The following is a 72,089-nucleotide window of genomic DNA, read 5'->3' as shown; positions in this document are numbered from 1 at the left end:
CATGCTGTTTGTTAATCTGAATATAAATTTTATTAGTTTGAGTAAGTCCCTGGATCTGGCAGTGACCCAGTCGATTTGGTGGCAGTAGGTGGAGATATAGGTTTGCTTGATTAGGTTTAATTGAGTCCAGGTGCAAAAGGTTATCACATTTTTCAAGGACTGCAATGAAATAGTTAAGAGAGCAGCAAGCAACAGGTCAATATAGTAGTCATATCTACTGAAGAGAAGGGAATTAATGAGTGTTTTAGCTGTGCCAAGTGGGGTTAAAGGGCAAAGTTTCTTAGAAGTTGAAGATGTGCTGAGGTGGCTGTATTGGTAATAAGAACTTCCATCCTCTGTAGGCGTAACCACAGGGAAAGAGAAAATTCTATGTCATTTGAGAAGCGTTGGAATGAGATGCTGAAATTTATGTCACTGAAGGAGGAGCTTGTATAGTGAGAAAGAAGGGGGGCAAGAACTGTTCCTTGTGGTACACCTACTGGGAGTGAAGCAGGTGTGCATGTTTCTGATTTACAGTTGATCGTAAAAAAGTGGGTGGAGTGGTAGGATGTGATCTAGGTGTGAGCCACGGCAATGGTACCTAGTGAGTAAATAAAAGGAGAGTAGGGTAAAATAATCAATGGGGTCAAGGTAACATGTAGGTTTAAGAGTACAAGAACGGAAAAATGACAATTGTGATATGAATTAATGATGCTGTTAAATACATCAGTAAGCGCTCTTCTGTGGAATTGAGAGACTGAATGTCCAAAGCATAAAGGAAAGGATTTCATTTCCTCAGGTAGCTCAGGTAAAACCAGGCAGTTTTAGCCATCAAGTTGACGTGGTCTCGCATATTCAGGTTGGTGTCTAGGATTATTCCAAGAGACTTGGCAGATTCCACTATAGTCGGTGTGCAGTTTATTGCTGGGATCTACTTGGTCCATTTCCAGATGTCAGTGTTACTTTTAGGGGGAAAAGTAGAAGGAACTCTGTTTTTTTGTGCATTTAGTTTGAGATGGTTGCAGGCAAGCCATTGAACAGTCAACTTTAGGGCCTAATTCAAAGAGTAGGGGCCCGATTCACAGAATAAACTTAAGACTCAATCCTAAACTTACTACTGTTTTGGTATTCACAGATTGCACTTACTACTTTTGGTATTCACAGAATGAACGTACTACTTTTGGCATTCACAGAATGCACTTACTACTTTTGGTATTCACAGGATGAACTTACTCATTTCGGTATTCACAGAAGTTAGGACTCCTAACTTTAGGACTCCTAAATGCCTTCTGTGAATACCGAAAGTCTTAAAATTAGGATTTTTCTCAATTTAGTAGTAGTAAAGTTAGGACTCCTAACTTTAGGACTCCTAAATGCCTTCTGTTGGAAGATCTTCCCCTAAACAACTCAATATTTATCTACAATAACCTCCTTATTCAAAGCACGAAGGTCCACACAGAGACGAATCTCATTATTGGGTTTTCTCGCAACGACAATGGGGGCCAACCATTCAGTCGCTTCCACTGCTTCAATCACCCCAGTTTTTAGTAATCTACCAATTTCATCCTTTACAGCTTCTTGCATGCAAATTGGAACACGTCTAACTTTTGCTGCAACAGGGATCGCACCAGTTTTCAACTTGATCTTGTGTTTGTAACCTCTCAAACATCCTAGTTTTTCACTGAACAAATCTTTAAAACATCTCACTATTTCCTCACTGTCATCTTCCACTGTTTGCACTTGAATTGATGGATTTAGGATTGAGCGCCACACCCAAATTTGCTTGATGAGACCAGCTAATTAAGCTATCACCTTTTTCCGCAACATAAATTTTTCCCACAACATTTCTCTCATTGTATTCAATATTCTTTATGAAGTAACCTAACATTTTTATTGGGTCTTTTCCATAAGCTGTTGGTCTCACATCAGATTTCTTCAACACAAATTTTACTTTAAAATATTTCAAAAAGTTTTCTTTAGAAATAAAAGTTAAGTGTGAGCAAGAATCGAACTTCATCATAACCTTAACCCCACCTACAATAACCCAGTCAGATGGATGATCTAAAATGTCATCATTAATTTCAAATGTAACTTCTTTAGTTTCAACTCTGGAGTCTCTTCTAAATCTTAATCGACAATTCTTGCCTAGGTGACCCATCTTCCCACACACATTGCAGACAACTTTCAAAATTGGACAATTTTTATCATTAGCCATAAGTCTCAATTTTCCACATCTGTAGCAATTGACCTGAAAAGTATTCCCACTTTTCTTTTCCAACACATTTTTCCCAGCTTGACTATCACTAACACCAACTTTGGTATCTAACAAGTCTTTCTACTTTTTTTCTTCTAGATTTTTCACTTCTTGAACTTCTTCTATATTTTCATTACCGCTCATATTCTTCCCAGCTTTGCTCAACTCACCCACACACTTAACCATGTGTTCTACCCGCTTAGCAATAATCATCACCTCATCCAAAGGTGGTTCATCTTTCATCCAAAGCTCTTCTCTTATTTTGTCATTGGTACATATCAGCACGAATTGATCTCGAATCCTCTCCTCTGTTAACTCACCAAACTTACAGCTAGATGCTAATTTTCTTAAGACAGTTACAAACTGTTCAACAGTTTCTTCCTTTCCCTGCTCTCTCAGTCCAAAATAATATCTCTCCATTATGGTGCTTACTTTTGGCAGGAAATGTAAGTCTAACTGTTTTATACAAATTTCGTACTCCTTAAGTCCCCTTTGTTCAGCTTGATTCAATGTAGGTAAATTTTCCAGCAATTCCTGCCCTTCCCCTCCTATGCAATGCATTAAGAGAGCATGTTTCCTTTCCGCACTTAGATTCGTGCCACAAACCCTTGCATAATTTTCAAACATTTTTTTCCACTTCTTCCACCTGATCGGTGGATCACCTGGATCAGAAAGAAAGAAGGGTGGTGATGTAACATTCTGCATGTTCAGAGACCCTTTCTACTTATTTTCACTACAGTATAATGTTATAATAGTATTTATCTTATCTCAATTAATATTAACCACAACTTTACACATCACACGGAGTGCTCTCAAAACTAAATCAAATTATGAATAAAAGTGACATCACTGTTCATTTAAGACGTGGTGTTAACCTTATACACACAGAAAAAGTCAACTTTTATGTACTTATCACCCTCAGCACAAATTCTTTTCTGTATCCACAAATTACCACTCTTTTTGTTTTTTTAAAAGAATACTTCCTTAAGGATATCCTCTTCTTTCAACGTCAATGAAGCACAGTATTCCGCCAGTTTTCGTCACACACGCATTTGGTTGCTTTCTTCAGGCAATCGGGCACACTTTCCAGCATAAGGATATTTTCCTGTGGGGATTTCTGCTTGTTTTTCAAAACTCACGACGTCAGTGGAACGCAGACCGTCTTCTATGCGCTCCACCTTGAGACAGCTCCGCCGAACAATCTGCAAAAACGCCGCACCTCCTCGAAGCACTTCTCCTTCAGCGATCCTGCTCACAGACTTCAATCGTAAGTTTATGCTTTCCGCTTTCCGCTTTCCGGCTTGTCAGCTACGCTCCAAGCTGATTTATTCTGCCTTAAACTTCTTAATTCCTTCGTTGTTGAGGTTGTAGACCGTTTCAAACTACTGTTCACCACACCACTTACCGTCGCCAGTGTAATAACGAAAGTACTGGTGATATATGGGTTCAAGTAAGAGGTCTTTATTAAAGAACCTCATCCAGCATAACAGGAATAACTGCCACAACAAGAACCTTCATAAAGTTCCCCTAGGAAAATTCCCCTGACTTGGTTCTATGTCGGAACATTCACCATAGAACCAAGAGACATCATCACATAGTTGGCAATCCTTTCACCAACACCAAAAAGTATGTACTGATTCTGGCAAGCGCCTCAAGGTGATTCTGCTCCAAGTCTACCTAATGAAAGAAAAGTAGCAATTCTTTATCCTGTTAGCAATAACACCATGCTAGCAACAGCGCTGTGCCAAGCGCCTATGGCATTCTGGGAGTTGTAGATAACTGATTGTTCACATATGTAATCCAGTGTAAGTTACGGCAGAAAACCAATCATTTGTTTAATAACAGCACAGCTTTTCGACCGGGGGCATGCAGCGGTGCTGACGTAGTCGTAGAAGACTGGCATCATCTGCAGTAGTGACGTGATGAAGACGCAATCCCATAAAGTGCATTAAGATAAAAATACTCGCACTCGTTGAGAACCAGGTCAGCCGAGCCGTTCAATCGCAAGAGAACCAGGTCAGCAGAGCTGCTGTAGAGCCAGAGAACCAGGTCAGCAGAGCTGCTTTAGGGCCAGAGAACCAGGTCAGCAGAGCTGCTGTAGAGCCAGAGAACCAGGTCAGCCCTGGAGCCAGAGAACCAGGTCAGCAGATCTGCTCTAGAGACAAAGAACAAAGTCAGCAGAGCTGCTTTAGAGCCATAGAACCAGGTCAGCAGAGCTGCTCTACTGCCAGGGAACCAGGTCAGCAGAGCTGCTTTAGAGCCATAGATCCAGGTCATCAGAGCTTCTCTAGAGCCAGAGACCAGGTCAGCAGAGCTGCTTTGGAGGAAGAGAACCAGGTCAGCAGAACTGCTGTAGAACCTAAGAACCAGGTCAGTAGAGCTGCTGTAGAGTTAAGAGAACCAGGTCAGTGGAGCTGCTGCAGAACCAGAGAACCAGGTCAGCAGAGCTTCTGTAGAGTCAAAGAACCAAGGCAGCAAAGCTGCTGTAGAACCAGAGAACCAAGTCAGCAGAGCTGCTTTAGAGCCAGAGAACAAGGTCAGCAGAGCTGCTGTAGAGCCAGAGAACCAGGTCAGCAGAACTGCTCTAGAGCCAGAGAACCAGGTCAGCAGAGATGCTCTAGAGACAAAGAGCGAGGTCAGCAGAGCTGCTTTAGAGTCAGAGAACCAGGTCAGCAGAGCTTTTGTAGAGCCAGAGAACCAGGTCAGCAGAGCTGCTTTAGAGCCATAGACAGAGCTGCTCTAGAACCAGAGAAACCAGATCAGCAACCTGCTGTAGAGCCAGAGAGCAAGGTAAGCAGAGCTGCTTTAGAGCCATAGAACCAGGTCAGCAGAGCTGCTTTAGAGGGAGAGAACCAGGTCAGCAGAGATGCTCTAGAGCCAGAGAACCAAGTCAGTAGAGCTGCTCTAGAGGAGGAGAACCAGGTCAGCAGAGCTGCTTTAGAGGGAGAGAACCGGGTCAGCAGAGCTGCTGTAGAGCCTAAGAACCAGGTCAGCAGATCTGCTGTAGAGCCAGAGAAACAGGTCAGCAGAGCTGCTATAGAGCCAGAGAACCAGGTCAGCAGAGCTGCTGTAGAGCCAGAGAACCTGGTCAGCAGAACTGCTTTAGAGCCAGAGAACCAGGTCAGCAGAGCTGCGCTAGAACCAAAGAACCAGGTCAGCAGAGCGGCTGTAGAGCCAGAGAACCAGGTTAGCAGGGATGCTGTAGAGTCAGAGAACCAGGTCAGCAGAGCTGCTGTAGAGCCAGAGAATCAGGTCAGCAGTGCTGCTGTACAGCCAGAGAACCAGGTAAGCAGAGGCGCTCTAGGCCCAGAGAACCAGGTCAGCAGAGCTGATGTAGAGCTAGAGAACCAGGTAAGCAGACACCAACAGTACCACCACCAGTACAACTACCATCAATACCTCCAACACCAGTACAAACACCACCACTACCACCACCAGTACTATCACCAGTACTACCATCAGTACCACCACCACCAATACCAGTACCACCACCACCAATACCAGTACCACCACGAATACCATCACTACCACCAATACTACCAACACCAGTACTAACATTACCAGAACTACCACCACACCTACCACCACCACCAATACCACCACCATCCACCAATAACAAGGTACCATTACCACAACCAATACCGCCAGTGCCACCACCAATACTGCTAGTACTAGTACCATCAACAATACCACCAGTATCACCACCAATATCACCAATACCACCACCAATAAGACCAGTACAACCACCAATACCAACACTACCACCACCAATACCACCCCACTAATAACACGACCATCAGTACCACTGCCATCAGTGCCAACACCACCATTACCACCAATACCCCCTCCACCACTACCAGTACCACCACCACAAAAAGCACCACCCGATACCACCCCCACCGCCTTTAGTGCCTGTTACCTACTTATAATAACAGAGGCACTATAGAAATCCAGAACTACAACCAAAACAATACATTCCTCCCTCCAACCATACAAAAAACATACCCCACCACAACAAAAAATTAAGACAGGATCCTACTACAGCTTCAACATTTATTAAGCAAATCATATCAATAACATTACATATTTTTTAAAACACATGAATTAAATGCATTATCATTTACAATACCAATAGCTTCAACTCTCGTAAATGCAACATCTATTGCTTTTCACATTTTCAATGCAATAGGTCTCGTATTTGCCACACTTCCAGCTACTGACATTGTAAATAACAAACCTTTTATCTATGTGTTGGTTTTAAAAACAAATACTTAAAAGACATTGCCATTTACAATACCAATAGCTTTAAATTTAGCAAATGCGATTGACCTGTTGCATTGCAAATGCTTGTTATTTTTGCAATTCTTCACTTCATCATATGGTATCCTAGATGTGAGTGTGCCAAAGCCATTGAAGATGGTTACATGATCAGCCAGATAGGCAGGAGGGTTGGTCATGATGGAGCTTCTGTGTGCTGGTGACTTCATTCAAGGTAGAATTAACATGGTTATATTTCTTCTGACCTTTCATGAGGAGTACTGTGGTATGTAAGATGCAAGTAAGGGGGGAGCTTGGTGGAGTATGGGAAGCAATGGAGCAGGGACTTACTGTCAATAATGTTTGAGAGAATGAAGGGTTGAATAGGTGTTCTGAAGTCTCTTTCTTGGAGGTTTCAGTGGACTGGCCTCATAGGTGTAAGGGTTGAAGGTGGCACGGGGTAGTTAGTTGTCAAAAAAGTGTAATTTGGCCATCTAAGACAATGATTAGCTGTATACCCTAACAGGTTGTCAGATAGAAAGATAGGATCATGCTGTTTGTTAATCTGAATATAAATTTTATTAGTTTGAGTAAGTCCCTGGATCTGGCAGTGACCCAGTCGATTTGGTGGCAGTAGGTGGAGATATAGGTTTGCTTGATTAGGTTTAATTGAGTCCAGGTGCAAAAGGTTATCACATTTTTCAAGGACTGCAATGAAATAGTTAAGAGAGCAGCAAGCAACAGGTCAATATAGTAGTCATATCTACTGAAGAGAAGGGAATTAATGAGTGTTTTAGCTGTGCCAAGTGGGGTTAAAGGGCAAAGTTTGTTAGAAGTTGAAGATGTGCTGAGGTGGCTGTATTGGTAATAAGAACTTCCATCCTCTGTAGGCGTAACCACAGGGAAAGAGAAAATTCTATGTCATTTGAGAAGCTATAGTGAGAAAGAAGGGGGGCAAGAACTGTTCCTTGTGGTACACCTACTGGGAGTGAAGCAGGTGTGCATGTTTCTGATTTACAGTTGATCGTAAAAAAGTGGGTGGAGTGGTAGGATGTGATCTAGGTGTGAGCCACGGCAATGGTACCTAGTGAGTAAATAAAAGGAGAGTAGGGTAAAATAATCAATGGGGTCAAGGTAACATGTAGGTTTAAGAGTACAAGAACGGAAAAATGACAATTGTGATATGAATTAATGATGCTGTTAAATACATCAGTAAGCGCTCTTCTGTGGAATTGAGAGACTGAATGTCCAAAGCATAAAGGAAAGGATTTCATTTCCTCAGGTAGCTCAGGTAAAACCAGGCCGTTTTAGCCATCAAGTTGACGTGGTCTCGCATATTCAGGTTGGTGTCTAGGATTATTCCAAGAGACTTGGCAGATTCCACTATAGTCGGTGTGCAGTTTATTGCTGGGATCTACTTGGTCCATTTCCAGATGTCAGTGTTACTTTTAGGGGGAAAAGTAGAAGGAACTCTGTTTTTTTGTGCATTTAGTTTGAGATGGTTGCAGGCAAGCCATTGAACAGTCAACTTTAGGGCCTAATTCAAAGAGTAGGGGCCCGATTCACAGAATAAACTTAAGACTCAATCCTAAACTTACTACTGTTTTGGTATTCACAGATTGCACTTACTACTTTTGGTATTCACAGAATGAACGTACTACTTTTGGCATTCACAGAATGCACTTACTACTTTTGGTATTCACAGGATGAACTTACTCATTTCGGTATTCACAGAAGTTAGGACTCCTAACTTTAGGACTCCTAAATGCCTTCTGTGAATACCGAAAGTCTTAAAATTAGGATTTTTCTCAATTTAGTAGTAGTAAAGTTAGGACTCCTAACTTTAGGACTCCTAAATGCCTTCTGTTGGAAGATCTTCCCCTAAACAACTCAATATTTATCTACAATAACCTCCTTATTCAAAGCACGAAGGTCCACACAGAGACGAATCTCATTATTGGGTTTTCTCGCAACGACAATGGGGGCCAACCATTCAGTCGCTTCCACTGCTTCAATCACCCCAGTTTTTAGTAATCTACCAATTTCATCCTTTACAGCTTCTTGCATGCAAATTGGAACACGTCTAACTTTTGCTGCAACAGGGATCGCACCAGTTTTCAACTTGATCTTGTGTTTGTAACCTCTCAAACATCCTAGTTTTTCACTGAACAAATCTTTAAAACATCTCACTATTTCCTCACTGTCATCTTCCACTGTTTGCACTTGAATTGATGGATGAGCATTAGGATTGAGCGCCACACCCAAATTTGCTTGATGAGACCAGCTAATTAAGCTATCACCTTTTTCCGCAACATAAATTTTTCCCACAACATTTCTCTCATTGTATTCAATATTCTTTATGAAGTAACCTAACATTTTTATTGGGTCTTTTCCATAAGCTGTTGGTCTCACATCAGATTTCTTCAACACAAATTTTACTTTAAAATATTTCAAAAAGTTTTCTTTAGAAATAAAAGTTAAGTGTGAGCAAGAATCGAACTTCATCATAACCTTAACCCCACCTACAATAACCCAGTCAGATGGATGATCTAAAATGTCATCATTAATTTCAAATGTAACTTCTTTAGTTTCAACTCTGGAGTCTCTTCTAAATCTTAATCGACAATTCTTGCCTAGGTGACCCATCTTCCCACACACATTGCAGACAACTTTCAAAATTGGACAATTTTTATCATTAGCCATAAGTCTCAATTTTCCACATCTGTAGCAATTGACCTGAAAAGTATTCCCACTTTTCTTTTCCAACACATTTTTCCCAGCTTGACTATCACTAACACCAACTTTGGTATCTAACAAGTCTTTCTTCTTTTTTTCTTCTAGATTTTTCACTTCTTGAACTTCTTCTATCTTTTCATTACCGCTCATATTCTTCCCAGCTTTGCTCAACTCACCCACACACTTAACCATGTGTTCTACCCGCTTAGCAATAATCATCACCTCATCCAAAGGTGGTTCATCTTTCATCCAAAGCTCTTCTCTTATTTTGTCATTGGTACATATCAGCACGAATTGATCTCGAATCCTCTCCTCTGTTAACTCACCAAACTTACAGCTAGATGCTAATTTTCTTAAGACAGTTACAAACTGTTCAACAGTTTCTTCCTTTCCCTGCTCTCTCAGTCCAAAATAATATCTCTCCATTATGGTGCTTACTTTTGGCAGGAAATGTAAGTCTAACTGTTTTATACAAATTTCGTACTCCTTAAGTCCCCTTTGTTCAGCTTGATTCAATGTAGGTAAATTTTCCAGCAATTCCTGCCCTTCCCCTCCTATGCAATGCATTAAGAGAGCATGTTTCCTTTCCGCACTTAGATTCGTGCCACAAACCCTTGCATAATTTTCAAACATTTTTTTCCACTTCTTCCACCTGATCGGTGGATCACCTGGATCAGAAAGAAAGAAGGGTGGTGATGTAACATTCTGCATATTCAGAGACCCTTTCTACTTATTTTCACTACAGTATAATGTTATAATAGTATTTAACTTATCTCAATTAATATTAACCACAACTTTACCACATCACACGGAGTGCTCTCAAAACTAAATCAAATTATGAATAAAAGTGACATCACTGTTCATTTAAGACGTGGTGTTAACCTTATACACACAGAAAAGTCAACTTTTATGTACTTATCACCCTCAGCACAAATTCTTTTCTGTATCCACAAATTACCACTCTTTTTGTTTTTTTAAAAGAATACTTCCTTAAGGATATCCTCTTCTTTCAACGTCAATGAAGCACAGTATTCCGCCAGTTTTCGTCACACACGCATTTGGTTGCTTTCTTCAGGCAATCGGGCACACTTTCCAGCATAAGGATATTTTCCTGTGGGGATTTCTGCTTGTTTTTCAAAACTCACGACGTCAGTGGAACGCAGACCGTCTTCTATGCGTTCCACCTTGAGACAGCTCCGCCGAACAATCTGCAAAAACGCCGCACCTCCTCGAAGCACTTCTCCTTCAGCGATCCTGCTCACAGACTTCAATCGTAAGTTTATGCTTTCCGCTTTCCGCTTTCCGGCTTGTCAGCTACGCTCCAAGCTGATTTATTCTGCCTTAAACTTCTTAATTCCTTCGTTGTTGAGGTTGTAGACCGTTTCAAACTACTGTTCACCACACCACCTACCGTCGCCAGTGTAATAACGAAAGTACTGGTGATATATGGGTTCAAGTAAGAGGTCTTTATTAAAGAACCTCATCCAGCATAACAGGAATACCTGCCACAACAAGAACCTTCATAAGGTTCCCCTAGGAAAATTCCCCTGACTTGGTTCTATGTCGGAACATTCACCATAGAACCAAGAGACATCATCACATAGTTGGCAATCCTTTCACCAACACCAAAAAGTATGTACTGATTCTGGCAAGCGCCTCAAGGTGATTCTGCTCCAAGTCTACCTAATGAAAGAAAAGTAGCAATTCTTTATCCTGTTAGCAATAACACCATGCTAGCAACAGCGCTGTGCCAAGCGCCTATGGCATTCTGGGAGTTGTAGATAACTGATTGTTCACGTATGTAATCCAGTGTAAGTTACGGCAGAAAACCAATCATTTGTTTAATAACAGCACAGCTTTTCGACCGGGGTCATGCAGCGGTGCTGACGTAGTCGTAGAAGACTGGCATCATCTGCAGTAGTGACGTGATGAAGACGCAATCCCATAAAGTGCATTAAGATAAAAATACTCGCACTCGTTGAGAACCAGGTCAGCCGAGCCGTTCAATCGCAAGAGAACCAGGTCAGCAGAGCTGCTGTAGAGCCAGAGAACCAGGTCAGCAGAGCTGCTTTAGGGCCAGAGAACCAGGTCAGCAGAGCTGCTGTAGAGCCAGAGAACCAGGTCAGCCCTAGAGCCAGAGAACCAGGTCAGCAGATCTGCTCTAGAGACAAAGAACAAAGTCAGCAGAGCTGCTTTAGAGCCATAGAACCAGGTCAGCAGAGCTGCTCTACTGCCAGAGAACCAGGTCAGCAGAGCTGCTTTAGAGCCATAGATCCAGGTCAGCAGAGCTTCTCTAGAGCCAGAGACCAGGTCAGCAGAGCTGCTTTAGAGGAAGAGAACCAGGTCAGCAGAACTGCTGTAGAACCTAAGAACCAGGTCAGTAGAGCTGCTGTAGAGTTAAGAGAACCAGGTCAGTGGAGCTGCTGTAGAACCAGAGAACCAGGTCAGCAGAGCTTCTGTAGAGTCCAAGAACCAAGTCAGCAAAGCTGCTGTAGAACCAGAGAACCAAGTCAGCAGAGCTGCTTTAGAGCCAGAGAACAAGGTCAGCAGAGCTGCTGTAGAGCCAGAGAACCAGGTCAGCAGAACTGCTCTAGAGCCAGAGAACCAGGTCAGCAGAGATGCTCTAGAGACAAAGAGCCAGGTCAGCAGAGCTGCTTTAGAGTCAGAGAACCAGGTCAGCAGAGCTTTTGTAGAGCCAGAGAACCAGGTCAGCAGAGCTGCTTTAGAGCCATAGACAGAGCTGCTCTAGAACCAGAGAAACCAGATCAGCAACCTGCTGTAGAGCCAGAGAGCAAGGTAAGCAGAGCTGCTTTAGAGCCATAGAACCAGGTCAGCAGAGCTGCTTTAGAGGGAGAGAACCAGGTCAGCAGAGATGCTCTAGAGCCAGAGAACCAAGTCAGTAGAGCTGTTCTAGAGGAGGAGAACCAGGTCAGCAGAGCTGCTTTAGAGGGAGAGAACCGGGTCAGCAGAGCTGCTGTAGAGCCTAAGAACCAGGTCAGCAGATCTGCTGTAGAGCCAGAGAAACAGGTCAGCAGAGCTGCTATAGAGCCAGAGAACCAGGTCAGCAGAGCTGCTGTAGAGCCAGAGAACCTGGTCAGCAGAACTGCTTTAGAGCCAGAGAACCAGGTCAGCAGAGCTGCGCTAGAACCAAAGAACCAGGTCAGCAGAGCGGCTGTAGAGCCAGAGAACCAGGTTAGCAGGGATGCTGTAGAGTCAGAGAACCAGGTCAGCAGAGCTGCTGTAGAGCCAGAGAATCAGGTCAGCAGTGCTGCTGTACAGCCAGAGAACCAGGTCAGCAGAGGCGCTCTAGACCCAGAGAACCAGGTCAGCAGAGCTGATGTAGAGCTAGAGAACCAGGTAAGCAGACACCAACAGTACCACCACCAGTACAACAACCATCAATACCTCCAACACCAGTACAAACACCACCACTACCACCACCAGTACTATCACCAGTACTACCATCAGTACCACCACCACCAATACCAGTACCACCACCACCAATACCAGTACCACCACGAATACCATCACTACCACCAATACTACCAACACCAGTACTAACATTACCAGAACTACCACCACACCTACCACCACCACCAATACCACCACCATCCACCAATAACAAGGTACCATTACCACAACCAATACCGCCAGTGCCACCACCAATACTGCTAGTACTAGTACCATCAACAATACCACCAGTATCACCACCAATATCACCAATACCACCACCAATAAGACCAGTACAACCACCAATACCAACACTACCACCACCAATACCACCCCACTAATAACACGACCATCAGTACCACTGCCATCAGTGCCAACACCACCATTACCACCAATACCCCCTCCACCACTACCAGTACCACCACCACAAAAAGCACCACCCAATACCACCCCCACCGCCTTTAGTGCCTGTTACCTACTTATAATAACAGAGGCACTATAGAAATCCAGAACTACAACCAAAACAATACATTCCTCCCTCCAACCATACAAAAAACATACCCCACCGCAACAAAAAATTAAGACAGGACCCTACTACAGCTTCAACATTTATTAAGCAAATCATATCAATAACATTACATATTTTTTAAAACACATGAATTAAATGCATTATCATTTACAATACCAATAGCTTCAACTCTCGTAAACGCAACATCTATTGCTTTTCACATTTTCAATGCAATAGGTCTCGTATTTGCCACACTTCCAGCTACTGACATTGTAAATAACAAACCTTTTATCTATGTGTTGGTTTTAAAAACAAATACTTAAAAGACATTGCCATTTACAATACCAATAGCTTTAAATTTAGCAAATGCGATTGACCTGTTGCATTGCAAATGCTTGTTATTTTTGCAATTCTTCACTTCATCATATGGTATCCTAGATGTGAGTGTGCCGAAGCCATTGAAGATGGTTAGATGATCAGCCAGATAGGCAGGAGGGTTGGTCATGATGGAGCTTCTGTGTGCTGGTGACTTCATTCAAGGTAGAATTAACATGGTTATATTTCTTCTGACCTTTCATGAGGAGTACTGTGGTATGTAAGATGCAATTAAGGGGGGAGCTTGGTGGAGTATGGGAAGCAATGAAGCAGGGACTTACTGTCAATAATGTTTGAGAGAATGAAGGGTTGAATAGGTGTTCTGAAGTCTCTTTCTTGGAGATTTCAGTGGACTGGCCTCATAGGTGTAAGGGTTGAAGGTGGCACAGGGTAGTTAGTTGTCAAAAAAGTGTAATTTGGCCATCTAAGACAATGATTAGCTGTATACCCTAACAGGTTGTCAGATAGAAAGATAGGATCATGCTGTTTGTTAATCTGAATATAAATTTTATTAGTTTGAGTAAGTCCCTGGATCTGGCAGTGACCCAGTCGATTTGGTGGCAGTAGGTGGAGATATAGGTTTGATTGATTAGGTTTAATTGAGTCCAGGTGCAAAAGGTTATCACATTTTTCAAGGACTGCAATGAAATAGTTAAGAGAGCAGCAAGCAACAGGTCAATATAGTAGTCATATCTACTGAAGAGAAGGGAATTAATGAGTGTTTTAGCTGTGCCAAGTGGGGTTAAAGGGCAAAGTTTCTTAGAAGTTGAAGATGTGCTGAGGTGGCTGTATTGGTAATAAGAACTTCCATCCTCTGTAGGCGTAACCACAGGGAAAGAGAAAATTCTATGTCATTTGAGAAGCGTTGGAATGAGATGCTGAAATTTATGTCACTGAAGGAGGAGCTTGTATAGTGAGAAAGAAGGGGGGCAAGAACTGTTCCTTGTGGTACACCTACTGGGAGTGAAGCAGGTGTGCATGTTTCTGATTTACAGTTGATCGTAAAAAAGTGGGTGGAGTGGTAGGATGTGATCTAGGTGTGAGCCACGGCAATGGTACCTAGTGAGTAAATAAAAGGAGAGTAGGGTAAAATAATCAATGGGGTCAAGGTAACATGTAGGTTTAAGAGTACAAGAACGGAAAAATGACAATTGTGATATGAATTAATGATGCTGTTAAATACATCAGTAAGCGCTCTTCTGTGGAATTGAGAGACTGAATGTCCAAAGCATAAAGGAAAGGATTTCATTTCCTCAGGTAGCTCAGGTAAAACCAGGCAGTTTTAGCCATCAAGTTGACGTGGTCTCGCATATTCAGGTTGGTGTCTAGGATTATTCCAAGAGACTTGGCAGATTCCACTATAGTCGGTGTGCAGTTTATTGCTGGGATCTACTTGGTCCATTTCCAGATGTCAGTGTTACTTTTAGGGGGAAAAGTAGAAGGAACTCTGTTTTTTTGTGCATTTAGTTTGAGATGGTTGCAGGCAAGCCATTGAACAGTCAACTTTAGGGCCTAATTCAAAGAGTAGGGGCCCGATTCACAGAATAAACTTAAGACTCAATCCTAAACTTACTACTGTTTTGGTATTCACAGATTGCACTTACTACTTTTGGTATTCACAGAATGAACGTACTACTTTTGGCATTCACAGAATGCACTTACTACTTTTGGTATTCACAGGATGAACTTACTCATTTCGGTATTCACAGAAGTTAGGACTCCTAACTTTAGGACTCCTAAATGCCTTCTGTGAATACCGAAAGTCTTAAAATTAGGATTTTTCTCAATTTAGTAGTAGTAAAGTTAGGACTCCTAACTTTAGGACTCCTAAATGCCTTCTGTTGGAAGATCTTCCCCTAAACAACTCAATATTTATCTACAATAACCTCCTTATTCAAAGCACGAAGGTCCACACAGAGACGAATCTCATTATTGGGTTTTCTCGCAACGACAATGGGGGCCAACCATTCAGTCGCTTCCACTGCTTCAATCACCCCAGTTTTTAGTAATCTACCAATTTCATCCTTTACAGCTTCTTGCATGCAAATTGGAACACGTCTAACTTTTGCTGCAACAGGGATCGCACCAGTTTTCAACTTGATCTTGTGTTTGTAACCTCTCAAACATCCTAGTTTTTCACTGAACAAATCTTTAAAACATCTCACTATTTCCTCACTGTCATCTTCCACTGTTTGCACTTGAATTGATGGATGAGCATTAGGATTGAGCACCACACCCAAATTTGCTTGATGAGACCAGCTAATTAAGCTATCACCTTTTTCCGCAACATAAATTTTTCCCACAACATTTCTCTCATTGTATTCAATATTCTTTATGAAGTAACCTAACATTTTTATTGGGTCTTTTCCATAAGCTGTTGGTCTCACATCAGATTTCTTCAACACAAATTTTACTTTAAAATATTTCAAAAAGTTTTCTTTAGAAATAAAAGTTAAGTGTGAGCAAGAATCGAACTTCATCATAACCTTAACCCCACCTACAATAACCCAGTCAGATGGATGATCTAAAATGTCATCATTAATTTCAAATGTAACTTCTTTAGTTTCAACTCTGGAGTCTCTTCTAAATCTTAATCGACAATTCTTGCCTAGGTGACCCATCTTCCCACACACATTGCAGACAACTTTCAAAATTGGACAATTTTTATCATTAGCCATAAGTCTCAATTTTCCACATCTGTAGCAATTGACCTGAAAAGTATTCCCACTTTTCTTTTCCAACACATTTTTCCCAGCTTGACTATCACTAACACCAACTTTGGTATCTAACAAGTCTTTCTTCTTTTTTTCTTCTAGATTTTTCACTTCTTGAACTTCTTCTATATTTTCATTACCGCTCATATTCTTCCCAGCTTTGCTCAACTCACCCACACACTTAACCATGTGTTCTACCCGCTTAGCAATAATCATCACCTCATCCAAAGGTGGTTCATCTTTCATCCAAAGCTCTTCTCTTATTTTGTCATTGGTACATATCAGCACGAATTGATCTCGAATCCTCTCCTCTGTTAACTCACCAAACTTACAGCTAGATGCTAATTTTCTTAAGACAGTTACAAACTGTTCAACAGTTTCTTCCTTTCCCTGCTCTCTCAGTCCAAAATAATATCTCTCCATTATGGTGCTTACTTTTGGCAGGAAATGTAAGTCTAACTGTTTTATACAAATTTCGTACTCCTTAAGTCCCCTTTGTTCAGCTTGATTCAATGTAGGTACATTTTCCAGCAATTCCTGCCCTTCCCCTCCTATGCAATGCATTAAGAGAGCATGTTTCCTTTCCGCACTTAGATTCATGCCACAAACCCTTGCATAATTTTCAAACATTTTTTTCCACTTCTTCCACCTGATCGGTGGATCACCTGGATCAGAAAGAAAGAAGGGTGGTGATGTAACATTCTGCATGTTCAGAGACCCTTTCTACTTATTTTCACTACAGTATAATGTTATAATAGTATTTATCTTATCTCAATTAATATTAACCACAACTTTACCACATCACACGGAGTGCTCTCAAAACTAAATCAAATTATGAATAAAAGTGACATCACTGTTCATTTAAGACGTGGTGTTAACCTTATACACACAGAAAAGTCAACTTTTATGTACTTATCACCCTCAGCACAAATTCTTTTCTGTATCCACAAATTACCACTCTTTTTGTTTTTTTAAAAGAATACTTCCTTAAGGATATCCTCTTCTTTCAACGTCAATGAAGCACAGTATTCCGCCAGTTTTCGTCACACACGCATTTGGTTGCTTTCTTCAGGCAATCGGGCACACTTTCCAGCATAAGGATATTTTCCTGTGGGGATTTCTGCTTGTTTTTCAAAACTCACGACGTCAGTGGAACGCAGACCATCTTCTATGCGTTCCACCTTGAGACAGCTCCGCCGAACAATCTGCAAAAACGCCGCACCTCCTCGAAGCACTTCTCCTTCAGCGATCCTGCTCACAGACTTCAATCGTAAGTTTATGCTTTCCGCTTTCCGCTTTCCGGCTTGTCAGCTACGCTCCAAGCTGATTTATTCTGCCTTAAACTTCTTAATTCCTTCGTTGTTGAGGTTGTAGACCGTTTCAAACTACTGTTCACCACACCACTTACCGTCGCCAGTGTAATAACGAAAGTACTGGTGATATATGGGTTCAAGTAAGAGGTCTTTATTAAAGAACCTCATCCAGCATAACAGGAATAACTGCCACAACAAGAACCTTCATAAGGTTCCCCTAGGAAAATTCCCCTGACTTGGTTCTATGTCGGAACATTCACCATAGAACCAAGAGACATCATCACATAGTTGGCAATCCTTTCACCAACACCAAAAAGTATGTACTGATTCTGGCAAGCGCCTCAAGGTGATTCTGCTCCAAGTCTACCTAATGAAAGAAAAGTAGCAATTCTTTATCCTGTTAGCAATAACACCATGCTAGCAACAGCGCTGTGCCAAGCGCCTATGGCATTCTGGGAGTTGTAGATAACTGATTGTTCACGTATGTAATCCAGTGTAAGTTACGGCAGAAAACCAATCATTTGTTTAATAACAGCACAGCTTTTCGACCGGGGGCATGCAGCGGTGCTGACGTAGTCGTAGAAGACTGGCATCATCTGCAGTAGTGACGTGATGAAGATGCAATCCCATAAAGTGCATTAAGATAAAAATACTCGCACTCGTTGAGAACCAGGTCAGCCGAGCCGTTCAATCGCAAGAGAACCAGGTCAGCAGAGCTGCTGTAGAGCCAGAGAACCAGGTCAGCAGAGCTGCTTTAGGGCCAGAGAACCAGGTCAGCAGAGCTGCTGTAGAGCCAGAGAACCAGGTCAGCCCTAGAGCCAGAGAACCAGGTCAGCAGATCTGCTCTAGAGACAAAGAACAAAGTCAGCAGAGCTGCTTTAGAGCCATAGAACCAGGTCAGCAGAGCTGCTCTACTGCCAGAGAACCAGGTCAGCAGAGCTGCTTTAGAGCCATAGATCCAGGTCATCAGAGCTTCTCTAGAGCCAGAGACCAGGTCAGCAGAGCTGCTTTAGAGGAAGAGAACCAGGTCAGCAGAACTGCTGTAGAACCTAAGAACCAGGTCAGTAGAGCTGCTGTAGAGTTAAGAGAACCAGGTCAGTGGAGCTGCTGCAGAACCAGAGCTGCAGAGCTTCTGTAGAGTCCAAGAACCAAGGCAGCAAAGCTGCTGTAGAACCAGAGAACCAAGTCAGCAGAGCTGCTTTAGAGCCAGAGAACAAGGTCAGCAGAGCTGCTGTAGAGCCAGAGAACCAGGTCAGCAGAACTGCTCTAGAGCCAGAGAACCAGGTCAGCAGAGATGCTCTAGAGACAAAGAGCCAGGTCAGCAGAGCTGCTTTAGAGTCAGAGAACCAGGTCAGCAGAGCTTTTGTAGAGCCAGAGAACCAGGTCAGCAGAGCTGCTTTAGAGCCATAGACAGAGCTGCTCTAGAACCAGAGAAACCAGATCAGCAACCTGCTGTAGAGCCAGAGAGCAAGGTAAGCAGAGCTGCTTTAGAGCCATACAACCAGGTCAGCAGAGCTGCTTTAGAGGGAGAGAACCAGGTCAGCAGAGATGCTCTAGAGCCAGAGAACCAAGTCAGTAGAGCTGCTCTAGAGGAGGAGAACCAGGTCAGCAGAGCTGCTTTAGAGGGAGAGAACCGGGTCAGCAGAGCTGCTGTAGAGCCTAAGAACCAGGTCAGCAGATCTGCTGTAGAGCCAGAGAAACAGGTCAGCAGAGCTGCTATAGAGCCAGAGAACCAGGTCAGCAGAGCTGCTGTAGAGCCAGAGAACCTGGTCAGCAGAACTGCTTTAGAGCCAGAGAACCAGGTCAGCAGAGCTGCGCTAGAACCAAAGAACCAGGTCAGCAGAGCGGCTGTAGAGCCATAGAACCAGGTTAGCAGGGATGCTGTAGAGTCAGAGAACCAGGTCAGCAGAGCTGCTGTAGAGCCAGAGAATCAGGTCAGCAGTGCTGCTGTACAGCCAGAGAACCAGGTAAGCAGAGGCGCTCTAGACCCAGAGAACCAGGTCAGCAGAGCTGATGTAGAGCTAGAGAACCAGGTAAGCAGACACCAACAGTACCACCACCAGTACAACAACCATCAATACCTCCAACACCAGTACAAACACCACCACTACCACCACCAGTACTATCACCAGTACTACCATCAGTACCACCACCACCAATACCAGTACCACCACCACCAATACCAGTACCACCACGAATACCATCACTACCACCAATACTACCAACACCAGTACTAACATTACCAGAACTACCACCACACCTACCACCACCACCAATACCACCACCATCCACCAATAACAAGGTACCATTACCACAACCAATACCGCCAGTGCCACCACCAATACTGCTAGTACTAGTACCATCAACAATACCACCAGTATCACCACCAATATCACCAATACCACCACCAATAAGACCAGTACAACCACCAATACCAACACTACCACCACCAATACCACCCCACTAATAACACGACCATCAGTACCACTGCCATCAGTGCCAACACCACCATTACCACCAATACCCCCTCCACCACTACCAGTACCACCACCACAAAAAGCACCACCCAATACCACCCCCACCGCCTTTAGTGCCTGTTACCTACTTATAATAACAGAGGCACTATAGAAATCCAGAACTACAACCAAAACAATACATTCCTCCCTCCAACCATACAAAAAACATACCCCACCACAACAAAAAATTAAGACAGGATCCTACTACAGCTTCAACATTTATTAAGCAAATCATATCAATAACATTACATATTTTTTAAAACACATGAATTAAATGCATTATCATTTACAATACCAATAGCTTCAACTCTCGTAAATGCAACATCTATTGCTTTTCACATTTTCAATGCAATAGGTCTCGTATTTGCCACACTTCCAGCTACTGACATTGTAAATAACAAACCTTTTATCTATGTGTTGGTTTTAAAAACAAATACTTAAAAGACATTGCCATTTACAATACCAATAGCTTTAAATTTAGCAAATGCGATTGACCTGTTGCATTGCAAATGCTTGTTATTTTTGCAATTCTTCACTTCATCATATGGTATCCTAGATGTGAGTGTGCCAAAGCCATTGAAGATGGTTACATGATCAGCCAGATAGGCAGGAGGGTTGGTCATGATGGAGCTTCTGTGTGCTGGTGACTTCATTCAAGGTAGAATTAACATGGTTATATTTCTTCTGACCTTTCATGAGGAGTACTGTGGTATGTAAGATGCAATTAAGGGGGGAGCTTGGTGGAGTATGGGAAGCAATGAAGCAGGGACTTACTGTCAATAATGTTTGAGAGAATGAAGGGTTGAATAGGTGTTCTGAAGTCTCTTTCTTGGAGATTTCAGTGGACTGGCCTCATAGGTGTAAGGGTTGAAGGTGGCACAGGGTAGTTAGTTGTCAAAAAAGTGTAATTTGGCCATCTAAGACAATGATTAGCTGTATACCCTAACAGGTTGTCAGATAGAAAGATAGGATCATGCTGTTTGTTAATCTGAATATAAATTTTATTAGTTTGAGTAAGTCCCTGGATCTGGCAGTGACCCAGTCGATTTGGTGGCAGTAGGTGGAGATATAGGTTTGCTTGATTAGGTTTAATTGAGTCCAGGTGCAAAAGGTTATCACATTTTTCAAGGACTGCAATGAAATAGTTAAGAGAGCAGCAAGCAACAGGTCAATATAGTAGTCATATCTACTGAAGAGAAGGGAATTAATGAGTGTTTTAGCTGTGCCAAGTGGGGTTAAAGGGCAAAGTTTCTTAGAAGTTGAAGATGTGCTGAGGTGGCTGTATTGGTAATAAGAACTTCCATCCTCTGTAGGCGTAACCACAGGGAAAGAGAAAATTCTATGTCATTTGAGAAGCGTTGGAATGAGATGCTGAAATTTATGTCACTGAAGGAGGAGCTTGTATAGTGAGAAAGAAGGGGGGCAAGAACTGTTCCTTGTGGTACACCTACTGGGAGTGAAGCAGGTGTGCATGTTTCTGATTTACAGTTGATCGTAAAAAAGTGGGTGGAGTGGTAGGATGTGATCTAGGTGTGAGCCACGGCAATGGTACCTAGTGAGTAAATAAAAGGAGAGTAGGGTAAAATAATCAATGGGGTCAAGGTAACATGTAGGTTTAAGAGTACAAGAACGGAAAAATGACAATTGTGATATGAATTAATGATGCTGTTAAATACATCAGTAAGCGCTCTTCTGTGGAATTGAGAGACTGAATGTCCAAAGCATAAAGGAAAGGATTTCATTTCCTCAGGTAGCTCAGGTAAAACCAGGCAGTTTTAGCCATCAAGTTGACGTGGTCTCGCATATTCAGGTTGGTGTCTAGGATTATTCCAAGAGACTTGGCAGATTCCACTATAGTCGGTGTGCAGTTTATTGCTGGGATCTACTTGGTCCATTTCCAGATGTCAGTGTTACTTTTAGGGGGAAAAGTAGAAGGAACTCTGTTTTTTTGTGCATTTAGTTTGAGATGGTTGCAGGCAAGCCATTGAACAGTCAACTTTAGGGCCTAATTCAAAGAGTAGGGGCCCGATTCACAGAATAAACTTAAGACTCAATCCTAAACTTACTACTGTTTTGGTATTCACAGATTGCACTTACTACTTTTGGTATTCACAGAATGAACGTACTACTTTTGGCATTCACAGAATGCACTTACTACTTTTGGTATTCACAGGATGAACTTACTCATTTCGGTATTCACAGAAGTTAGGACTCCTAACTTTAGGACTCCTAAATGCCTTCTGTGAATACCGAAAGTCTTAAAATTAGGATTTTTCTCAATTTAGTAGTAGTAAAGTTAGGACTCCTAACTTTAGGACTCCTAAATGCCTTCTGTTGGAAGATCTTCCCCTAAACAACTCAATATTTATCTACAATAACCTCCTTATTCAAAGCACGAAGGTCCACACAGAGACGAATCTCATTATTGGGTTTTCTCGCAACGACAATGGGGGCCAACCATTCAGTCGCTTCCACTGCTTCAATCACCCCAGTTTTTAGTAATCTACCAATTTCATCCTTTACAGCTTCTTGCATGCAAATTGGAACACGTCTAACTTTTGCTGCAACAGGGATCGCACCAGTTTTCAACTTGATCTTGTGTTTGTAACCTCTCAAACATCCTAGTTTTTCACTGAACAAATCTTTAAAACATCTCACTATTTCCTCACTGTCATCTTCCACTGTTTGCACTTGAATTGATGGATGAGCATTAGGATTGAGCGCCACACCCAAATTTGCTTGATGAGACCAGCTAATTAAGCTATCACCTTTTTCCGCAACATAAATTTTTCCCACAACATTTCTCTCATTGTATTCAATATTCTTTATGAAGTAACCTAACATTTTTATTGGGTCTTTTCCATAAGCTGTTGGTCTCACATCAGATTTCTTCAACACAAATTTTACTTTAAAATATTTCAAAAAGTTTTCTTTAGAAATAAAAGTTAAGTGTGAGCAAGAATCGAACTTCATCATAACCTTAACCCCACCTACAATAACCCAGTCAGATGGATGATCTAAAATGTCATCATTAATTTCAAATGTAACTTCTTTAGTTTCAACTCTGGAGTCTCTTCTAAATCTTAATCGACAATTCTTGCCTAGGTGACCCATCTTCCCACACACATTGCAGACAACTTTCAAAATTGGACAATTTTTATCATTAGCCATAAGTCTCAATTTTCCACATCTGTAGCAATTGACCTGAAAAGTATTCCCACTTTTCTTTTCCAACACATTTTTCCCAGCTTGACTATCACTAACACCAACTTTGGTATCTAACAAGTCTTTCTTCTTTTTTTCTTCTAGATTTTTCACTTCTTGAACTTCTTCTATATTTTCATTACCGCTCATATTCTTCCCAGCTTTGCTCAACTCACCCACACACTTAACCATGTGTTCTACCCGCTTAGCAATAATCATCACCTCATCCAAAGGTGGTTCATCTTTCATCCAAAGCTCTTCTCTTATTTTGTCATTGGTACATATCAGCACGAATTGATCTCGAATCCTCTCCTCTGTTAACTCACCAAACTTACAGCTAGATGCTAATTTTCTTAAGACAGTTACAAACTGTTCAACAGTTTCTTCCTTTCCCTGCTCTCTCAGTCCAAAATAATATCTCTCCATTATGGTGCTTACTTTTGGCAGGAAATGTAAGTCTAACTGTTTTATACAAATTTCGTACTCCTTAAGTCCCCTTTGTTCAGCTTGATTCAATGTAGGTAAATTTTCCAGCAATTCCTGCCCTTCCCCTCCTATGCAATGCATTAAGAGAGCATGTTTCCTTTCCGCACTTAGATTCATGCCACAAACCCTTGCATAATTTTCAAACATTTTTTTCCACTTCTTCCACCTGATCGGTGGATCACCTGGATCAGAAAGAAAGAAGGGTGGTGATGTAACATTCTGCATGTTCAGAGACCCTTTCTACTTATTTTCACTACAGTATAATGTTATAATAGTATTTATCTTATCTCAATTAATATTAACCACAACTTTACCACATCACACGGAGTGCTCTCAAAACTAAATCAAATTATGAATAAAAGTGACATCACTGTTCATTTAAGACGTGGTGTTAACCTTATACACACAGAAAAGTCAACTTTTATGTACTTATCACCCTCAGCACAAATTCTTTTCTGTATCCACAAATTACCACTCTTTTTGTTTTTTTAAAAGAATACTTCCTTAAGGATATCCTCTTCTTTCAACGTCAATGAAGCACAGTATTCCGCCAGTTTTCGTCACACACGCATTTGGTTGCTTTCTTCAGGCAATCGGGCACACTTTCCAGCATAAGGATATTTTCCTGTGGGGATTTCTGCTTGTTTTTCAAAACTCACGACGTCAGTGGAACGCAGACCGTCTTCTATGCGTTCCACCTTGAGACAGCTCCGCCGAACAATCTGCAAAAACGCCGCACCTCCTCGAAGCACTTCTCCTTCAGCGATCCTGCTCACAGACTTCAATCGTAAGTTTATGCTTTCCGCTTTCCGCTTTCCGGCTTGTCAGCTACGCTCCAAGCTGATTTATTCTGCCTTAAACTTCTTAATTCCTTCGTTGTTGAGGTTGTAGACCGTTTCAAACTACTGTTCACCACACCACTTACCGTCGCCAGTGTAATAACGAAAGTACTGGTGATATATGGGTTCAAGTAAGAGGTCTTTATTAAAGAACCTCATCCAGCATAACAGGAATAACTGCCACAACAAGAACCTTCATAAGGTTCCCCTAGGAAAATTCCCCTGACTTGGTTCTATGTCGGAACATTCACCATAGAACCAAGAGACATCATCACATAGTTGGCAATCCTTTCACCAACACCAAAAAGTATGTACTGATTCTGGCAAGCGCCTCAAGGTGATTCTGCTCCAAGTCTACCTAATGAAAGAAAAGTAGCAATTCTTTATCCTGTTAGCAATAACACCATGCTAGCAACAGCGCTGTGCCAAGCGCCTATGGCATTCTGGGAGTTGTAGATAACTGATTGTTCACGTATGTAATCCAGTGTAAGTTACGGCAGAAAACCAATCATTTGTTTAATAACAGCACAGCTTTTCGACCGGGGGCATGCAGCGGTGCTGACGTAGTCGTAGAAGACTGGCATCATCTGCAGTAGTGACGTGATGAAGATGCAATCCCATAAAGTGCATTAAGATAAAAATACTCGCACTCGTTGAGAACCAGGTCAGCCGAGCCGTTCAATCGCAAGAGAACCAGGTCAGCAGAGCTGCTGTAGAGCCAGAGAACCAGGTCAGCAGAGCTGCTTTAGGGCCAGAGAACCAGGTCAGCAGAGCTGCTGTAGAGCCAGAGAACCAGGTCAGCCCTAGAGCCAGAGAACCAGGTCAGCAGATCTGCTCTAGAGACAAAGAACAAAGTCAGCAGAGCTGCTTTAGAGCCATAGAACCAGGTCAGCAGAGCTGCTCTACTGCCAGAGAACCAGGTCAGCAGAGCTGCTTTAGAGCCATAGATCCAGGTCATCAGAGCTTCTCTAGAGCCAGAGACCAGGTCAGCAGAGCTGCTTTAGAGGAAGAGAACCAGGTCAGCAGAACTGCTGTAGAACCTAAGAACCAGGTCAGTAGAGCTGCTGTAGAGTTAAGAGAACCAGGTCAGTGGAGCTGCTGCAGAACCAGAGCTGCAGAGCTTCTGTAGAGTCCAAGAACCAAGGCAGCAAAGCTGCTGTAGAACCAGAGAACCAAGTCAGCAGAGCTGCTTTAGAGCCAGAGAACAAGGTCAGCAGAGCTGCTGTAGAGCCAGAGAACCAGGTCAGCAGAACTGCTCTAGAGCCAGAGAACCAGGTCAGCAGAGATGCTCTAGAGACAAAGAGCCAGGTCAGCAGAGCTGCTTTAGAGTCAGAGAACCAGGTCAGCAGAGCTTTTGTAGAGCCAGAGAACCAGGTCAGCAGAGCTGCTTTAGAGCCATAGACAGAGCTGCTCTAGAACCAGAGAAACCAGATCAGCAACCTGCTGTAGAGCCAGAGAGCAAGGTAAGCAGAGCTGCTTTAGAGCCATACAACCAGGTCAGCAGAGCTGCTTTAGAGGGAGAGAACCAGGTCAGCAGAGATGCTCTAGAGCCAGAGAACCAAGTCAGTAGAGCTGCTCTAGAGGAGGAGAACCAGGTCAGCAGAGCTGCTTTAGAGGGAGAGAACCGGGTCAGCAGAGCTGCTGTAGAGCCTAAGAACCAGGTCAGCAGATCTGCTGTAGAGCCAGAGAAACAGGTCAGCAGAGCTGCTATAGAGCAAGAGAACCAGGTCAGCAGAGCTGCTGTAGAGCCAGAGAACCTGGTCAGCAGAACTGCTTTAGAGCCAGAGAACCAGGTCAGCAGAGCTGCGCTAGAACCAAAGAACCAGGTCAGCAGAGCGGCTGTAGAGCCAGAGAACCAGGTTAGCAGGGATGCTGTAGAGTCAGAGAACCAGGTCAGCAGAGCTGCTGTAGAGCCAGAGAATCAGGTCAGCAGTGCTGCTGTACAGCCAGAGAACCAGGTAAGCAGAGGCGCTCTAGACCCAGAGAACCAGGTCAGCAGAGCTGATGTAGAGCTAGAGAACCAGGTAAGCAGACACCAACAGTACCACCACCAGTACAACAACCATCAATACCTCCAACACCAGTACAAACACCACCACTACCACCACCAGTACTATCACCAGTACTACCATCAGTACCACCACCACCAATACCAGTACCACCACCACCAATACCAGTACCACCACGAATACCATCACTACCACCAATACTACCAACACCAGTACTAACATTACCAGAACTACCACCACACCTACCACCACCACCAATACCACCACCATCCACCAATAACAAGGTACCATTACCACAACCAATACCGCCAGTGCCACCACCAATACTGCTAGTACTAGTACCATCAACAATACCACCAGTATCACCACCAATATCACCAATACCACCACCAATAAGACCAGTACAACCACCAATACCAACACTACCACCACCAATACCACCCCACTAATAACACGACCATCAGTACCACTGCCATCAGTGCCAACACCACCATTACCACCAATACCCCCTCCACCACTACCAGTACCACCACCACAAAAAGCACCACCCGATACCACCCCCACCGCCTTTAGTGCCTGTTACCTACTTATAATAACAGAGGCACTATAGAAATCCAGAACTACAACCAAAACAATACATTCCTCCCTCCAACCATACAAAAAACATACCCCACCACAACAAAAAATTAAGACAGGATCCTACTACAGCTTCAACATTTATTAAGCAAATCATATCAATAACATTACATATTTTTTAAAACACATGAATTAAATGCATTATCATTTACAATACCAATAGCTTCAACTCTCGTAAATGCAACATCTATTGCTTTTCACATTTTCAATGCAATAGGTCTCGTATTTGCCACACTTCCAGCTACTGACATTGTAAATAACAAACCTTTTATCTATGTGTTGGTTTTAAAAACAAATACTTAAAAGACATTGCCATTTACAATACCAATAGCTTTAAATTTAGCAAATGCGATTGACCTGTTGCATTGCAAATGCTTGTTATTTTTGCAATTCTTCACTTCATCATATGGTATCCTAGATGTGAGTGTGCCAAAGCCATTGAAGATGGTTACATGATCAGCCAGATAGGCAGGAGGGTTGGTCATGATGGAGCTTCTGTGTGCTGGTGACTTCATTCAAGGTAGAATTAACATGGTTATATTTCTTCTGACCTTTCATGAGGAGTACTGTGGTATGTAAGATGCAAGTAAGGGGGGAGCTTGGTGGAGTATGGGAAGCAATGAAGCAGGGACTTACTGTCAATAATGTTTGAGAGAATGAAGGGTTGAATAGGTGTTCTGAAGTCTCTTTCTTGGAGGTTTCAGTGGACTGGCCTCATAGGTGTAAGGGTTGAAGGTGGCACAGGGTAGTTAGTTGTCAAAAAAGTGTAATTTGGCCATCTAAGACAATGAATAGCTGTATACCCTAACAGGTTGTCAGATAGAAAGATAGGATCATGCTGTTTGTTAATCTGAATATAAATTTTATTAGTTTGAGTAAGTCCCTGGATCTGGCAGTGACCCAGTCGATTTGGTGGCAGTAGGTGGAGATATAGGTTTGCTTGATTAGGTTTAATTGAGTCCAGGTGCAAAAGGTTATCACATTTTTCAAGGACTGCAATGAAATAGTTAAGAGAGTAGCAAGCAACAGGTCAATATAGTAGTCATATCTACTGAAGAGAAGGGAATTAATGAGTGTTTTAGCTGTGCCAAGTGGGGTTAAAGGGCAAAGTTTGTTAGAAGTTGAAGATGTGCTGAGGTGGCTGTATTGGTAATAAGAACTTCCATCCTCTGTAGGCGTAACCACAGGGAAAGAGAAAATTCTATGTCATTTGAGAAGCTATAGTGAGAAAGAAGGGGGGCAAGAACTGTTCCTTGTGGTACACCTACTGGGAGTGAAGCAGGTGTGCATGTTTCTGATTTACAGTTGATCGTAAAAAAGTGGGTGGAGTGGTAGGATGTGATCTAGGTGTGAGCCACGGCAATGGTACCTAGTGAGTAAATAAAAGGAGAGTAGGGTAAAATAATCAATGGGGTCAAGGTAACATGTAGGTTTAAGAGTACAAGAACGGAAAAATGACAATTGTGATATGAATTAATGATGCTGTTAAATACATCAGTAAGCGCTCTTCTGTGGAATTGAGAGACTGAATGTCCAAAGCATAAAGGAAAGGATTTCATTTCCTCAGGTAGCTCAGGTAAAACCAGGCAGTTTTAGCCATCAAGTTGACGTGGTCTCGCATATTCAGGTTGGTGTCTAGGATTATTCCAAGAGACTTGGCAGATTCCACTATGGTCGGTGTGCAGTTTATTGCTGGGATCTACTTGGTCCATTTCCAGATGTCAGTGTTACTTTTAGGGGGAAAAGTAGAAGGAACTCTGTTTTTTTGTGCATTTAGTTTGAGATGGTTGCAGGCAAGCCATTGAACAGTCAACTTTAGGGCCTAATTCAAAGAGTAGGGGCCCGATTCACAGAATAAACTTAAGACTCAATCCTAAACTTACTACTGTTTTGGTATTCACAGATTGCACTTACTACTTTTGGTATTCACAGAATGAACGTACTACTTTTGGCATTCACAGAATGCACTTACTACTTTTGGTATTCACAGGATGAACTTACTCATTTCGGTATTCACAGAAGTTAGGACTCCTAACTTTAGGACTCCTAAATGCCTTCTGTGAATACCGAAAGTCTTAAAATTAGGATTTTTCTCAATTTAGTAGTAGTAAAGTTAGGACTCCTAACTTTAGGACTCCTAAATGCCTTCTGTGAATACCGAAAGTCCTAAAATTACGATTGTTCTCAATTTAGTAGTAGTAAAGTTAGGACTACTAACTTTAGGACTCCTAAATGCCTTCTGTGAATACCGAAAGTCTTAAAATTAGGATTTTTCTCAATTTAGTAGTAGTAAAGTTAGGACTCCTAACTTTAGGACTCCTAAATGCCTTCTGTGAATACCGAAAGTCCTAAAATTACAATTTTTCTCAATATAGTAGTAGTAAAGTTAGGACTACTAACTTTAGGACTCCTAAATGCCTTCTGTGATTACCGAAAGTCTTAAAAGTAATAAAATTAGGATTTTTCCCAATTTAGTAGTACTACTACTAAATTGAGAAAAATCCTAATTTTAAGACTTTCGGTAATCATAGAAGGCATTTAGGAGTCCTAAAGTTTGTAGTCCTAACAATGAACAATTTTACAGGGGATAATATTAGCTCTCTCTCTACGTTTTGGAATAAAGAACTAGGTATATCTCTTTCTCAAGATTTATGAAAGAAATTATGTATGAATAATATTTCTGGCTGGTTGCCTGTTTTATCTCCTTCATTTTATTGAATTGTTTATGGACTCCTTTAAACTTATACAATGTAAATCTTTTAAATTCTCCTAATTGTTGGCATTATAATCTGAATTCCAGCAAGTTAAGACATATGGTTTATGAATGTAATATTGTCTCTAAGTATTGGAAGTAAGTTTGGGGTTTCTATCACAAAAATCTTTAAAATCTCAGACAATCCTTTGTTTGTTATGTTGATTTGTAAGTCTATTTTACTTTCACAAACTTGTCTGATTTAAGTAACAATCTTCTAGACTTTCCGGTATCTGCTGCTTTAAAATTAATTACTACTCATTGGACAAATGCTTCATTACTATCAATTCATGCATAGTAGTCATGGATACTTTTTACTAGAAGTGAAGCTAATTTGAATCTGTTGGGTGTAGTTCATAACACACCTACTTACCACTTATTTTGGAAAAAGATTGATAAATATATTGCTTTAAATTTATAAATAAGTTTTACTAATTCATATTTAATTAATTATTATTTAAGAATTTTGAGGTTGAAGTAAGTATTTCACTGTCAAGACGTTTTTTTTAATTCCGTTTTATTCTAAATAGTATTTTACAATCGTCATTGTATAGGTACATTTATAATTTCAATAATATTTTGTAATCTTCTATGTACCGCTTTTGGTGCTTTTTAGGTCTCGTGGAGAGACCTTTTGCCGTCCATCCACAAAGCTGGCTTTTTACGATCTGGATTTTGACGAGCGCATATGCTCTCGTGCACAAGCTTGCCCGAGCCTTCTGCCTGCCCCCTGCCTTGAAGGCAATCAGCCAAACGCTCTTCAAAGGGTTTGCTCCACACCCCCCGCCTGCACCACTCTCCATACTTCTCCTCCCATCTCCCACGGCCGTCCTTTCTGCCCGCCTCGCACACCACATCAAAGCATCCAGATCACTGCCTGTCCAGCCTGTGCTTTCTCTCCCTACCCTTAACCCTTCACCCTGCCCCCACCACCTCTCGATATCCCTCTCTTCAGGCTGCAGCGGCCTTCTCCTCCTCCCTCCTGCTTGTAAATATTTATTTCCTGCTTGCTCTTTGTTGTGGTTTACCTTTGGCTCCAATCCACCCCCCCCTCCCAACCTCCCGCCTGTTGAGTATTTCGGACCTTTTTTTAATATTATGTGCGAGGGCTGCTTTCTATCCTGGCCACGTTCATAAGGTTCGCTTATTTAAATTCTGTTCTGCTGACATGCATAATATAAAAGAAACTAAACGTCCTGAACATACAATCCAACCCCGCCCATCCCCCTTGTGCTGTTGTCCTCTACAGCAGCTTCAGAAGGCCGGCGCTTTTAGTGCTCGTCATTAAACTTACAGGGGCGCCGGGCTTCAGTTTTCAGCACACCGCCTGCTTTTATTAAATGCGGGGGGCCCCATCTCCCCTATCGTTGTCCATGTGGCTTGTAGTAAGTAATAACATGTATTTGGTTTGCTGCAGTCACCAACCTATTAAAAGTAACATGTGGCCTTCTAAATAACCGTATCACATATGGGTGACTTCCAATTTGATGCATGTTAATTTCTGGGATGGTATTTGGCGGCGCTGTGAACACAATAAAACATGTCCCTGCAGGCGCCGTCCCACCAGTCACCTGTACATTGGATTCTTGCAGACAACAAAGGTTCAGCTGCTTCTTTCTTCTCTGGTATAAACTTCACGAGACCATAGAAAGCACGGGCGGGACATCTGCCAAGCTGCAACGGACGTCCCGTCCGCTCTATTATATCGCACAGAGGGCCATTCGCTGCGGCTTGGCACATGTCCCGCTTCCATCAAACTCTGAATCGGGCTGCGAGGCTCTAGTGCTGCGAGGACCAAGTCTGAGCACACTGGTCAACTCTTGCTGTGCACGAGGATGGATCCTTCGTGTCTTAGGGTTTAAAGGACATGGGATGACTTTTGGAGAGAAGCAGAGTGGAGGTCATGTGCTATAAAGTGCCTGGCAGCAGCAGAGAGCGCTGTGCTGACATCAGTGACAGTCCTGCCTTCGTAGCACCCTCACGCAGGCCCCGTGGTATGGACAGCGCCTTGCAGTAATGGCAGATGCACTCTCGGCGCTGCACAAAGCGTCACTACCTCAGTGTGCATTGGAAGCCGCAACACTCACTAGACCGCGCCTAGAGGCAGTAATCAAATGCAGTGTGCCCTGCCAGCTTACAAACACACTGCCGCCATCAAGGAGAGTCACCAGGCACTGCGCTGCTGCTCACTTCAAGGCACCTAGGCGTGTGCACACAGTGTCACTCAGTCACGCTCTTCCTCTCATCCCATTCTTTGCCCAGTTGTCTTCTCTTCTTCTCCATTTCAACCTCTTCTTTCTCTATGCCTCCTGGCTCGTGTGCTCCTCCCGGGTTTGTGTGGTTTCTCGTTTGTTTTTTCCTCTCTCTCCACAGTGCTTGTATCTGTGTTCCACCTTTCTGCTCCTTCAGTGTTCTCCCTTTTCTGTTCTACTTTCCCCTCACCCCTCCCTCTCTTTGCCCCCTTACCACACGTAACCTTCTCTTCGCGGTCTCTCCACATCTTCCTTTTACATACTTTTACCTTCTCCCCTGTCCCCAAGCTGAAGACAGTAAAGGGGTGCTGTAAATCCAGTATTTGTAAAGCACGAACAGTTACCCGGAGGCATCCCGGCGTTGGGGGCCGTCAGGAATATTACGCAATTTATTGCCCAGAGTCACATGGTGCTGGGCTGACTTGTTTCCGTTTCCCACCCGCTCCTACATTACGACCGCTCTACCTCACACCAGCTTATTTATCTATTTATTTTAATTGGAGCTTTTGTGCTAAAAAATATTTATTTTTCTATTTGCCGTCGCCCAAACTGAATTGGGAAAAATGAAAACTGGAGCAAAACGCACCTATGTAATGTCAGCGAAGTGCGCATACATTCTGATGCATGCGTTTGACAGTGGAATAACTGCACAGCCATTTTGTGGGCATTTTGTTATACATTTTTATTTTGATGATTGTGGGCAGCATCTCAATGCTTTGCAGCCCCACCAAAGGCAATCGGCAAAACTAATACGTTCCAACGACCTGACCTATTTTCTCTACCAACGCTTTTTTCCAGTTTACCCTTCTAGGGATTTTTGTAAGACGGATGCACAGACTCAGTCCGATTGTAGTGATCGGCTAGAAAATGTCATAAAGACATTGTTTCTAGAAGTGTATATGTTCTTAATCTATTTATGTCACGGATTACGTTCTATGCCCTCACACCCCCTCACCCCCCTCACCCTCACCCCTCTCACCCTCTCACACACCCTCACACCCCCTCACTTTCACCCTCACACCCCCTCACCCTCACACCCTCTCACCCTCACCCCCCCTCACCCTCACACCCCCTCACCCTCACACCCCCTCACCCTCATACCCCCTCACACCCCCTCACCCACCCTCACACCCCCTCACCCTCACACCCCCTCACCCACCCTCACACCCCTCACCTTCACAACACTCTCACCCTCACACATCCTCTCACCCTCACACCCCCACACCCTCACCCACCCTCACCCCCCTCACCCCCTCACCCTCACACACCCTCACGCACCATCGCTCAACCTCACACCCTCACCCTCACACCCCCTCTCACACCCCACACACCCATACCCTCACACCCTCACCCCCTCACCCTCACAACCCCTCACCCGCACACACCCTCACCCACACCCTCACCCTCACACCCCCTCACCCTCCCAACCCTCTCACCCTCCCAACCCTCTCACCCACCATCACACCCTCGCCCTCACCCTCACACCCCTGCCCTCACCCTCACACACCCTCACACACCCTCACACACCCTCACTCACCCTCACACACCCTCACTCACCCTCATTCACCCTCACTCACCCTCACTCACCCTCACTCACCCTCACACCCCCTCACTCACCCTCACTCACTCACCCACTCACCCTCACTACCCTCATACACCCTCGCCAGCATAGCATAACAAAACATAGTATAGCATAACAAAACATAGCATAGCATAACAATAAAAGCATAGGATACACACACCCTCATCCTCACAACCTCACCCTCACTCACCCTCGCTCACCCACCCTCACTCACCCACCCTCACTCACTCACCCACCCTCACTCACCCACCCTCACTCACTCACCCTCACTCACCCTCACCAGCATAGCATAACAAAACATAGAATAGCATAACAAAACAAAGCATAGGATAGGAAAACAAAGCATAGCATAGCATAACAAAACAAAACCTAGCATAGCAAAACACAACAAAGCATAGCATAACAAAACACAACAAAACATACCATAGCATAACAAAACAAAGCATAGCAAAACAAAACATAGCATAGTATAACAAAGAATAGCATAACACAACATAGCATAACAAAACATAGCAAAACACAACAAACCATAGCATAACAAACCATAGCATGACAAACCATAGCATAACAAAACATAGCATAACAAAACTTAGCAAAAGACAACAAACCATTGCATAACAAAACACACCAAAACATAGCATACATAACAAAACATAGCATAGCAAAACATAGCATAGCATAACAAAACACAACATAGCATAGCATAACAAAACAAAGTTTAGCATAGCATAACAAAACAGAGCATAACAAAGCGTAGCATAACAAAACATAGCATAAAAAACAAAGCATAGCATAATAAAACATAGCATAAAAAACAAAGCATAGCATAATAAAACATAACAAAACATAGCATAGCATAACAAAACATAGCATACCATAACAAAGCATAGCAGATCAAAACCTAGCACAGCATAACAAAACATAGCATAGCATAACAAAGCATAGCATAGCAAAACATAGCATAGCATAACAAAACATCGCATAACAAAACATTGCAAAACACAACAAACCATTGCATAACAAAACATAGCATAGCATAACAAAACAAAGCATAGCATAACAAAACAAAGCATAGCATAACAAAACAAAGCATAGTATAGCAAAACAAAACATAGCATAACAAAACATAGCATAACATAACAAAACATAGCATAACATACCCCCACATTGCATAACAAAACACAACAACACATAGCATAACAAAACACAACAAAACAGCATAGCTTAACAAAACAGCAAAAAAACATAGCATGGCTTAACAAAACATAACAAAACATATAATAGCATAGCAAAACACGACATAGCATACCAACACAACAAACATAGCATACCATTGCATAACAAAACACAGTATAGCAAAACAAAGCATAGCATAATAAAACACAACAAAACTTAGCATAGCATAACAAAACATAGCATAGCATAGCTTAACATAGCATAGCAAAACATAGCATAGCAGAATTTAGCATAGCAAAACATAGCATAGCATAATTTAGCATAGCAAAACATAGCATAGCATAGCAAAACATAGCATAGCATAACAAAACATAGCATAGCATAACAAAACAGCATAGCATAACAAATCAAAGCATAGGACAGCATAGCATAGCATAACAAAACAAAACAAAACATAGGATAGCAAAACAAAACATAGCATAGCATACAGCATCTCTCAGCACCACCACTGCATCACTCAGTGGCACCACAACATCACTGAGCTCCACCACAGCATCAATCTGTGCAACCATTCAACAACAACTGGCTCAAATATGTTATCTCAATGTTTCAAGCTTTATTACAAATGTAACAAAAAGATGTTAATATTTCACTTCTGTTCTTGGATTTTCGTCACAATTAAATACACTGAGCATAATCTTCACAAATGTTATTTACAAAGGTTTAAGCTATTGCCATTATAAAGTACAATAACTTTAATTTAAGTATTAATTATTTTAAAAAATTAAAAACCATTGTTATTTGTAATATCAATACATGTAAGTCACGTAAATACGACACATATTGCATTACAAATGCTATAGCTGTCACATTTGCGAAAGTTATAACTATTGGCATTGTAAATGACAAAGCTAATAATTTCGCTATTTTCAAAAACAAAACATAAATAAAAAATGTGTCATTTACAATACCAATAGCTCAAACTTTCCTAATACGAGACCTATTGCATTGCAAATGCTTGTTTTGTATGGTGTGTTATCCTATTATGAAATTCAATAAATATTTTAAACAGAGAGTGAGAATATGTTGTCAATACTTGTTAAGCGGTGAGAGGTCCCCAGCACAAACCATCTATTAGCATTGTGTGAGGAATTCCCACTACACAGTCATACATCAGAGCAAAGCATGTAAACAGTTCATGGCATGCACTTAGAAACACAAGTAATTATGCATAGTGAAGCAGAAACACATATGGGAAAGCCAATGTTACAGTCACACCCAAAGAAATACATATACACACATACAAGCTGACATAAAAATGTGATTCTAATTTTTATTTTCTGCCCACTCTTACATATTCACCAGCACTGGTGCTGTCCCACTACTTGGTCTCCTCTTTTCTATTTACCAGTTGTGAAACTGAGTTGGACAGTAAATGGAGCACGTTGTTTGTGTGATACTAGCCTGCTACTATAATAATATCTTGTAATCGTCTCACCTGTCCTTGAGATTGTGCAACAAGCAATGTCAGGACTCAAGATGCATTCTAAACAGCATGCCAGCATAGCCTTTATTGACCATTCTGATCCTCCTCATTCTATGGGTAAGGGAATGACTCTGGAGCAGGCTATAACTCAGAGCAGCCCTGAAGTTATTCCCAAATCCCCTTCCTCTCTCAAGTTGTTCAGACTGCTTGGGAAGCTGAAATGGAGCACTGAAAGCATTGTAATCCCACCAACGAGAATAATTGACTCTCCCCAAAAGTACATACATTGAGTACTTGGAAAATACGTTTTGGGACAGCTCAGAATGGACTCCATACACTGATCCTAATAGATTAGTCACTTAAACTCAGCAGTGATGCCTGGAATAATTGAGGAATCAGAGCTCCACTTGCTTCCATGGCCATGCTGCCATTATACACTGCAGCATTTGTACCACAATCATAAACTTGAACGCTATGACAGATATTATATTATAATAACATCGCATACCACACTTTCAATCGGCTCATGTTCTCCACACCAACAAATATAATTTAGACTCATTCAAAATATTGAAATGCATCAAGATCAAAACATTTTTTTCCTTTTTTGCTTATTGAGCAATTTGGAAAAGTTGGCAACATTACATTGAAACCATCAATGACACCTTGCATCTCTGCAATGCCCTGTGCCTTAGATGATGCCATGTGCCTTCAGTCTAAAGCTAATGTATGCTTCCAACCAATAATGTTCAAGCAGATTTCACATATCGTCCGCCTAAAGAAGATACAGAATACAGCACTAAAGTAAACAATCAAAAGTCTTTCACTCTTATGTGGTGTTGATAGTAGACCCTCTATCAGAGTGCTAGAGGTAGGCAGCTACTCAAAGACAATAATCTGTTTGGCTTAGATAAACGGATGCAGAACCTTCACCAGTGAGACAAGGTAGGCACGCTTCTTGTTAGGCGCTGTTCATCACCTGCAACTCTTGTTGGTAGGCGAGGTCATCCAGACTTCTTATTTTCAGCAGTTCTAGATGTGTACAGTGGTGTCTGATGAACTATGAAAGTGGTGCTGATTTCAAGTGAGAAAGCAAGTAAAGCGAACAAACCTGACCTCTTTTAAAAACGTATGAGAAGGTTCTCCTCTTAGAAATTTTTGAAATAAATTGAATCAAAGGGTGCATTTCCTAGTACAATAGCCATATAAATTAGGCAACACAATGCAAAGGGTTCTGAAAGGACTGCAGCAAAATATTCCAATAGTATAATATGCCTTGCAGCTTTACCCACCACAGGTCTGCTGGAACTTACCCTCCACAAGCAGTAGAAAAAGTTTGAGAAATGTAGCAAAACAGTGGATATTTAAAATAGCTAGAAAAGTTGCAGAGAGTGCTATATATATTTGCGAAAGTTTAAAAAAAACCTGATTGGTCAAGGCCAATTTCTGCTTGCCAGTGGATCTCCAGAGCTGTGAAACCTTTTTGGTGGTAATTACACTTTTTGGCTGGAGCCAAAGCCAGAGCTTTTTTTATTTAAATCTTTTCATTATTTTCAAAACTTTATCTACTTACGCGTACAACCAAAGAGCCCGGCGTGAACTATAAGAACTCAGGAAAACTGTCCTTTGCACATGGGGCTGAACGTGAATAAATTCTGAAACATACAGAATTGATGAAATACACCTATAAACACTTTTTGAGAGTCACCACCAATCCAGGGCCTACATTCAAATGCCTGAATGGAGATTTAACCTTGCTGAATCCCTTATGTGAAGCAGCTCATGTTTTACTTTTCTTTGACCCTTCAGAACCACTGTAATGTGGTAACAACCTACAGTGAGAAAGTTTTTCCCAAATTGGACCCTGCAGCCTCTGGTAGGTCAAGCACGAGTTAGTTTATCCTATTGGGGCACTTGAATACTACACTATAGAGGTGAAGGCCTACCTATGATTCTGCAGTGCACAAATGTGCACAGTGCCCTCATTCTTAAAGCAGGAATATGAATGACTTGAATCACTTGACAAAGAAGTAAATCCTTGCAAACACTAGGCTAGATGTATGAGATTGTCCCACTGTGCAGCGCAGAAAGTCACCTTGTTGTGCTGCGCCATATTTAAAATAGTTTTCCAGAGGAGGAGCTACGTCACCAACTAAGATGGCCGCATAGGCGCCCGGCTCCACCGACCTCCGTTTCCAGCCGGATGATCCTGCAACTTATCCTGAAATCACGCCCGACCTCCAGGGAGATCAAGCCTTGCTGAATCGTTTGGTTCAATCCCCAGACTTTTGTCGCCAGAATTGACGGAGTTATGTCGTCTTCTGGATCCTGGCATAACGCAGCTTGTAAGCCGGGGCCTCGAGTTTGAGTCCAGCCGGGACGTAGTTGAACAACATCAGCCGTGTGACTACGACAGGGTCCGGTCTCAGCAGTGGAAGTCTCCAGATCTGATTTTGATGGCGATCAATGTAATTTCCTTGATGTCGTCGGACAATTGACCTGAGTGTCTGTGGAGGCTCTGGGACTCCTGACCCGGGGACCCGGTTCGACATCGCCGGGGTGGGGCCCTCGCCTGCTGTCCAGGGCCACTTTGTCTACAGGACGCCCTCAGTTGTGACCCGCTCCGCTCTGTCATGGCCCCCCCAGGAGGACCGGGCTCCTCGGGGCCTACCAATATGCTTGTGATCAGAAGAGCGGAGGCGGATCTGACGAATAAAGAGCCGACATTACAGACCGTGCTGGCCGCTGTCATGGAGCTACAAGCGCATTTTGAATCTCGACTCGATAATATGCTTGCCGATGGGCCTGACATGGACTGTTTGGGACCGGGCTCTGATCTTCCACTACGTCTACCAATATCAACGCTTCCTGTGAGGTCTGGGAGGGTCACTGGTGACCGCCCAGGCCAAAATGATTTGGTGCAGCCCTTGTGTTGTGTACCGACAAAGAGTAGCGAACTTGGTTCCCCGGAGAGTTGGTCGCACCTGCCATTGTTGTCTCCTGGGGTGGTTCCGTTTGGCCTCTTTATCCTGGAGTTTCCAGCTGGAGCTGACTGGGTTGCCACAACATCTCTGCCTTCCCCGCTTGCTGTGCCGATTCTGCGGAGGGAACATCGCTTGGACAGGGTGCCGATGATAGAGGGCCTGTTGATGATCGAGGCTGGTAACGACTTTCCTCGGTACTCCTCTCGTATCCTGGATCTACAATGACTGCAGTGCTGCTGCCGGATGGTGTTTTCATGCAAGATCGGAAGGGCCAAGGATGAGACTGCTTCGATGGGTTTGACTTTGGGGCCTTGGCAGCCATGGGACTTGGATCTGGTATTAGAGTGATGTCGGGAGGGGTTTAGTGATTCCCCAGTATTTTCACTGTCATATCTCCTGGTATTATCTGTGCTATTCGTAGGGGTGGTTGGTGCCCGGCTGGGGAGAAGGAGACCGGGGGCTTATGCGTTTTCTCCTCCTCCACTTTTTCCTACTTTTAGGGTTTTAGTTATTCAGGACGACAGGCACACTGCTAGGGGGGTTAGGCTGTAGCCAACTGCAGGGGTGCAGGGTGGGGGGCTGGAGGGGGGGTTGTTTTGCCTTTATTTTGTTTCTATGGTCTTTTTCTTCCTTTCCTTTTCTTCCTTTCATTAGTATAGTTGGCAAAACGTTCTGATTGTATCATTTATCCGTATCGGGTGGTCTTGCTTTCTTCATTATCCTGATCTCTGGGTGGGCGGGCTCTGAGGACTGGCGCTTGATGTAGACTGTGTATTGTATGGTTTTATATCCTGGATAGTATGCTTTAATGCCTGTGTCTCAATTATAGCTGTTCCTGATCTACATATCCTGTTGCTCCGCCTAGCCACCGTATTAGTATTTTCGATTGTGTGACACCGATACGTTTATTTAGTTAAATTAAAAATCCTATTCTGTGACTTAATTCTGCATTTAATACGAACTTTATCCTGAATCGCTGCCGGACCTCAGGGATGTCGGCTGAAGAGCTGTGGCATACCGTAGTATACTTGCTCTTATTTTTGATTAGCGGCCGGCCCCTGTGGTTGTAGACCCATGCCTGTAATGTTATTGAAATGAACAATAAAGGTTTAAAAAAAATATATATATAGTTTTCCCCCTAATCTGGCACTATTTTGACTGCCTATTGCCAATGCAGGCATCCTTGCACCCTGATGCAAGGGTGCCTGTGTTGTAGACAGGATTGTTTTTTGTGCAGGAAGGAGGACTTTCCAGTACAAAAACAATCCAAAGAAGCTTTTTCCTCTTTCTATGTGTGCTGTAGAATGCAGCACGCATAGAAAGAGAAAAGAACTAGAAGAATTAAAGATATTTCTCCTCGTTACACCTCACCTGGAGAGGCATAGGTTTTTCGTGCTGTCCCAGGTCAACCAGTTCTGATAAATCTGAGAATGCATCAACATCCATGGCTGCATACTTCAGATCCCCTTGGGCAGACAAGAGAGTGCTGGGAGGGAGATGGGCTGGACCTAGATGACGAGGAGTGGCAGGAGGCAGTGGCCTCCCCACGAGAGGTGACAATTTCTTCCAGACTGCGCCTCTTTCAAATCAAAATCTTACATTGAGTTTATGTCTCTGGGCCCAGACTAGTTTGAATGGGAAGAGTAGATAATTGGAAATGTAGGAGACAATATGGTCAATCAGGCACGTTCATGCACAAAATGTGGGAATGTGGGGGTGTTCAGAGATTTTGGAAGAATATGCGCGACTGTATGAGCGAGGTGCTAGACGTTGTTATACAGCCTGAAGCCAAAAGATAACTTCTAAATGTATGGCAGCCCAATGACCTCAATAGTACAGACAAACTATGGGTTACACTAGGTCTAATGGTGGCGAAAAGAAACATTGCACAGTTTTGGGGGGCAGAGGCATCGCCTAAACTAAAGGTCTGGAACGTGGATATGGACTGGTGTATGATTAGAGAAAGAACAGTATACATTGCATGTGGATGCCCCAAAAAGTGGTCCGCAGTGCGGAGTAAATGGAATGCCTACCGGGGGAAGATATGTGTCCCACCTGTTGTCCCCTACTTTGACGAACCAACTACTCTGTAAATACTGTAATCTACTGAGTTTTCAGTTGATTGTACTCTGTGATCAAATGTATCCCATCCTACATTGTCGCATAATTCTCTTGTAATTATACTGCAATGTTGATCATTCTTAATGTGCAATAAAAAGATTTATTAAAAAAACATCCATGGCTGCTGTGTGGGTGCACCCACACAGCACCCATGGAATGCCTCCCTGGTGTAGAGTAAAGCAACGCAGTGATTTGTGCTGCTTTGCTTTACACAAGATTTATGAAGCCACTCAGGGTCAAGCAAGGTGGCTTGAGTGGCTTCATAAATCTTATTTTTGAGTTGTGTTGCTCTTGCATCAAGTTGTGTGCTGCAAGTGCGACACAACGGTGCCTATAAAAATGCCCATTGTGTCCTGAAATGCCACTGAGTTTAATCTTTGCTCCCAAGGATGGTGAACTGGATAGGCTGGAATAGGAATTCCATGTGACATTGGCATATTTAGGAAGGTCACTTCATCCAAAAGAGTCCTTCCTTATTCCCATCTTGTGCCCTCCGTCTGTTTCTTCTTCTCCTGTTTTTCTGTGACACCATGACTTTGAAATGTCGTTAGGGTGGAGTAAAGCTTAGCTCAAATTAACAGCTTAAGATCTCCATGGTGACGCTGTGGCTGCCTAACAGTTTATACTTTAAAGAGACTTGAAGTACACAATTGCCCAAGAAGCATGGTACTATACAAGGCAGGCTTTATTTCTAGTTATAAGAGAAAAACCCTTCCACCCCAAAATGGGTCGGTGGTGGCGATCTTTCTGCAATTGTAATGAGCCCCTACATGTTTATCCAATTTACAGGAACCCAATCTACCAACCTCAGAAGGATGGAAGGGTAGATTGGCCTTTGAACTTGTGATCTGATAGCATATACCTGTGCTAAGTGTTAACTAACTGAGCTACTTTTTAAAAATGGATAGCCATAGAGAGTAGAACTGGAAATAAACAGGGGCACAGTTTAATTTTTTTAGGAGTTTCAAACATGCCTGCTAGGATACGAATTAGGACAACGTGATAAGTTATTGAAATGTGACCTGTAGAATTATTTAGAGCTGCCTTTTCCCTTTTTACCACATGATTCAGTTGCTTTTTATCATGATTCAAAAGGAGACTATGCAAGCCACTTGACACATGAAAAATCGAATTGCAGTTTTGATCATACAGCTAAGAAAACTTGACAATCATTTGTTAGGCCCTTTTCTTTTCAACCATTACTCTAAGAGACCATTGTCTGATTACTCCGGCGGTGGAACTGGTGGTCCATGGCTGTAAATTAAGCAAGTTATTCAAGGTATATTTTGTCTGTAATCATACAGAGCTCATGAGTAAAAACTGGGTGCACCGCCACCCATTTCCCCTGCAATATTAGTATGGCGGGGAACCGCGGCGCACGGGAAGACCATACGCCGCTTTTCCACCCGGTCGACAAGTCGACCGGGCAGAAAAGGGTTTCATATGGTGGTGGTGTCTAGTAGACACCGCCATCCATATCAGGATGCAGGCGGGAGGGAGCCTTTCCGTGGCAGTGTTGCCGCCACGGAAAGGCATGTGGTTTTCAATGTTGGGGGCCCGTTGTGGGCCCCCAGGATGTTGGGGGGTGGGGGGGCACATGGGGGGTACCATAGCTACATGTGCATGCTCAACATGGAAGGCACCCCGCGGTGCCTGCCACGTTGTGCATGCACATGCAGAACATGCATTTTTGGCATTGAGATGGGCGGTGCTGAAAGCACCGGCCGCCGCAATGTCAAAAAATGCAGGATGCGCCCGCCAGTGTGGCGGGCGCATCCTAATGTCACCCAAGGGACCCCCGCATTTATGGCGGGCGGTCCCTTTTACCATCATGAGGGCGGGCGGACTTTGTCTAAAGATGCCCCTAGTGTCTCTTTTCATGTGCATAATGGCCTGTTCATGGATTTTATATTTTATTTCTGTGAATTGATTTAACCCCTTCAAACAATGTGTTCATGCTTTCCTTTTTTATTACCAATCAGTAGTACTGTAAGTTGCATTGAGAATTTCTTTCTTAGTGTAGTCAGTAGTGAGCCAGGCACGCATTCTCAAGTTGGTGATTTGTGCACTTCAATAATATATAGGTATGGACGTATATACAACTTTACTGTGAGGTTGGTGGTGCGGGAGCAGGACTCCCCATGCTCCCATGCCGCCACACACACGTTTGAATCTCCGGCCAGATTTGGAGGTTTCACCTGTCTGGCACTCCGTTTTTTGGCTATCCTATGGCGGTTCATATGAAATAGACAGCGCAATGGGAACAGCAAAATCAGTACTTGCATAGCATGGACTGCTGCAGTTCATGCAGTGCAAGTACTGGTGGGCACGTGTTGTGTCCCCCTGGCTTCATCCACATGGCGTGAGGCACCAGGTTTCCCCAACGCCACAGTTTTCATGGCAGTTGCACCGCCTTGAAAAGTGTGGTGGTGAGGACACTTGTAATATGCTTGGGAGCAGAGAAGCTCTGCCAAGCATATTGTGGCCTCAAGACTGCAGTGTCACCGCCAGCCCTGGTCATAATAGAACAGTCGAAAGACAGCCACCGCCGTGCCTACATGAGTCTGGCGGTCAGTGGACCGCCAGACTTGTAATAAGGCCCTAAGTATGACATACCAGGATGAAACTAATGGATCTAAGGAGCCCACAAGGGAGCAAATGATGTTTATGTGTGTTGAAATTAAATATTTATAATGTGAGTACCCACACACACCATCTTCGGGCCTGTTTCATCTGATCCATGCATTTGGTTATGCTTGCAAGTGCCATTCAGTCTCTACATCCTCAAAACTGATGCACTTTCTCCTTGAACGAGATTTTGAGTGCTGATTAATGCCAATGATGAGCCGGCATTGCTTGTACTCATGTGGTTGATTCCCTTCTTGGAGTACGCACTTCAACATGAAAAATGCTCATCACAGAGAAAGCTTCTGTGAGGAAAATGAATGTCTGGTTCTCATTCACTGGAATCCTTGTAACTGGGATGCTTCTGCTGTAAGACGCATGGCGAGTCGAGGATCTACACTGCAGACTCAAAATCGCGGCATGAGAAGAAAAATCAGCCCTGCCCTCTTCATTGTTGTGACATATGCTCACAGACTTGCACATATTCATACATACATACACACATAAAAGCAAAAAGATTCACTCACAGGCAGACACTAACTACGTGCAACTTACCTACACCCAGGGTCTTCACCTCTGTATGCCACAGAGTGCTGCAAGAAACATGTCAAAAGAAACCAGCAGTATGTTAACCAGGAGCTTCTGCCCAATCAGCAGTCGGAATGGAGTGAAAGGTGGACCCTCCTTCTATATATTGGCTTCTGTATGGGGGCTTGTGTAGGAAAATGGTTTTCTGTTGCAGTAACACCCCCACTTTTTGCCAGACTACTGATGCACTTTTCCTTGGCGTGCCATAGGTCCCTGCCAATCAGGTTCCCAGGGCCTGTGTTCTTCCCCCAAAAACTAACCCAATTGGCATCTCTGGCCACAGGTCAGCCCCTGGTAAGTTGTACCACAGGTACACAGGGCACTGTGACCAGGGAAGACCTCTAAGGACTGCAGCACTTATTGTGCCACCCTTAGAGGCCCTGTACCCGGACACTCACACACTGCCTTGGCAGGCTGAGTGTCTTGGTGCAAAACAAAGTGAAGAGTCGACATGGCACACATCCCTGTGTGCCATGCCCACAAAACACTGCCCTGGCATACATCAGTTACCCCTCGAGCTGGGTGCCCTATGCCAGTGGTGAGGGTACAGGTGCATGAGCCCTGTACCCCTACAGTACCCAGGTCCATTCCTGGGCACTGTAAGTGCCGGGCCGCCATTAAGAGTATATGGTGCTGGGAGTTTGTCATTACGAACTCCACAGCACCATAATGGCTGCACTGAAGACTGGTAAGTTTGGTATCAAACTTCTCAGCATATTAAACCCACACTGATGCCAGTGTGGGATTTAATGTAAAATGCACGACAGAGGGCATCTTAGAGATGCCTCCTGAAACTCAACCAACTCCTAGTGACCTGACTGAGTGGATGCCTAGGCTGCTACCACCAGACATGTTTCTGGACCCCTGGGTCGAGAGCTTGCTGCTCTTGGGGACCTGAAACAATGCACATCTTAGGACGAGGTGCCAAGCCTCCTCCCCCAGGATGGGCAGGGTTCACGAAGGAGAAGCTTCAAAGGCATACCACCTTTGTGAGCCTATCCAGACCACTTGCTGTACTCAGCAACTGGTCCCCACTGGTTCTACCCCCCACTTTGGGTGGAAGAACCAGCAGGAAAAACAAGTGAGGAAGAGAGGTGTGCCCACCTCTGCCAACTCCACCCCTAAGGTGGGGGAGGCGAGGTGAAGCACAACCTCGAGTCCCCACCATCTTGAGGATGGGGGGACCCAGCCAACCAGGGACAGGCTCCTGCCCCACTCCCACTGGAGAGTGGCAGAATAGAGGGTCTACCCACCCCAGGGAAGGGACCCATTGGTCCCTGCCCTTTACCTACCTGTAACACCACTAAATGTAGTATTTAACGGCACCCTGAACCTTCCTTCCTTAGATCCAGCAACCACAAGAAGAGAAAAAGGAAGGGAAGCCACACAGAGCTAACAAGAGGACAACGCCCACTGACTTGGCCCCAGCTCTACAGGCCTGTCTTCCCCTGAACCTGCTCCTGTGAAACCAGCGGCCACCAACCTCAAAAACCCTGGAGGACCTGCCTGCATTTACTTCCCAAGCTGTTTCTCCCATGAACACAGGATGTGTTTAAACTGCACCTTCTGGTGCCAGCCAGGAACTGTGAATCCAGCACACTCTGCACCCGCCGAGCCCGGCCCATGTTTGAGTGAACGAACACTACGAGGAGGTCCCCCCAGCAATCCTGACCCAAGATACGGTAACCCTGGCTTGCCTCAAGCATCCAGACGACGCCTGCAGCCTCAATCCAGAGGACCCCCCCTACCGCAACCAGAGCGGGTAAGAAAATGCGATGTCCAAAGGCACCCTTGCACCCGACGCCCCACGGCCTTGTGTGCCCAACCCAGTGGTGCCTAACCATCCCTCTACATCCCAACCTACCCGTCGAAGTGGTGGTTACTCCTGGAAGGTCCTCGTCGCCGAGCCTGCAGTGTTTTTTTGTCCCGGAGAATCTCCTTTGAAATCAACAGGGCCCCCGACCTCAAAACAGCACCCTGCACCCGGCTGCCCTAGGGCGGCTGAGGGTACCCCGGTGGTGCTAACTTACCCTGAGCTTAACCCTAGGAACTTTACTCGAACAACCCTGTGGCCTGCTTGCCAGCTGCCACCAACCTGAGTCCCCCTATCCCCAATTGGAGTGCCGCTGAGGGTGAACAACAGTGCATCACTGAGCCTGGGAGACCCCTGAGTCTAACCCCAGAACCCTAACTCAAAAGACTGATTACTTACCTTGAAACCGATAACTCATTTTTCCTCATAGGATAACACTGACACTTTTTCTCCCAAAAAGTTTCTAAGTGTCAACTTTTTGAAACTACAAATATTCCTTAAAAATCAGCCGATTAACCAAAACGTATTTTTCACAACTGTTTTCAGGAAATGTCCCAGTGCTGACTCCAGGATCCATCACTGAGTAAGAAAAAGTAACGATAACCTACCTCACCTGCTAAGTGAATTTACTCCCATAGGATAACATTGGTGATTCTATGTGAAAAAGTTTAAAAGTGTCAACTTTTGAAATGCAATAATATTCCTTAAAAATCATACCTTTTACCAAAACGTATTTACTCACCTGTTTTCAGGAAATGTCCCAGGGATGAATCTAGGATCCAGTCCTGTGTTAGCAAAAGTAATCTGAAAAGCAATTAACTGCATTTTACTTAAAAGCCCATTCAATTGAAGGTACTATACCTGCACTGTGTAGCAAACTGCTTTCTTAAAACTGTAACCAAAACCAGTACAAGTTACACTGCTATTTTGAATGGTGTTCATACAAGTAATTTACTACTGAAAATTATTTTTTATGCTTACCTGTACCAGGCTTGCTTGATTCTAGAAATGAAACAACAGTCTGTTTTTTTTATTCAAAACAATTGGCCTAGAGTTCAGTTCTTGAGTGTTTGAGACCATTTGCTGACTGAGTGGGTACATCAAATGCTTTACACTGTCCTCTGATACTGCCTTACTGCTTGACCAAGCTACCACTTTAGAGAGTAAGGTTCCATCTAACTTTAACCTCTGCCAAACCTTTGGAGACCCTTGGACTCTATACACACTGTACCTTACTTTGTTGCAGTATATATAGTGCCTTACACAAACCCCTTATCTCTTTTTGCTGACATGCTGTACAGCTTCAGGCTAGTGCATCCTGTCAGCTATGTATTGTAAATGTGTGAGACTGGGCGGCACAGGCGATACCTCTCACATGCGCAATACAAATTAAGACAGCGTATCACCCTCTGCTCAGAGGAAGTTGCACTTTTGCATGAAAACAAACGCTTGTTTGTTTTCTTGAGAAAGCTCTAATAGCAGCAACAACACCAATACAAAGGGCTTGACAAAGGAGGGTCATTTGTTGGTGGAGCGGTGCCCTGGCGCTCTTATAGACAAACTGCCCCTGGATGTATAAGTCCAATAAGGGTCACTGTAAATAAAAATGTACTAATAGAGGTATTAGTGAGAGATTTATTGTTGCCTCTTTCTCATTTGTGCAAAAATAAAAGCTGGCAAGGATGGGGTAGTGGCAAATTAGGACACCTCCCTCAATGCTCAACTTATGTCCAACATGTTTCTGCCCTATACTTTTTTTTAAACTTTATTTTTCAGTTTTGTGATATAACAAATACACATTTAAAAAAACCCTCCCCCCTGGCATCTTAAAAACACACATAAGCAAATCAACAGCCTCATTATGGCACTTTTAGAACCTTGGTTACACTTTAGACATACTGAGACCCATGAGGAAGATCCAATACCAAAGGAACTGAATAAAAATACTGTATCGTGAGGAAAGAACCCGGGCCCGCCCCATGCACTACTCCAGACACCGCTCTGGGGTCACCCCCCTCCTCCCCATTCGATCCCGATCCCCGTGTCGAAAACAGGTCACCACTAGACCCCTCAGAGTCTGCATGTGACGACTGCTCTCCCTCCGTTAACCCTGCAATGCACATAGCCCTCCAAGCCATCAAGTCCTCCTGCAATTTCCCAACTTTCCTTGTACTCTGTATATGTGTTTCTTCAGCAAGGGTCCATTCCCTGACATCCTTGAGCCAAGTAGGGATCTCCCAGGCCCTCTGCCCCATCCACGTGATAGCTACTCTACGCCTGGCCAGCACTAGCATCAGCTGCAGCAATTTATAAGAGAGTTTCCGCTTTCTCTGCCTAGGTACTAACGCCAGTAGGCAATGTAATGGTGTCAGCTGAATCCTGTAGTAGCCCTTATATGTTCAACCACGCTCGCCCACAATCGCCCTATCAAAGGACAGTCCCAGGCTAGGTGTAAGAAGCCCGCCCCCGCCACACCACATCTGGGCAACTGTCCTCTCTACTCTCGGAATAGCGACTCAATCTGGCTGGAGTGAGATAGGTACGGTGGAGAAAGTTAAAATGAATCAGCTTAAAGCGTGCATTGCATGATACCCTCTGCGTCAACACTCCTATTCGTTTACGCTGCTCCTGGTCAAGGGGCGAGCCTATATCAGTTTCCCACGCCGCTCAGGCCGGAATGACCGGCGGGGTAGAGTCGCATCTCATAGCCGCATAAAGCAGGGAAATCAGCCGACGTCCCCGGCCGCATGTCAAAAGGATATGTAAGGTGTGAGTCCTTTGGGTCTCCGCTGGACACTGAGGCCAAACCGTCCGAACCATGTCACGCAATCCCTGGTACTGCAAGTATTGCCCCCCCCCCTAGTCTAAAGGACTCCTCCACCTGTTCGTACATGAGGAAGGTGTCCATGGGGTATAAGTCAGCCAGGAGTTCACATCCCCCCTCCCTCCATGCCCTGAAGGACACATGCCGCTCCATCTCTATCATGGGTGCCAGAATCCATATCGGGAGTTCCCTATAAAAGGGCGCCGTCCGTAGGACTTTTTCTATGAATCGTTGCCACATATCCACCGTGTGCCGTACCACAGAGGGCAATGTAGCCTGAGCCCCCCTCCCCTGCATGAGCGCCACCCTTAACTCCGGGACCGTAGCTCTACCAGCCAGCAGCCATGTTTCCCATCCATCTGCATCGGCAAACCATCTGGCAGCCGGCAGCAGCTACGCCGCATAGTAATACAGGTCGAAGCGCTGGGCCTCAAGACCGCCCTCCTCATAGGATCTCACAACAGTTCGAAGAGCTACCCGGCTGCACCGACCCGCCCACAGCACGGGCGTGAGCAGTGTGTCCAGCGTCCGAAAAATCCTAGGGGGGAGAGGACAGAGCGTATTATGAAGGACATAGAGTGCCCTAGGCAGCATTACCATCTTTGCCATGGCCAAACGGCCCATCAGGGACAGCGGCAGCGTGTTCCAGAAGGCCACAGAGCGCTATAATGACTGAATCACCCAGTCAATGTTGAGCTCCAATAATAGAGCCTCTGTAGCAGCCACTTGGATACCCAAATACCTGAAGGCCTCAGGTTTCCATCGTAGACCCAGGTCCGGCAAGTCCTCCAGGGGCACGGTGTCAAACCCTGACAACGGAAAAATCAGGGACTTGCAGCGGTTAAGCCGCAGTCCCGATGCCTCACCAAAGCGGTCCAGGTGATGCAACAACATCGGAAGTGCCTCACCAGGTCCTTTCAAATAAAACAGTGCATCGTCCGCATACAGCAATATAATATTGCAAGTGTCTCCCACTTGGATGCCCCATTGTGACATTTTGGAGCAAATCCTCACGGTGAATGGCTCTATAGCCAGGGTGAAAAGGAGCGGTGAGAGACGGCACCCTTGTCGTGTGCCCCGTCCCAACAGCCACTCCTCCAATCTCGCCGTGGCCAGGCATACCCTTGCCCGAGGGGAGCTATAAAGGACACAAATCCATCGACAGAAATTAGGACCCAGGCCCATTACCAGCAGCACCTCCTGCAAATACCCCCAGTCGACTGTATTGAATGCTTTAGCGAGGTCGATGGAAACCAGGACCGTCTGTTCCTCGCCACCCTGCACTTCATGTGTGATGTGATTCAAGCGCCGCAGATTCATAGCGGTATTGCGCCCTGGGATAAACCCACATTGGTCTGGGTGTACTAAGTGCTCCATATGGGGAGCCAACAACTTGGTCAAGATTTTGGCATCCATATTAATCATGGTGATCGGGTGATACGAGGAGGGATCCTTTTTATCACCACACGGTTTAAGGAGCATACAAATTTCCCCTTGCAACATACTCTGAGGGAGAGATCCGTTCTCGAACGCCTCCGAGAAGACATGCAGTAATAGACAAGACAGCGTGTCCCCGAACTCCTGAAAAAACTCTGACGGGAATCCGTAACTCCCAGACGATTTAGCCCTGGGCAGATGGGCCATGGCCGCACGTACCTCTGACAACATCAGAGCACCTTCCAGGTCCTCCCGATCCGACTCAGAAAGAGTCAATAGGGGCAAGTCCTGTAAATAAGAAACATAAGTGGCCTCGGAGACCCCAGGGTCCGCTGTATAGACACGTTGCAAGTGGGACTGGAGAACTCTCAAAATGCCCTGTTCCGAATGAACGATGTCCCCATTCGGTTCCCTGAGGGCCACTACGCGCTCAGGGGTCTGTTCCTTCCTAAGGATCCATGCCAGTAGGCGTCCTGACTTGTCTCCCTCCCTATGTAAACATTGCCTTTATTGACCCAGTGTATACTTGTCAAGCCGGTCAAGGAAATCATGGAGCTGAATTCGGGCCTCGCGCTCCTCCCCCTCTGGTGGGGCATCCAGGTCTACCTGATTTTGGACATGCAGAAGCCTCTCCTCCGCCCGCTGGAGTTCCTGGACGAGTTGCATACGGACTCCATAAGTGGGCCCCATGCAGGCCCCCTTACCACTGCCTTCAGGACCTCCTACCTAGTAGCTAATTAGACCTCCCCAACCTCCCAATTAAGTTCCACATAGTTCTCGAGGGTCGTCGCGATGTGGGCCTGCCCTACCTGATCCCGAAGGATGTCTACTGGAAACCTCCAAGAACGTGGGCGGCTAACCGGGGCTCCCCATTGCACCAAGCAGGCGACTGGAGAATGATCTGAAAGGAACCTATCTTGGTGGGTCACGGTGATAGACATGTCCAGTCCCACATTCGCCACCAATACCCTATTAAGGTGACTAAATGTATTGTGCATGGGGGAAAAGCAGGTATAGAGTTTCAGCGTCGGATGCCTCTGGCGCCAAATATCCACGGCCCCAATGTTATCCATGACCTCCCTGAGCCGTGCGGTCATGCGCGCTTTAGTGCCCTCGCCGGGTGGAAATCTGTCCATAACACAATTAAAGTTCCCGAACCAAAGGACACGGGCCCCAGCTCATGGACCAGTATGTCCTGAATATTTTGAAAGAAGATCGGGTCGTCTGTATTTGGTGCGTAAGTGTTCAATATGACGATGTCCCTACCATCTAGCTTCGCCCTAAGGAGCAGGTATCTACCCTGTATGTCCGCTTCCACATATTGAATAGAAAACTGGACCCCAGGTGCAACCCAAACCAAGACACCTCTGGCGTAAGTAGAAAAGGATGAGTGGAACAGCTGACCCCGCCACTTTTTCTCCAACCTCTGTGCTCCTTCATCTACCAAATGGGTCTCCTGAAGGCACGCTATCGAGACTCTATGTCTGCGAAGGAAAGAAAGGACCCTATACCTTTTCGTGCACGTGCCCAGCCCCCTCACATTCCAGCTCATAAACTTGTACCCCATGGTCGTTCATGTAGCCTACCCCCCCTCTGGTTGTCCGGACCTAGTGTAGGACCCATCCAGTGCCCGATATGCTATACATGTGATTCCTAAACCATTCCCCTTCAACAAACCTCTCCAACTCCTCCCAACCCCCTCCCACAAACAATATATCTGCAACAACAAAACTTGCGAATATACCCTTCCCATGCTGGTGCCAGGACGTACACATGGGCTAAACCTCCCACAACCGTAACAGGAAGGAATAAAACACTCCCCTCCCCCACCGACTCCTGGTCAGGACAACTTATACAGTATAAACATAGGATCAAACCCTCTCACAGAGCGGGGAACATACCCTGCTCTCGTCCTCCTCCCCACCACCCCCCTTCCTCGGTCTCGAGAAGGCAAAAGGAGACCCCCCCTAGCATTATCACGGGTGTGAGCTGCCCTGCAAGGGATCGCCATCAAGGCTGGCCAACACTACCCACAGCATACAACCAACCCTAAGTTAGACTTCCCCCTCAAGGCGGTCCCGTTGGTTCCAACAACTGAGCCCCCCGCAGTCTCAGGGGTTGTAGCACCAGTGGGCGATATTTCGTCAACAGTAAGTTGCAAGGTGTATGGAACCATTATCTCCCCAGGTGGAGGAATCTTAGATGACCCTGGCAAGTCTCCAGACTCCAAGGAGTCCAAGTGAAGGGCTCCGTCCTCTCCCACTGTCACCCGGCGCCTCTCAACCTGTTCAGCATCGTCTGACTAGCGCCCTCGTCTGCTTGCACGCCATCTGCGCGGCCGGGACCCCCAGGTGCTGCGGGGTACTCCCTGCTCCCCGGGAGGGAGGTCATCCCCCCTGATCTCCAGCCATTCCCAAACCTCACCCGGGGTGTTAAAGAAGTGTGCCCTCCCCTGTGACAGTACCTCAAGCTTGGACGGGTGGAGCAGCATGTATTGCAGGTGGAGTTCCCGAAGTTTGTGCATAACCGCCAAAAAGGACTTCCACTGTTCTTGTACCTGTTGGGTATAGTCAGGCTAAATGGAGACCCTGGCATTCTCATATGTCAGACCCGCAGCTTCCCTCGCCGCCTTCAGGATACAGTCCCTATCTCGGTAATTGAGAATCTTGGCGATGAGGGCCCGCGGGACCCTCATGTTACTGCGGTGGGCCCTACCTTCCGCATCCTCTGCTCTCCGCTCCAAGGCCCCCGTTGCGGCTGTAAGCTGTGAGACTGTCTTTTTTAGGGAGGCCACCTCTCCTTGTAGTTGCTCAATGTTCCCCTCTGCATCAGTGACCCTATCTGCCATCTTTCTTAAATCAGTTCGAAGTAGGTTCACATCAATAGACACCGTTTCTATCTGTCTCTCCAGGGCCGAGTGTGACCCCTGGATCACCTTCAACAGCTCGGCTCGGGAAGGCTCTTCAGGGGCCTCAGCACCTTTGTCCTGCCCCGTCTGGCGTGTGATCCTCTGCAAGGGGAGCCGCTGGGTGGTAAACTGTGTTATGGTGTTAGGCTGTGAGGCACGCAACATCCTATCTTTACGCATAGCCTAGCCTCTCGCCAAAGCAAGGCCGGTTCCCCGATGGACAAAGGAGTTCCCAATGGGCACCCCAACGGGCCCCACTCGGTTACCAGTAGGCCACCAGCATCCAACGGTCGTCACTCCCTGCACGAGCTTCAACATCCCTCCGTCCCGCTAGCTCCTGGCCCCTTAGGCCCTGCGCCGTGCCCCTCAGGATCTGTTCAGGAAAGTACACCACCTCAGTAGGCCCGAGTTCCTGCAGGATCAGGGGCGCCACCCACTGTGCCAGCCCTACACCTCACCCTCCTCCAGGGGCAGACAAGTCACCAGCTGCAGTCTATTCACTCTCAATTGTAGGCCTCAACAGCGGCTCGGGACACCCACCACAGGCCCCAGCACCAGGGGTAGTCTCGCTGGACTTCAGCAATGTAGGCCGCACTTCAGGGCATGCAGTAGCGGGCAAAGTCGCATCAACAAGTCTGTCAGTGACACCAGCATCTCTCTCAGCTCCCAGGTCGCAGGCCACAGCAGTCCACTCACAGGGGTCCCACTACCCTCACTTCGCTGGTGGGGCATCCAGGCAGGGCACCACCCGGGCCTCCCACCCGATGTCTGAGGGGTCTCCACCTCACCTCGTTCCTACAGGCCTGGCGATCTCCTGGTGTTGCAGAGGCCTCCGCGGAGCCCAAATGGCCAAGGGCACCCCCGCTGCAGTCTGCCTTAATTGGCCCCTGCCGCGCCGTCCGCCCCGGCTCAGCCTCACACCGGCAGAGGCTCTGCCAAAGTATCTCCCGCATGGGGGACCCAAATGGCAACAGTTCTCCTCCTGGCAGCAGCCTCTCGCGAGGGTCGGGCCGCTGTTCGCGGGTCCCCGGGGCCCAGCCCCCTCCTCTCCGCCGATTCCCAGCCAATCAGGATTTGCTCTTACCGTCCCCCTCCTGGGTCTACATGGGACCCTCCACGGGGCACCAAGGCAGGGGCAGCACCCGGTCCGATCGGGGGGGCCTCCGACAGCAGCTGGCACCCCCCTGGTCAGAACCAGCCCCAGGGGTGACACAGGAAGGCCAGTAGGGCCGGGCCCGGTCCTCCGGCAACGCGCCAGCCGTACACGGCGGCTCCGTCGAGGCTGCCGACCATACCCACCGCCACTCGCAGGGTAAGGCCCCCAGATGACAGCGGGCTCCTCCAACTCAGCGCGGGGGCAGCAGTGTCCGCGGCCGTCACAGACTCCGACCCCCGCCGGCAAATGTAGGCCTCAAGCCCCGGACTCACGTAGCCAGGCTCCGCCTCCGCTGCTCTCAGGACAAAATCTCCACCTTCCCCGGCATTCTCAGCTCCAGGATTTCCACAGACTGGGGATGAAGATGAACGAGACGCCAATTACTCGGGAGCCGAGGGAGCCTACGTCCTGCCAGCCATGTTGCTTGGCCACGCCCCTCGTTTCTGTCCTATACTTAATAACCTAACAGTTAAATGGCATTCATCAGGACCAAAGGTTTCCTTCTACCTGGCTAAACCTATAATTACTGAATGATTAATGTTAAGGGGAATAAAGACAAACTCTGTGCCAGGGGATAACAGGATACTGAAGCTGTCAGGAAATATTCTTTTAGAAATTAATCGAACCATACATTATTACAAGACGCCTAGCTGTGCCCAATTTTTTGTACCTTGTGGACCACAACAGTAGTGCAAAAAGTAGTTAATGCTCCTCCTGTCCACTGACCATATATCCATTAACCACAAAGCAGCACCTCGTAACACGTGTTAATTGTGCAAATACATGCTTGTGACATCTTCAACATTCATTGTAAGTATATTGGAGAATCTTCCATGGCTCACCAAAGCAAAGTCAAGCAATGCTGGAGGACATTAGGGGAAGAAGGCCACATAAATCTTTTGGAATCTTTGGGAATCCAGCAAGTAATCTCTGTACGACAAAGGGTATATATAATAAGTCAAAAGTAAGCTGCTTGAGAGCCTATTTAAGTGTTAGGTCCACCATCTTAATGTGAGCCTGAATTCAATACACCTGTCACTGTCTATCATCTTTCTGTATATTGGAGAAGCACAGCAGCCCATTTTATGATGTACTGGTGGGCTGGCATCTCTCGATTGTCAAGAACACCATGACAGCACTGCAGTGCATCAGTGTGTGAGTGCACCATGTTGCACACATTATTTCCTATGGGCACTGTGAAGAGTCCATAAGAGAAAACTTGTCATCCCCTAGTTATTCCGCATCTCAAAATTATAGATACCCCTATTTTTGGCAATTATTGCACCACAATTATGCATTAGTCACAATGGTCACAAAGTTGTTGGTCAGCAGAGATAGCACATATGGAAATAACAGCTTGCAGAATTGTAACTATAAGAAGCAAATATTGTTTTTTTCAAAGGCCTGCATTTTTTTGTGTGGCCTTCTGTGAGGCCATCTTCTCCTTGGTACATTACATATAATGAAGCTTTGCCAAAAGGCAAGGCCTCCGGTAAAGAGAACAATGGTGCAGGATCATGGCAGAATGGAAAAGCAAAATGAATGATTGACTTTGTACACTTTTAACACAAAATGAATATGCAAAGAAAGCCAGATCTGTGATCACTGTATTTCTCATTGTAAAGCTGGTGCAATTAAACTGTCACAACGAGATAAAGGATAGAGCCAGTGATATATATTTATGCAGAGTTTACATGCTAAAAAGTACTAAGACTTGTTGACAAAGCAAAGAAATAGTGTCAAAAATAATTTTAAAACCTTTTGACCTGCAAGGTTTAAGAGCATTAAGCAGCAATGCTTTGCTTTAAGCCTCTTGGTGACAAGAAATATGGTGCTTTGCCATCCAGTTTGACTGACAAGGGTGTTTGTAGTTTCAGCTGTTAACGCGGTATGCTGCCTGTGTATTTCTAGTAGGTAAATATAGAACAGAATTTGTCACCCAGGGTGATGGATTATACATAAGTGAGACAATGTGGCTAAGGATAAATGAAAAATCACAAACTTTGCATAACCCATAACCAATGCTTAATAATCATAGTAAAGTATATCGATACATATCAAAGTAAATTAGAAGGCCTTATTAAAGCAATGTTATATATACGACATTCAGCCTTTTTAGATTATTTATAGTTTAAGTCAACACTAACAGTTATTATTGACAGAGGTAAGGTTTCTAAAGTGACATGTTGATTCATTGCCAAAGGATTATATATATGGTATGTTTTTCATTGAAATAGCTCATATTATTACATTTTATTTAAGTATGTTTGATTGACTGCTCATCCATATATCTATCTATCTATCTATCTATCTATCTATCTATCTATCTATCTATCTATCTATCTATCTATCTATCTATCTATCTATCTATCTATCTATCTATCTATCTATCTATCTATCTATCTATCTATCTATCTATCTATCTATCTATCTATCTATCTATCTATCTTTCTATCTATCTATCTATCTATCTATCTATCTATCTATCTATCTATCTATCTATCTATCTATCTATCTATCTATCAAGGCATATCTATCTATCTATCGATCAAATAGAAGCTATTTGTCTTTCTGATCTAGGTTGTCTTTCTAGCTGTAATTTTTACCTGTCGAAATATGTCCTTCTGTACTGTATTTTTCTTTCTTTACTGTCTGTCGTTCTATGTATTTCTCTATTTGGCCTTATATGCATTGATGTAATTTTATATCATGCAGAATTTCCCGAAACAAGCAAACTTCGAGATGCAAGAATAACACACAAAAATAGATAAAAGTAAAATAAATACAACTCTACAACCAATTAAAACAAAACAACTCAAAACAAACAAATACTTAAAAATAACATTACCCTCTTAACACCTAAGGTAATACACAATATTCAAGGCCTTAACAACAACACAGTACAGAGGATGTTTGCCTACATGCATTTGATACTGTAGATCAAGGGTTGAGACAGGCATCGGTGATTATGAGGATATAAAACATAAATGTGAAGATCATTGCGGAACATCACACACCAAAGTATGCAAAAAGCGATGGATGGAATGCGTAAATTAATATGAACTACTGGTAATTACTTGGGGCCACATCCCAGCCCATCATTATTTTTCACACCATGTCACTTCAGTTTGGTTCCAAGGCATATGCAAATCTATGTTCAGCCTGTTCCAATAGGAACAGTCTAGCTCAAAGTGCCAAGCTACGTCCTAGCTGACCCGAAACACAATCAACCTAGGACCAGTTTTGCCCTGATTAGGGTTCATCAGCCAGCTATAGCTTAGTTCCAATGGTCCACTTTATGAAATGCCACAGACAGATCTGATGAAATCAAAGCAGCAGGACAACTTTGATCCCAGTGGAGGAGAAATAATTCATGAATATTTAGCATTGCAGTTTTTGTACCCACTCCAGGTAATGACAGAAAATTTGCATGTTAAGTCATAGCTACTGATTCAGTGATGTTTGCCAAAAAACAGAATTGTTGAAGTATTCTGTAACTCTCTGGGATCCTGGCCAGCTTTTTTAAGATTGGTACTATAATGGCCTTTTTCACTGCCAAAAGATAAAGAGCATGGGCCTGATTCACAATCTGTATTTTGTAGTTTGAAAGTAGTATTACAATAGGTAAATCTTCACCTCCAGCTCTCCTATCTTTTCATGGGTAGATCCTCATGTAGTTAAGTTTACCACTTAGGGCCCAATTACAACTATCGGCGGAGTGGTGGCACGGCGGTGCAAACCGCTGTGCCCCGGTTCGCTAAAGGCTGCTGCCGCCCTCCCACCAGATTACTACTTTTCAGTGGTCTTGCAGACGGTCAGCGTGGCAGTTCCCCCTGCAGTACCCTTTAAAACGCTGTGATACCTTTGAACAAGGCACCGCAATGGGAACACCTCACAAGGTTCCTGTACGGTATTGACTTGAATATCCATGCCTTGAAGGAACCTATGTGCATTCACACGGGGGTCACATGTTATGCCCCCCTGTGTACATCCACATTCGGTGGAGGCACAGGGGGCCTGTAAGCCTCCTTTGTTTCCTCTCTGCCAGCATTTTTATGGCGGTGAAAACACCATGAAAATCCTTGGAGAGAGGAAAGTCGTAATATGCTTGGTGGGACCATGGCGGTCATGCCAAGCATATTGCTGACTCTGACCGCTGCTCCAACGCCAGGGAACGGCGGTTCCCTGGTGGAGCCGGTGATCCCAGGGCAGTTGGATTGCCTAGGTCGTAATCGGGTGGTTGGATCATCAGTGCAGTGGTGACTAGACCACCACCGTCGCGCCACAACGAGTCTGGTGGTCCTTTGACTGCCAGACTCATAATCGGTGTCTGGAAAAGGGGGATACACGCTACTAGATAGGAGGGGCCGGAGAAGTAGCAAGGGGGTGGTTGAGGCGTCCTAAGGCATGGTTTAAGTTGGGGCAGACACCCACTCAAAAAAGAATAAACCCTTTCCTATTCACTAGCTGCACTTCAAAAGTTCATACTGCCAAAAAGTGCCCTAAACAGTAGTAAATATACTTCAAATCAGATTTAGAGAAGCTCCAGTTCTACACGTGACTAACCATTGGTACTGCAACATCCTTCCATAGAAAGCAATAGAAGCAGGGGCTTAAAAGAGACCCAGGAAATAGTGTTAAATAAAGTAATTTCTTTTGCCTTTTTAAAAACAGATATAAATTTAGTGTTATGTTGAAAAATTATAAATAACTGAAAAGTAAAAAAATATATATATTCCACGATAAAATATTGCACTAACCTTATTTCATTTTAAATAAATGCAACTTTCTTTGTTTTTGAAATAAGTTGATTTGTAACAATTCTATATATGAAGTTTTGCCATTTTTAATACATAAAAAGTACATTTAAATATATTTCTTCAAGTGGGGATTTTACAATAAACCTATAAAACAATAACAAATGATAATAAATAATATAATTTATTTAAATAATAATGCTGCAGTTTGTTTATTCTACATTTAAAAACATATACACTTAACTTAAATTAACATATAATGTAAAAACATGATTAATATTGTTTTAAAGTTTAATAAAAAAAAATAATTGTCAATATGCCTTACTACAGGAAGATCTATGCCTCTATGGCAGAGACTTCTCCCTACATCAGGAACGTTACTAATATTGAGTATGTATTAAATATTACAAAATGTTATGGATAAAATTAGTGTTATTTTTAAAAATAAATGTTACATTTATTTTTTAAATAACACACATTATAATATTTTATCATAAAATAGTATTTATTTGTCATTTTCATGTAATTGTTTAACATTGAATTAAAACTGTATCTATTTTTAAATCGTCAAAATAAATGAATACATTTTAACATTATTTGCCATGTGGTACCTTCTCCATTAGTTTCTCTGGCAGGGTGTTATAGTACAAGTGATTTGGCTATGTTTGCTGCTGGACATACTCCAGGTCTGAGCTACTACTCTTGTGTGTCCTTTTCAGCTTTAGTAACTTTACACTCATAAATTTGGTTCAACCCTCTGTTTCAGGTGACGGAGAGAAGTAAGTCTACACTATGGCCATAATTACGATGTCGCCCAACATCGTTTAGGTGTGGGAACTGACCGACTATAGGTCGGTGGTTCCGAACACCGTACTATGGTGCGGTCGTAAACTCCCATTTCTCTATGAGAGCTTGTGCGGGTGGTTTCTGCCCGCAGCACAAGCTCCCATAGAGAAATGGGAATTTGTATAATTCCCTACTCCATGTGGCAGGCACCTCACAGTGCCTAAACAAAGTACCCTCCAGACCCTCAACCGGAGGCAGCTGAGGGATGGGGCCCTCCTAGGAGCCCCCTAAGTCGTTTTTTGACAGGCTTTCCATGTCGGAAAGCCTGGCATGGAAAACCTGATGAAAACCAACATCATAATCCGTATGGCGGAATCACCATGTGTAAGGGATTAATTGGTGGTTTCGGACTGGCCCCTTGAGTCCGTCGGAAGCCAGAACGAATGACTGGCCGGTTTCAACTCCGACCGCCTACATTGTAATTAGGCAGTCGGACTTTAAACCATGGATGTCAGTTGGGAGGCCTCAGGCCTGTGGCAGAGGCTTTCCGACCAACATCCTAATGACCCCTTTCTAGTACATTTAGTCTCAGAGATATTGCCAAAAGCAGTAAATTTACTACAAGGTATAAGAGGAACTTCACAGGTGTGGATTTACTCATATGTAAATTTACCTTTGCAAAAAGGCTTCCATATTGTTAGAATACATTTACTAAGCATGAAATGACTGGCGATAGTAAAGCTGATGAAACAATATTAACTTGATTACTTGAAACCCTCAAATGAAGACAATATCATACTAAACTATACAAATTTAGATCTCTTGTGTCAGTGCCTCAGAGTTGTCTGTCCCACATTTGCCACTCAGAATTGGGGACGTCATTTTTAACGCACATAGAACTTAAGCATCCTATTTTCCTGTGGCACAAATTGTGGACCAGTGTTGACAATCTCCTAAACTGTAAGGTGGTCAAGAACTGTCTTCATCTGACAGCATTCCTCCCTATACCTTGAATGAAAAACGTCAGATTTGCTCAGACTTTGGGCCCCCAGAATTTTTTGTATCCCCTGAAACGTTGTAAACTGTATCAAGGAAAGATTTAAACGTAGAGGGGCATATAATCAAGACAGGCGATAAAATTATCGCAGTTTTAGCGGCAAAAAACTACTGCTAAAACAGCGATAATAGGCTTGATAATATGCTCTGTGGAATTCCAATTGAAGCCCATGTTAGATGTCCTTCACATTTAACATGGGCTTCAATTTGAATTCCATAGAGCATATTATCAAGGCCATTATCGCCATTTTAGCGGCAGTTTTCTGCCGCTAAAACTGTGATAATTTTATCGCCTGTCTTGATAATATGCCCCAATGTGTCTTATGAACACCTAGGAGAATTCCACCTCCCTGATAAGAATAGAGATATTAATACAGTATATGTCGCCTTCCACGAAATTGTCACAGGGCTTGACGCCTTAATTCCGGCTAAATGGACCAAAACCCGCAGTTCCCCCTCTAACCCATGGTACAATGACTCGCTCAAAACATTGCGGAAAGAGTGCAAAAAAGCCGAACGCGAGTGGAGGAAAAATTACTTAGACAGTGACAAAGCCCTTTACCTATCTAAACTTTGCACGTACCACAAGGCGATTCGCACTACTCGAGCCTCCTTCTACGCTAAGGAAATTGAACGTAGCTCCAACCCCACCAAAACCATCTTTAACTTAGTTCAAAGCCTCCAGAAAATCCCCAACCCAGGCTCTTGCATCACCTCCTTGAAACAATGCGAAGACCTTGCCACCTTTTTCATTGAAAAAGTGAGGAAGATCTATACGTCCTTCCCTCAAGACGATGCTACGTCCATTAACATCCCCCACTCGGCGGCAGAGACATCAAAACTGTTAAGAATACCTGACATATACCTCGACGACCTTTCTAAACTGTGTAGACAGGTTAAGTCTGGTTCCCCAGCAGACCCCATGCGACCGTCTAAATTCCTGGAATCACTTGATTTCTTCCTCCCCCCGCTCGCCAACCTACTCAACCTTTCCTTTTCCTCAGCTGTGGTCCCCACCGGTTGGAAATCTGCATGGGTTTCACCCATCATTAAAAAACCCACATTGGATCCCAATAAGCCAGAAAATTTCCGGCCCATTTCACTGCTCCCCTGGACGTCAAAACTGGCTGAAGCTCACGTTAACAAAGTATTATCCCACCACATGCAGCAAAACCATGTCCTGGACCCTTCCCAAAACGGTTTCAGACCAGGTCACAGCACTGAGTCGGCTCTGTTGACCACTACGGAACACCTTCGAGGTATCCTGGACGCCGGTCAAAGTGCCGCGCTGATCCTGTTGGATCTCAGCGCGGCCTTCGACACGGTCTCACACAACATCTTGCTGAAACGACTTGAGGCCATAGGGATTGGCGAATTAGCCCTTGAATGGTTCCGGTCCTTCTTAAAAGACAGGTCCTTTCGAGTTTCAGCCCCACCCTTCATCTCCCAACCCCATTCCATGGGACAAGGAGTCCCCCAGGGGTCGGCGCTTAGCCCATCCCTTTTTAATCTGTACGTCCAGCCTCTCGCAGTGGTGGCAAAAGAGTGGGACCTCACGCTGGTGTCGTACGCCGACGACACACAGCTGGTCATCACACTCTCTGAAGGCCCATCACCTTCGGCAACTAAATTCAGAGATGGCCTAGCAGCAGTTGCACAGTGGATGACACTCAACTGCTTGCAGCTAAATGCCGGGAAAACGGAGGTTCTTCTCCTGGGAAAAAACCCCAGCCATTGGAGCAATCATTGGTGGCCCTCTGTGCTTGGCCCCACCCCCGTGCCAAAAAATGTTGTCAAAAACCTAGGTGTCTGGCTCGACCCCTCACTTAACTTTCAGTCCCACACAAAGAAAGTGGCAGCTACGTGTGTGGGTCTAATGAGGAGCCTCAACCCTATACTCGGATTCTTTGACTCCAAAACCCGCCAGCTCATCATTCAATCTATGATCCTTGCCCGGCTGGACTATGCCAATGTCTTACTCTTGGGGGCAAACAAAGCAGAACTAGCAAGGCTGCAACGTATCCAAAACTCGGCCGCCAGAGCGGTGGTTGGTCTCCCACGCAGGTGCTCTGCCAGAACCACCATCCGCAACTTACACTGGCTACCAATTGAATCTCGTATTCACTTCAAAACTCTTACCATGGCATTCAAAATTCTCAACTCTGACTGTCCTGAACTCCTACGCCCGCTTCTGGTACCTTACACTCCCCAGCGCACCCTGCGCTCACTGGGACAACACCTTGTAATGGTCCCCCGAACTAAGCTCTGTAGAACGGGTGGACGTTCCTTCAAAGTCTTAGGGGCAAAACTATGGAACTCCCTACCTCTACACATCCATACCCAAACCAATCTGACCGCTTTCCGAAAGGAACTCAAAACCCATCTCTTCTCGGTCATCTAATTCTTCTGTTGGTTCCCCCCCTCTCCTCAGGTACTGGTTAGGTTAGCGCCGGGACGCTCCGTTGCTGGGGCAGCTGTTGCGCTTTAACAAATAAATAACATAACATAACATGATGTTTGACGAAGCTAGGTTGACTATTGAACTAACGAAACCTAGTGTACTTAGGAACCAATTGACTCTGGTTACTTTTTCTCTGCAACCATTATGCTCAGCATAAGTTTGTCCTGACCCACCATAGGACGGACATTTTTCATTGTCTAGTGACATTTCCGACTCCGAATGATTGGTCTAAGATTGTTCCTAAATGCTCTTGTGATAACATATCCACTCAAAGCACTTGGCATATTTAGTTTTTGTGTATCTTTTTTAAGGATTCGATATATTTTACCCATTTTGCACAACTTGAATTTTAAACAATGCCGCCCTGCTTTCTTGAATTTACAGACACTACCATCTCTGCCTATTTGTTACTCTGTGGTAAGTTATTTGTTGTGTAAAGTTTTACAGTACAGAAAAAAACTGATTTTAAAGGGAACATATGATGATGAGAACTGTTTCATGTTGTTCTCTTTTACAAAATGTATAGTTTTATAATTTCAGAAGAAATCGAGTAAAGTTATTAGTCCGATCCTACCACCATTGATAATAGGAGAAGGTCAAAGTAGCATCAGCTGCTTAGTTTGTCTAAATACCCTGCCTCTATTAAATTCTATTAATTCACTGGGGTTCTGCGTTATTTATATTCGCGGGGACCTGAAGCTACTTACTTGCCGGTTTAATGATGTCCTGGTACTACAGCCTTAGATTTCCCTATCAGGTTCCCCAGTGGCATCAGTTGGGATTTTGAGGGGCTGATTTACAGACCAGCTACCTCTCCTGACCGTTTTAATGCAGTTAGCCTATGCAAAATAAATATTTTGGGTGAACATAAATATACCTGTGTGCCATTCGCATACATTGTGACTACGGCCTCGATTCACACACTGCATTTGGAAGCACCTAAAGTAGTTCTACAGCAGCATTACTCACATACAACCAAATGCAATTTGAAAATGTATGACTAGAGACATCTGCCTATGCCTCTTCAATACATGGTGGCAGAGATCTCCGCGCAAATAGGTATATGCTTTAGTAGTAAATGTAGGAGGGGCCAGGGGTAGTGGTGGAAAAATTAGGAATAACTACTAATAAATGGAATACGTTTATAGAAATTTAAGGAGAAGTTTCGGAGGGGCATGCTAATACAATCACACACCCACAAAAGAGTAAGACAGTTGTAATCCAGAAAATACTCTTCATACTACACATCTGCATGCCAGTGGTTTATGATGGGTGCCACAGTCCAACCCTAGTGTATCGACAGTCTGCGCTTAACTAGTAGCAGCTTTAGAGCTACTCATCTCTGCACAGTGGTCGAAATGTCCTTGACGTAATCCAAAAGAGACACAGTTGGTGTTTGGGGTATTGAGCTATCAATTACTTCCTCCATCTTAGAAAGCACACCTTCTCAGAAGTCTGCAATTGGCAGACATTGCCAGGCTAAATGCAAAAAGTCAGCACCCTCAGTCGAGCATCTCACACATCGGGTATCTCTGGTGAGGCCCACTTTAAACAGTGAAAGAGGAATCTGGTTAGTCTGTGTAAGAACTTATTATGTATAAGGTTTTGGTTCTGAATAACTTTATTCGGTTGATGAAACAACCATAAATCAAAGTAAGAGCAATTAAAACATATAAAACGTAGCACAATACATCCATATTTGATAAGAGCTAAAATAATACCGCAAGGCCTTATTATGTACATGGCGTAATCTACAATTGGGGGAAAGTGCACCAGTTTGAGCATAGCAGTAAGTCCACTGACTATCCGAGACTTCCCATAGGTTGCGCTGCCAATCTGCATGTGCCATAGGATTCATAACAGGGGCTCTAGTCTGCATAGTGAAGTAAAGTCTGGTAACCAGTCTATTTTCAGAGAGGGCATTGTCAGGACCAAGTCCAGCGCATGTAATGTATCTGGTTCCAGGGAAAAGTGGGGTGTGCCTGTTTGTATACCCTGAGGAGCCGGTAATAAAGGAAAACATCAAGGGGCATGCAAAGAGTTACTGCCTGCAGCTCCCCCGTTTAAAAAAATCACATTTGTGGGTAAAGATCTCCTAGAGACTACATCAGCATAAGGTTCAGCTGCTGGCAACATGGGGAACAGCCATGACAACGCGGGGATTACACCGCACTGCCATTACAACGCAGGGATTACAACGAAAGTCGTTACAACGGCTTTCGCTGGAGGGCGCTGTTGGATAGAGAATTGTTTCATTTTCTATCCAACACCTTCCCTACTGTCAACGTGGGCTGGAGTCGGAATAGAAAATTAAACTATTCCACTATCCAGCGCCCTCCAGCGAAAGTCGTTGTAACGACTTTTGTTGTAATTCCCGCGTTGTAATGGCACGCGTGGTAATACCACGCGTTGTCATGACATACAACCGGCAACATTGTTCCTGCAATGTGGGGGGTAGGGTCGAAATTTGCGTCAGCAGGCGTGCTGTTTAGGTACAGAATTGGAAAGCGGGTCCTGCGTGAAAGCCATTCCAGGCCTGTGTTGTGCACCATACTGTGTCACTCTCCCCCCTCTGCTGCTTGAGGTAGAGCAGAGGACAGATGTCAAGGGGAAGGGTGCTCGATTATCAAGCTCAACTGCTATATGAGGTGCAACGGGTTTGGGGTGCAGGCAATGATGTGCAAACTGTGCCTTCACACAATAGTAATAGAGTTCCATGTCTGAGTCGCAAAATCCTCCCTGCTAAAATTGTAGGGCTAGGATTTCTCATACAAGGCACAGCTGTTAGGCTTCACAGCCTACTGTCACTAATAAACATCATAAATGTGTGAGAAAGGCTGTAGTCAGTGGCACAAGAGGATTAACAAATAGATAAAGGGCTTTGGCCATGACCGCCACTTTTGCTGTGGCTATTCTCCCAGCCTTGACAGAGGTAAGGCAATCCAATGCACAAGTCTGTCTTCTACCCAAGCAGCCGTTTGGCCATAATTCTCCCTCACACAATACCAAGTAAGTTAGAGGGTCTGAGGGAGAATTACAGACCTGCGTGGATAAGTCCCCTTATCATATACAACAATACCATAGAATTCGCGGGTCCCTAGAATATTTACATCTAAACAGACAAGCACAACTCAACAGGACACAAAACCTTGGAGGAAGTCCTCTTTAAGAGGACGGAATCCCATCGACCACCGAGGAGGCATGCCCTTCATATATTCTTCACCTGCACGGTCGCATATTTTTTCAGACCGCGCCTTGACTGCTTTTAACTTTTGCCACCACGGGATACTTAATAAATTCATTTTTCTCCTGGTAGTCGATTTTAACACACCTTCCCTTTTTTACACTGCACTACGTACTTTCACCACACTATGTTTTGTTTCATTGATCTTAGGAGATCTAGCCCACGGATTACACTAAAACATCTGTGAGCTCCTCCATTACACTAGCAAGGATTTGCAGCTCCTTGGCTGCACTAGGTTGCAGCCAAGAGGAGATCCCAAATAATGAAGCATGCCACCTCTGTGTGTGATGGGATTCCGTTCTCTTAAAGAGGACTTCCCCCTAGGTTTTGTGTCCTGTTGAGTTGTGCTTGTCTGTTTAAATATAATTCTTCTAGGGACCCGCGGCTTCTATGGTATTGTCATAATTCTCCCTCCACAGTCCCTCCAAGTCTCTGCTGATCCAAACCCTATGTATTTAACCATACCGCAATAGGAAGCCAATGATAAATTGAGACATAGCCAGCGTGAGGGGAATAACTACCTAGTTTATATCAATAAGATAAAATCCAATCAAAATGGAGGAATTCGCACAGGATGGGCCCTAGGTGCAGCTTGCGGGTTCGGCCAGAAACCGTGACGACGTTGGCATACACTGAAGTTCACCCACCTGTGAGAGGTAAAATTAAGTCTGCATTCAGCATGGTGCTGCAGGAGATGGGCTGCTAAGGGCTGAATAGCTATTGCAAAGAACATCAGCGGCAACGAGCAGCCCAGCCTTATATCCCTGCTAATAGAAAATGCAGGTGAGACTACATTGTTCACCTGAATACGTGTGGCCAGTTGGGTGTAGAGCAGTTCTATGCACTGAAGAAGCCAGAACTAAAGCCAATGTGGTGCAGTAGGAAAAACAAGTAAGCATTCTAGCTTGTCAAAGGCCTTAGTGGCATCCAGAAATACCACAGCTGCTGGCAGCTCAGGGGACAACAAGTGAATAATAAGCTGAAGTAGTGCAAATGAACAAGTTACTTTTCTGGTAGATACAGTATCTGCCTGTGGATTCCTCACCTTGTGAATATCCCATTGCGTCAGCAACATTCGGAAATTCTTTTGTAGCTTCGCGCCGACGTGGACGTGGACGAAGTCATAGAGGCACGGCATCGCACGCGACTCCGCTGACGTCACCGACACTACAATAGGCCCACGCCGGCGTGATGACATCAGTTGTGCCCTTTTTTCCGTGCCTTCGAGGCACACGGACGGACCAATGACAGTAGACATATACACAGTATACGCAGTACAAATATCAAGGTAACACACACAGTGTGAAGCAAATGCAAATAAATATTTGAAATAAACAACTCCTTGACAATAAAGTAAATACATTACAGTAACTCTGGTATAGAAGAGTGGACAACGGGGAGGCGGGTGGGTCAGTGAGGAATCAATAGGCAGATACTGTATCTACCAGAAAAAACGTTACCGAAGGTAGGTAACTTGTTCTTCTGATAGATACATCTGCCAGTGGATTCCTCACCTTGTGAATAGAGTCCCACAGCAGTCCCCACTCCCGTAGGAGGGTGTCCACTCTTCTACACCAGAAAATCTGGAGGACAGAGCGCGCAAAGTGGCCGTCCCTCCTCACCTCAGTGTCCAAGCAATAATTCTTTGCGAAAGTGTGGAGGGAGGTCCAAGTCGCCGCTCTACAAATGTCCTCAACAGGCACACCTCTTGAAAGTGCAGATGTGGAAGACTTAGCTCTAGTAGAGTGAGCTCTTATACCCTCTGGAGGATCCTTACCAGCCAAAGAGTAGCAGATCTTTATACAGAGGATGATCCATCTTGAAAGTGTCCTCAAATGTACCGCTCTTCCTTTCTTACAGCCAGCAAACCCATTGAAGAGCTGGTCATCTATTTGATAGTCTTTAGTTCTATCAAGATAAAAAAACTCACCGCCCTCTTGGGGTCCAGACGGTGTAGTCTCTCCTCCTCCTTGGAAGGGTGAGGGGTAGGATAGAAGGTAGGAAGGGTAATGGATTGACCTAGGTGGAAGGGAGTCACCACCTTAGGGAGAAAAGCAGCCCTGGTCCTGAGAACCATTCAATCAGCATGAATGGTCAAGAATGGGGGCTTGGAACTAAGAGCTTGAAGCTCACTTACCCTCCTTGCCGAGGTAATCGCAACCAGGAAGACTGTCTTAAAAGACAAAAGCCTCATGGGACACTTGTGCATGGGTTCGAAGGGAGAACCCATCAAGTATGTTAAGAAAAGATTTAAATCCCACTGAGGCACAATAAAAGGAGTCGGAGGGAACTTATTTGTGAGGCCCTTCAAAAACCTCAAAACCACAGGAGATTTGAAAAGAGACGGCTGGTCCGGCAAACAGAGAAATGCCGACAATGCCGAAAGATAACCCTTCACCTTAGCAACAGCAAACCCTTGCTGCGCCAAAGAAAGAGCAAACTGTAGTATATCAGATAAATGGGCCTTCAAAGGGTCAACAGACTTCTCCCCACACCAAGAGACAAATTTAGACCATCTATAAGAATAAATGGATTTAGTGGAGTCACGTCTAGCCGATAATATGACATCCACCACATCGTGTGGGAGAGAAAAGGAATTCAGGTTGCCCCGTTCAATCTCCAGGCATGAAGGTGTAATGACTGGAGGTGGGGGTGTAGAACCTGCCCCTCCATTTGAGAGAGAAGATCTGCCCTGAACGGGAGACGGAGCGGCCGGCGAGAGAAGAGGTGGAGAAGATCCGTGTACCACACCCTTCTTGGCCAATCCGGGGCGACCAAAATTAACTTGGGCCCGGTCTTGGCGAATTTTCCTCAGAACCCGAGGAATCAAAGGTATGGGAGGAAACGCGTAAAGGAGTTGACTTCTCCAACTCAACTGAAACGCGTCCCCCAAGGCTCCTTGCATCGGATACTGGAGACTGCAGAATGACGGGCAGTGAGCATTCTCGTGAGTGGCGAACAGGTCCACCTTAGGAGTCCCCCACGTCCGAAAGACATGATGAACCACCTCTGGGTGAAGCCTCCACTCGTGGTCGGCCGAGAACTGCCGACTGAGACTGTCTGCTCGCACGTTCAGAACTCTGGCCAGATGATTTGCCATCAGACAAATCCGATGGTCCTGAACCCAGGACCAGAGGCGCAGAGCCTCCCTGCAGAGACACTGCGATCCCACTCCTCCCTGCTTGTTGATGTACCACATCGCGGTCGTGTTGTCCGTCAGGACTTGTACCGACAGACCGCAAAGGGAAGGGAGAAAGGCCTTGAGCGCCAAACGTATCGCCCGCAATTCCAGAAGGTTGATGTGAAGCAACCTTTCCTCTGGAGACCAAAGACCCTTGATCTCCAGATCCCCCAGATGAGCACCCCACCCTAGAGTGGATGCATCCGTTATCACTGTGGCCACCGGAGGAGGTTGATGAAAAGGTTTTCCCTGAGACAGATTGCCTTCCACACTCCACCAAGACAGATCCGCAGCAGTTTCTCTGGAGATCCTCACTGACTCCCTGAGATCTCTGTTGTGTTGATACCACTGCCTGCGGAGGCACCACTGGAGCACCCTCATGTGCCAGCGTGCATGGTTGACCAACAGAATGCAGGAATCCATCAGATCAAGCAGGCGAAGGACCTTCAGGACTGGAACGACCGCTCCATTGTGCAATAAAGGAATCATTTCCTGTATGTCGCGAATCCTTTGAGGTGGTGGGAGTGCACGACATACAGTTGTGTCCAGTACAGCACCTATGAACAGGTTGCCCTGGGAGGGCACCAGGTGAGACTTGGGTACATTTATCGAAAAACCCAACCGGTACAACAACTGAGTTGTCTCCTGCAGATGATGTAGCACTTTCTCTGACGACTCTGCTTTGATCAGCCAGTCATCCAAATAGGGGAATACTGGAATCCCCGACCTTCTGAGATGTGCTGCCACCACTGCCATCACCTTGGTGAAGACTCGAGGCGCAGTAGTAATTCCAAAAGGAAGGACCGCAAACTGATAGTGTTGCGATCCCACCGTAAAATGAGATACTTCCTGTGCGACTTCAGGATTGGGATGTGGAAATACGCATCCTGCAAGTCGAGCAACACCATCCAGTCTTCTTCCAGCAGCGCTTGAAGAACCTGTGCCAGGGTGAGCATCTTGAATTTCTCCTGTTTTAGATAGAGATTCAAGATCCTGAGATCCAGGATTGAAAGAAGCCTGCCATCCTTTTTGGGTATCAGGAAATACCAGGAGTAGCATCCCTGACCCCTTTCCTGCTCTGGGACCACCTCTATCGCACCCTTTCTTAACAGTGTCAGCACTTCCGCCTGTAGAAGTAACAGATGTTCCTCCGTGCAAAAACCTTGGCAAGGAGGGTAATTGGGAGGGAATTCCCGAAAGGGAAGGGCATACCCATTTTCTACGAGATTGAGAAACCAAGGATCTGATGTAACCGATTCCCAATCCCGTAGAAAGTAGGTAAGCCGACCCCCCACCGGACCCACATGATCCTGCATGGCGGATCTAGGTCTGCTTTTCTGAGGCTGGGGGGTTGGAGGAGGTAGAGGAGGAAGAGGCTTGACGACCTCGAGGTCGAGCCCTTTGTCTTCCCCTATATGTCTTGTACATTTGATTTTGCTGCTGCTGCTGCGGACCTTGCCAATAGTTGCGAAAGGAAGAGCGTCCAAAGCCTCTGAACCTCTTGGCTGTAGAACCTCTGACTTGAAGTCCGAGGGGCATATTATCAAGCCTGTGCGCTAAAATTATCGCCGCTTTATCGGCCGAAAACGGCCGATAAAGCGGCGATAATGGGCTTGATAATATG

The sequence above is a fragment of the Lissotriton vulgaris genome, chromosome 3_1 (genome assembly GCF_964263255.1).
Source record: "Lissotriton vulgaris chromosome 3_1, aLisVul1.2, whole genome shotgun sequence".
NCBI classification, from domain to species: Eukaryota; Metazoa; Chordata; class Amphibia; order Caudata; family Salamandridae; genus Lissotriton; species Lissotriton vulgaris.
This window is presented reverse-complemented; position numbering follows the sequence as displayed.